This window comes from Leptodactylus fuscus, unplaced genomic scaffold (genome assembly GCF_031893055.1).
Source record: "Leptodactylus fuscus isolate aLepFus1 unplaced genomic scaffold, aLepFus1.hap2 HAP2_SCAFFOLD_117, whole genome shotgun sequence".
In the NCBI taxonomy this organism is placed as follows: Eukaryota; Metazoa; Chordata; class Amphibia; order Anura; family Leptodactylidae; genus Leptodactylus; species Leptodactylus fuscus.
In genome coordinates this window covers 90,341-162,429 of record NW_027440000.1, presented here as the reverse complement: position 1 = coordinate 162,429, position 72,089 = coordinate 90,341, and the positions used below count along the sequence as shown (strand labels likewise).

Sequence of the window (72,089 nt, the reverse complement as noted above, 5' to 3'; positions counted from 1 at the left end):
TTAGGATTAAGTAGAGTTTTTGTATGGTAAATTGTGTATGCAACCAAAACAGGATTAGGTAGAGTTGTAGTATAGTAAGTTGTGTATGCAGACACAACAGGATTAGGTAGAGTTGTATTGTAGTCGTTTGTGTATGCAGACACAACAGGATTAGGTATAGTTGTAGTATAGTAAATTGTGTATGCACACACAACAGGATTAGATAGAGTTGTAGTATAGTAAATTGTGTATGCAGACACAACAGGATTAAGTAGCGTTGTAGTATAGTAAATTGTGTATGCAGACACAACAGGATTAGGTAGAGTTGTAGTATAGTAAATTGTGTATGCAGACACAACAGGATTAGGTAGAGTTGTAGTATAGTAAATTGTGTATGCAGACACAGCAGCATTAGGTAGAGTTGTAGAATATTAAATTGTGTATGCAGACACAACAGGATTAGGTAGGGTTGTAGTATAGTAAATTGTGTATGCAGACACAACAGGATTAGGTAGAGTTGTAGTATAGTAAATTGTGTATGCAGACACAACATGATTAGGTAGGGTTGTAGTATAGTAAATTGTGTATGCAGACACAACAGGATTAGGTAGGGTTGTAGTATAGTAAATTGTGTATGCAGACACAACAGGATTAAGTAGAGTTTTTGTATGGTAAATTATGTATGCCGGCACAACAGGATTAGGTAGAGTTGTAGTATAGTAAGTTGTGTATGCAGACACAACAGGATTAAGTAGAGTTTTTGTATATTAAATTGTGTATGCAGACAACAGGATTAAGGAGAGTTTTTGTATAGTAAATTGTGTATGCAGACAAAACAGGATTAGGTAGAGTTATAGTATAGTAAATTGTGTATGCAGACACAACAGGATTAGGTAGAGTTGTATTGTAGTCGTTTGTGTATGCAGACACAACAGGATTAAGTAGAGTTTTTGTATAGTAAATTGTGTATGCAGACACAACAGGATTAGGTAGAGTTGTAGTATAGTAAATTGTGTATGCAGACACAACAGGATTAGGTAGGGTTGTGGTATAGTAAATTGTGTATGCAGACACAACAGGATTAAGTAGAGTTTTTGTATAGTAAATTGTGTATGCACACACAAGATTAGATAGAGTTGTAGTATAGTAAATTGTGTATGCAGACACTACAGGATTAAGTAGAGTTTTTGTATAGTAACTTGTGTATGCAGACACAACAGGATTAAGTAGAGTTGTAGTGTTGTAAATTGTGTATGCAGACACAACAGGATTAAGTAGAGTTTTGTATAGTAAATTGTGTATGCAGACACGACAGGATTAAGTAGAGTTTTTTTATAGTAAATTGTGTATGCAGACACGACAGGATTAAGTAGATTTTTTTTATAGTGAATTGTGTATACAGACACAACAGGATTAGGTAGAGTTGTAGTATAGTAAATTGCGTATGCAGACACAACAGGATTAGGTAGCGTTATAGTATAGTAAATTGTGTATGCAGACACAACAGGATTAGGTAACGTTGTAGTATAGAAAATTGTGTATGCAGACACAACAGGATTATGTACGGTTGTAGTATAGTAAATTGTGTATGCAGACACAACAGGATTAGGTAGGGTTGTAGTATAGTAAATTGTGTATGCAGACACAACAGGATTAGGTAGGGTTGTAGTATAGTAAATTGTGTATGCAGACACAACAGGATTAGGTAGAGTTGTCGTATAGTAAATTGTGTATGCAGACACAACAGGATTATGTAGTGTTGTAGTATAGTAAATTGTGTATGCAGACACAACAGGATTAGGAAGGGTTGTAGTATAGTAAATTGTGTATGCAGACACAACAGGATTAGGTAGAGTTGTAGTATAGTAAATTGTGTATGCAGACACAACAGGATTAGGTAGCATTGTAGCATAGTAAATTGTGTATGCAGACACAACAGGATTAGGTAGGGTTGTAGTATAGTAAATTGTGTATGCAGACACAACAGGATTAGGTAGGGTTGTAGTATAGTAAATTGTGTCTGCAGACACAACAGGATTAGGTAGAGTTGTAGTAAAGTAAATTGTGTATGCAGACACAACAGGATTAGGTAGCGTTGTAGCATAGTAAATTGTGTATGCAGACACAACAGGATTAGGTAGAGTTGTAGTATAGTAAATTGTATATACAGAAACAACAGGATTATGTAGAGTTGTAGTATAGTAAATTGTGTATGCAGACACAACAGGATTAGGTAGAGTTGTAGTATAGTAAATTGTGTATGCAGACACAACAGGATTAGGTAGCATTGTAGCATAGTAAATTGTGTATGCAGACACAACAGGATTAGGTAGGGTTGTAGTATAGTAAATTGTGTATGCAGACACAACAGGATTAGGTAGGGTTGTAGTATAGTAAATTGTGTCTGCAGACACAACAGGATTAGGTAGAGTTGTAGTAAAGTAAATTGTGTATGCAGACACAACAGGATTAGGTAGCGTTGTAGTATAGTAAATTGTATATACAGAAACAACAGGATTATGTAGAGTTGTCGTATAGTAAATTGTGTATACAGACACAACAGGATTAGGTAGGGTTGTAGTATAGTAAATTGTGTATACAGACACAACAGGATTATGTAGTGTTGTAGAATAGTAAATTGTGTATGCAGACACAACAGGATTAAGTAGAGTTTTTGTATGGTAAATTGTGTATGCAGACAACAGGATTAAGGAGAGTTTTTGTATAGTAAATTGTGTATGCAGACAAAACAGGATTAGGTAGAGTTGTAGTATAGTAAATTGTGTATGCAGACACAACAGGATTAGGTATAGTTGTAGCATAGTAAATTGTGTATGCAGACACAACAGGATTAAGTAGAGTTTTTGTATAGTAAATTGTGTATGCAGACACAACAGGATTAGGTAGACTTGTAGTATAGTAAATTGTGTATGCAGACACAAGAGGATTAGGTAGGGTTGTAGTATAGTAAATTGTGTATGCAGACACAACAGGATTAAGTAGAGTTTTTGTATAGTAAATTGTGTAAGCACACACAACAAGATTAGATAGAGTTGTAGTATAGTAAATTGTGTATGCAGACACAACAGGATTATGTAGAGTTGTAGTATAGTAAATTGTGTATGCAGACACAACAGGATTAAGTAGAGTTTTGTATAGTAAATTGTGTATGCAGACACGACACGATTAAGTAGAGTTTTTGTATAGTAAATTGTGTATGCAGACACAACAGGATTAAGTAGATTTTTTGTATAGTAAATTGTGTATACAGACACAACAGGATTATGTAGAGTTGTAGTATAGTAAATTGTGTATGCAGACACAAAAGGATTAAGTAGAGTTGTAGTATAGTAAATTGTGTATGCAGACACAACAGGATTAGGTAGCGTTGTAGTATATTAAATTGTGTATGCAGACACAAAAGGAATAAGTAGGGTTGTAGTATAGTAAATTGTGTTTGCAGACACAACAGGATTAGGTAGAGTTGTCGTATAGTAAATTGTGTATGCAGACACAACAGGATTATGTAGTGTTGTAGTATAGTAAATTGTGTATGCAGACACAACAGGATTAGGAAGGGTTGTAGTATAGTAAATTGTGTATGCAGACACAACAGGATTAGGTAGGGTTGTAGTATAGTAAATTGTGTATGCAGACACAACAGGATTAGGTAGAGTTGTCGTATAGTAAATTGTGTATGCAGACACAACAGGATTAAGTAGCGTTGTAGTATAGTAAATTGTGTATGCAGACACAGCAGGATTAGGTAGAGTTGTAGTATATTAAATTGTGTATGCAGACACAACAGGATTAGGTAGAGTTGTAGTATAGTAAATTGTGTATGCAGACAAAACAGGATTAAGTAGAGTTTTTGTATGGTAAATTATGTATGCCGGCACAACAGGATTAGGTAGAGTTGTAGTATAGTAAATTGTGTATGCAGACACAACAGGATTAAGTAGAGTTTTTGTATGGTAAATTATGTATGCCGGCACAACAGGATTAGGTAGAGTTGTAGTATAGTAAATTGTGTATGCAGACACAACAGGATTAAGTAGAGTTTTTGTATATTAAATTGTGTATGCAGACAACAGGATTAAGGAGAGTTTTTGTATAGTAAATTGTGTACGCAGACAAAACAGGATTAGGTAGAGTTGTAGTATAGTAAATTGTATATGCAGACACAACAGGATTAAGTAGAGTTTTTGTATATTAAATTGTGAATGCAGACAACAGGATTAAGGAGAGTTTTTGTATAGTAAATTGTGTATGCAGACAAAACAGGATTAGGTAGAGTTGTATTGTAGTCGTTTGTGTATGCAGACACAACAGGATTAGGTATAGTTGTAGTATAGTAAATTGTGTATGCAGACACGACAGGATTAAGTAGAGTTTTTGTATAGTAAATTGTATATGCAGACACAACAGGATTAAGTACAGTTTTTGTATAGTAAATTGTGTATGCAGACACAACAGGATTAGGTAGAGTTGTATTGTAGTCGTTTGTGTATGCAGACACAACAGGATTAGGTATAGTTGTAGTATAGTAAATTGTGTATGCAGACACAACAGGATTAAGTAGAGTTTTTGTATAGTAAATTGTATATGCAGACACAACAGGATTAAGTACAGTTTTTGAATAGTAAATTGTGTATGCAGACACAACAGGATTATGTAGAGTTTTTGTATAGTAAATTGTATATGCAGACACAACAGGATTAAGTAGAGTTTTTGTATAGTAAATTGTGTATGCAGACACAAAAGGATTAAGTAGAGTTGTAGTATAGTAAATTGTGTATGCAGACACAACAGGATTAGGTAGCGTTGTAGTATAGTAAATTGTGTATGCAGACACAACAGGATTAGGTAGGGTTGTAGTATAGTAAATTGTGTATGCAGACACAACAGGATTAGGTAGGGTTGTAGTATAGTAAATTGTGTATGCAGACACAACAGGATTAGGTAGAGTTGTCGTATAGTAAATTGTGTATGCAGACACAACAAGATTAAGTAGAGTTTTTGTATAGTAAATTGTGTATGCAGACACAACAGGATTATGTAGAGTTGTAGTATAGTAAATTGTGTATGCAGACACAACAGGATTAGGTGGAGTTGTAGTATAGTAAATTGTGTATGCAGACACAACAGGATTAGGTAGGGTTGTAGTATAGTAAATTGTGTATGCAGACACAACAGGATTAGGTAGAGTTGTCGTATAGTAAATTGTGTATGCAGACACAACAAGATTAAGTAGAGTTTTTGTATAGTAAATTGTGTATGCAGACACAACAGGATTATGTAGAGTTGTAGTATAGTAAATTGTGTATGCAGACACAAGAGGATTAGGTAGGGTTGTAGAATAGTAAATTGTGTATGCAGACACAACAGGATTAAGTAGAGTTTTTGTATATTAAATTGTGTATGCAACCAAAACAGGATTAGTTAGAGTTGTAGTATAGTAAAATGTGTATGCAAACACAACAGGAATAGGTAGAGTTGTATTGTTGTCGTTTGTGTATGCAGACACAACAGGATTAGGTAGAGTTGTAGTATAGTAAATTGTGTATGCAGACACAACAGGATTAGGTAGAGTTGTAGTATAGTAAATTGTGTATGCAGACACAACAGGATTAAGTAGAGTTTTTGTATAGTAAATTGTATATGCAGACACAACAGGATTAAGTAGAGTTTTTGTATAGTAAATTGTGTATGCACACACAACAGGATTAGATAGAGTTGTAGTATAGTAAATTGTGTATGCAGACACAACAGGATTAAGTAGAGTTGTAGTGTAGTAAATTGTGTATGCAGACACAACAGGATTAGGTAGAGTTGTAGTATAGCAAATTGTGTATGCAGACACAAAAGGATTAAGTAGAGTTGTAGTATAGTAAATTGTGTATGCAGACACAACAGGATTAGGTAGGGTTGTAGTATAGTAAATTGTGTATGCAGACACAACAGGATAAAGTAGAGTTTTTGTATATTAAATTGTGTATGCAGACAACAGGATTAAGGAGAGTTTTTGTATAGTAAATTGTGTATGCAGACAAAACAGGATTAGGTAGAGTTGTAGTATAGTAAATTGTGTATGCAGACACAACAGGATTAGGTAGAGTTGTAGTATAGTAAATTGTGTATGCAGACACAACAGGATTATGTAGAGTTTTTGTATAGTAAATTGTATATGCAGACACAACAGGATTAAGTAGAGTTTTTGTATAGTAAATTGTGTATGCAGACACAACAGGATTATGTAGAGTTTTTGTATAGTAAATTGTATATGCAGACACAACAGGATTAGGTAGGGTTGTGGTATAGTAAATTGTGTATGCAGACACAACAGGATTAAGTAGAGTTTTTGTATAGTAAATTGTATATGCAGACACAACAAGATTAGATAGAGTTGTAGTAAAGTAAATTGTGTATGCAGACACAACAGGATTAAGTAGAGTTGTAGTGTAGTAAATTGTGTATGCGGAAACAACAGGATTAAGTAGAGTTTTGTATAGTAAATTGTGTATACAGACACAACAGGATTATGTAGAGTTGTAGTATAGTAAATTGTGTATGCAGACACAACAGGATTAGGTAGAGTTGTAGTATAGTAAATTGTGTATGCAGACACAACAGGATTAAGTAGAGTTTTTGTATATTAAATTGTGTATGCAGACAACAGGATTATGGAGAGTTTTTGTATAGTAAATTGTGAATTCAGACAAAACAGGATTAGGTAGAGTTGTAGTATAGTAAATTGTGTATGCAGACACAACAGGATTAAGTAGAGTTTTTGTATAGTAAATTGTATATGCAGACACAACAGGATTAAGTACAGTTTTTGTATAGTAAATTGTGTATGCAGACACAACAGGATTATAAAGAGTTTTTGTATAGTAAATTGTATATGCAGACACAACAGGATTAGGTAGGGTTGTGGTATAGTAAATTGTGTATGCAGACACAACAGGATTTAGTAGAGTTTTTGTATATTAAATTGTGTATGCACACACAACAAGATTAGATAGAGTTTTAGTATAGTAAATTGTGTATGCAGACACTACAGGATTAATTAGAGTTTTTGTATAGTAACTTGTGTATGCAGACACAACAGGATTAAGTAGAGTTGTAGTGTATTAAATTGTGTATGCGGAAACAACAGGATTAAGTAGAGTTTTGTATAGTAAATTGTGTATACAGACACAACAGGATTATGTAGAGTTGTAGTATAGTAAATTGTGTATGCAGACACAACAGGATTAGGTAGCGTTGTAGTATAGTAAATTGTGTATGCAGACACAACAGGATTAGGTAGCGTTGTAGTATAGTAAATTGTGTATGCAGACACAACAGGATTAGGTAGGGTTGTAGTATAGTAAATTGTGTATGCAGACACAACAGGATTAGGTAGGGTTGTAGTATAGTAAATTGTGTATGCAGACACAACAGGATTAGGTAGAGTTTTTGTATAGTAAATTGTATATGCAGACACAACAGGATTAAGTAGAGTTTTTGTATAGTAAATTGTGTATGCAGACACAACAGGATTATGTAGAGTTGTAGTATAGTAAATTGTGTATGCAGATACAACAGGATTAAGTGGAGTTTTTGTATAGTAAATTGTGTATGCAGACACAACAGGATTAAGTAGAGTTTTTATATAGTAAATTGTGTATGCAGACACAACAGGATTAGGTAGAGTTGTAGTAAAGTAAATTGTGTATACAGACACAACAGGATTAGGTAGGGTTGTAGTATAGTAAATTGTGTATGCAGACACAAGAGGATTATGTAGAGTTGTAGTATAGTAAATTGTGTATGCAGACACAACAGGATTAGGTAGGGTTGTAGTATAGTAAATTGTGTATGCAGATACAACAGGATTAGGTAGGGTTTTAGTATAGTAAATTGTGTATGCAGACACAACAGGATTAGGTAGAGTTGTAGTATAGTAAATTGTGTATGCAGACACAACAGGATTAGGTAGGGTTGTAGTATAGTAAATTGTGTATGCAGACACAACAGGATTAGGTAGGGTTGTAGTATAGTAAATTGTGTATGCAGACACAACAGGATTAAGTAGAGTTTTTGTATGGTAAATTATGTATGCAGACACAACAGGATTAAGTAGAGTTTATGTATATTAAATTGTGTATGCAGACAAAACAGGATTAGGTAGAGTTGTAGTATAGTAAATTGTGTATGCAGACACAACAGGATTAAGTAGAGTTTTTGTATAGTAAATTGTATATGCAGACAAAACAAGATTAAGTACAGTTTTTGTATAGTAAATTGTGTATGCAGACACAACAGGATTATGTAGAGTTTTTGTATAGTAAATTGTATATGCAGACACAACAGGATTAGGTAGGGTTGTGGTATAGTAAATTGTGTATGCAGACACAACAGGATTAAGTAGAGTTTTTGTATAGTAAATTGTGTATGCAGACACTACAGGATTAAGTAGAGTTTTTGTATAGTAACTTGTGTATGCAGACACAACAGGATTAGGTAGAGTTGTAGTGTAGTAAATTGTTTATGCGGAAACAACAGGATTAAGTAGAGTTTTGTATAGTAAATTGTGTATACAGACACAACAGGATTATGTAGAGTTGTAGTATAGTAAATTGTGTATGCAGACACAACAGGATTAAGTAGAGTTTTTGTATATTAAATTGTGTATGCAGACAACAGGATTAAGGAGAGTTTTTGTATAGTAAATTGTGTATGCAGACAAAACAGGATTAGGTAGAGTTGTAGTATAGTAAATTGTGTATGCAGACACAACAGGATTAAGTAGAGTTTTTGTATAGTAAATTATATATGCAGACACAACAGGATTAAGTACAGTTTTTGTATAGTAAATTGTGTATGCAGACACAACAGGATTATGTAGAGTTTTTGTATAGTAAATTGTATATGCAGACACAACAGAATTAAGTAGAGTTTTTGTATAGTAAATTGTGTATGTACACACAACAAGATTAGATAGAGTTGTAGTATAGTAAATTGTGTATGCAGACACAACAGGATTAGGTAGAGTTTTTGTATAGTAAATTGTGTATGCAGGCACAACAGGATTAAGTAGAGTTGTAGTATAGTAAATTGTGTATGCAGACACAACAGGATTAGGTAGGGTTGTAGTATAGTAAATTGTGTATGCAGACACAACAGGATTAGGTAGCGTTGTAGTATAGTAAATTGTATATGCAGACACAACAGGATTAGGTAGGGTTGTAGTATAGTAAATTGTGTATGCAGACACAACAGGATTAGGTAGAGTTGTCGTATAGTAAATTGTGTATGCAGACACAACAAGATTAAGTAGAGTTTTTGTATAGTAAATTGTGTATGCAGACACAAGAGGATTATGTACAGTTGTAGTATAGTAAATTGTGTATGCAGACACAACAGGATTAGGTAGGGTTGTAGTATAGTAAATTGTGTATGCAGACACAACAGGATTAGGTAGGGTTGTAGTATAGTAAATTGTGTATGCAGACACAACAGGATTAGGTAGAGTTGTAGTATAGTAAATTGTGTATGCAGACACAACAGTATTAGGTAGGGTTGTAGTATAGTAAATTGTGTATGCAGACACAACAGGATTAAGTAGAGTTTTTGTATATTAAATTGTGTATGCAGACAACAGGATTAAGGAGAGTTTTTGTATAGTAAATTGTGTATGCAGACAAAACAGGATTAGGTAGAGTTGTAGTATAGTAAATTGTGTATGCAGACACAACAGGATTAAGTAGAGTTTTTGTATAGTAAATTGTATATGCAGACACAACAGGATTAAGTAGAGTTTTTGTATAGTAAATTGTGTATGCAGACACAACTGGATTATGTAGAGTTTTTGTATAGTAAATTGTATATGCAGACACAACAGGATTAGGTAGGGTTGTGGTATAGTAAATTGTGTATGCAGACACAACAGGATTAAGTAGAGTTTTTGTATAGTAAATTGTGTATGCACACACAACAAGATTAGATAGAGTTGTAGTAAAGTAAATTGTGTATGCAGACACAACAGGATTAAGTAGAGTTGTAGTGTAGTAAATTGTGTATGCGGAAACAACAGGATTAAGTAGAGTTTTGTATAGTAAATTGTGTATACAGACACAACAGGATTATGTAGAGTTGTAGTATAGTAAATTGTGTATGCAGACACAACAGGATTAGGTAGAGTTGTAGTATAGTAAATTGTGTATGCAGACACAACAGGATTAAGTAGAGTTTTTGTATATTAAATTGTGTATGCAGACAACAGGATTATGGAGAGTTTTTGTATAGTAAATTGTGAATTCAGACAAAACAGGATTAGGTAGAGTTGTAGTATAGTAAATTGTGTATGCAGACACAACAGGATTAAGTAGAGTTTTTGTATAGTAAATTGTATATGCAGACACAACAGGATTAAGTACAGTTTTTGTATAGTAAATTGTGTATGCAGACACAACAGGATTATGTAGAGTTTTTGTATAGTAAATTGTATATGCAGACACAACAGGATTAGGTAGGGTTGTGGTATAGTAAATTGTGTATGCAGACACAACAGGATTTAGTAGAGTTTTTGTATATTAAATTGTGTATGCACACACAACAAGATTAGATAGAGTTTTAGTATAGTAAATTGTGTATGCAGACACTACAGGATTAATTAGAGTTTTTGTATAGTAACTTGTGTATGCAGACACAACAGGATTAAGTAGAGTTGTAGTGTATTAAATGGTGTATGCGGAAACAACAGGATTAAGTAGAGTTTTGTATAGTAAATTGTGTATACAGACACAACAGGATTATGTAGAGTTGTAGTATAGTAAATTGTGTATGCAGACACAACAGGATTAGGTAGCGTTGTAGTATAGTAAATTGTGTATGCAGACACAACAGGATTACGTAGCGTTGTAGTATAGTAAATTGTGTATGCAGACACAACAGGATTATGTAGAGTTGTAGTATAGTAAATTGTGTATGCAGACACAACAGGATTAGGTAGAGTTGTAGTAAAGTAAATTGTGTATGCAGATACAACAGGATTAAGTGGAGTTTTTGTATAGTAAATTGTGTATGCAGACACAACAGGATTAAGTAGAGTTTTTATATAGTAAATTGTGTATGCAGACACAACAGGATTAGGTAGAGTTGTAGTAAAGTAAATTGTGTATACAGACACAACAGGATTAGGTAGGGTTGTAGTATAGTAAATTGTGTATGCAGACACAAGAGGATTATGTAGAGTTGTAGTATAGTAAATTGTGTATGCAGACACAACAGGATTAGGTAGGGTTGTAGTATAGTAAATTGTGTATGCAGACACAAAAGGATTAAGTAGAGTTTTTGTATATTAAATTGTGTATGCAGACAAAACAGGATTAGGTAGGGTTGTAGTATAGTAAATTGTGTATGCAGACACAACAGGATTAAGTAGAGTTTTTGTATATTAAATTGTGTATGCAGACAACAGGATTAAGGAGAGTTTTTGTATAGTAAATTGTGTATGCAGACAAAACAGGAATAGGTAGAGTTGTAGTATAGTAAATTGTGTATGCAGACACAACAGTATTAAGTAGAGTTTTTGTATAGTAAATTGTATATGCAGACAAAACAAGATTAAGTACAGTTTTTGTATAGTAAATTGTGTATGCAGACACAACAGGATTATGTAGAGTTTTTGTATAGTAAATTGTATATGCAGACACAACAGGATTAGGTAGGGTTGTGGTATAGTAAATTGTGTATGCAGACACAACAGGATTAAGTAGAGTTTTTGTATAGTAAATTGTGTATGCAGACACTACAGGATTAAGTAGAGTTTTTGTATAGTAACTTGTGTATGCAGACACAACAGGATTAGGTAGAGTTGTAGTGTAGTAAATTGTGTATGCGGAAACAACAGGATTAAGTAGAGTTTTGTATAGTAAATTGTGTATACAGACACAACAGGATTATGTAGAGTTGTAGTATAGTAAATTGTGTATGCAGACACAACAGGATTAAGTAGAGTTTTTGTATATTAAATTGTGTATGCAGACAACAGGATTAAGGAGAGTTTTTGTATAGTAAATTGTGTATGCAGACAAAACAGGATTAGGTAGAGTTGTAGTATAGTAAATTGTGTATGCAGACACAACAGGATTAAGTAGAGTTTTTGTATAGTAAATTATATATGCAGACACAACAGGATTAAGTACAGTTTTTGTATAGTAAATTGTGTATGCAGACACAACAGGATTATGTAGAGTTTTTGTATAGTAAATTGTATATGCAGACACAACAGAATTAAGTAGAGTTTTTGTATAGTAAATTGTGTATGCAGGCAGAAAAAGAATTAAGTAGAGTTGTAGTATAGTAAATTGTGTATGCAGACACAACAGGATTAGGTAGCGTTGTAGTATAGTAAATTGTGTATGCAGACACAACAGGATTAGGTAGGGTTGTAGTATAGTAAATTGTGTATGCAGACACAACAGGATTAGGTAGAGTTGTCGTATAGTAAATTGTGTATGCAGACACAACAAGATTAAGTAGAGTTTTTGTATAGTAAATTGTGTATGCAGACACAACAGGATTATGTAGAGTTGTAGAATAGTAAATTGTGTATGCAGACACAACAGGATTAGGTAGGGTTGTAGTATAGTAAATTGTGTATGCAGACACAACAGGATTAGGTAGAGTTGTAGTATAGTAAATTGTGTATGCAGACACAACAGGATTAGGTAGGGTTGTAGTATAGTAAATTGTGTATGCAGACACAACAGGATTAGGTAGGGTTGTAGTATAGTAAATTTTGTATGCAGACACAACAGGATTAAGTAGAGTTTTTGTATGGTAAATTATGTATGCAGACACAACAGGATTAAGTAAAGTTTTTGTATATTAAATTGTGTATGCAGACACAACAGGATTAGGTAGAGTTGTAGTATAGTAAATAGTGTATGCAGACACAACAGGATTATGTAGAGTTGTAGTATAGTAAATTGTGTATGCAGACACAAGAGGATTAAGTAGCGTTTTTGTATAGTAAATTGTGTATGCAGACACAACATGAGTATGTAGAGTTGTAGTATAGTAAATTGTGTATGCAGATACAACAGGATTATGTAGAGTTTTTGTATAGTAAATTGTGTATGTAGACAACAGGATTAAGGAGAGTTTTTGTAACGTAATTTGTGTATGCAGAAACATTAGGATTAAGTAGAGTTGTAGTATAGTAAATTGTGTATGCAGACACAACAGGATTAGGTAGGGTTGTAGTATAGTAAATTGTGTATGCAGACACAACAGAATCAGGAAGAGTTGTCGTATAGTAAATTGTGTATGCAGACAAAACAGGATTAGGTAGAGTTGTCGTATAGTAAATTGTGTATGCAGACAACAGGATTAGGTAGAGTTGTAGTATAGTAAATTGTATATACAGACACAACAGGATTAGGTAGAGTTGTAGTATAGTAAATTGTGTATGCAGACAACAGGATTAGGTAGAGTTGTAGTATAGTAAATTGTATACACAGACACAACAGGATTAGGTAGAGTTGTAGTATAGTAAATTGTGTATGCAGACACAACATGAGTATGTAGAGTTGTAGTATAGTAAATTGTGTATGCAGACACAACAGGATTAGGTAGGGTTGTAGTATAGTAAATTGTGTATGCAGACACAACAGGATTAGGAAGAGTTGTCGTATAGTAAATTGTGTATGCAGACACAACAAGATTAAGTAGAGTTTTTGTATAGTAAATTGTGTATGCAGACACAAGAGGATTATGTAGAGTTGTAGTATAGTAAATTGTGTATGCAGACACAACAGGATTAGGTAGGGTTGTAGTATAGTAAATTGTGTATGCAGACACAACAGGATTAGGTAGGGTTGTAGTATAGTAAATTGTGTATGCAGACACAACAGTATTAGGTAGGGTTGTAGTATAGTAAATTGTGTATGCAGACACAACAGGATTAGGTAGGGTTGTAGTATAGTAAATTGTGTATGCAGACACAACAGGATTAGGTAGGGTTGTAGTATAGTAAATTGTGTATGCAGACACAACAGGATTAGGTAGAGTTGTAGTATAGTAAATTGTGTATGCAGACACAACAGGATTAGGTAGAGTTTTTGTATGGTAAAATATGTATGCAGACACAACAGGATTAAGTAGAGTTTTTGTATATTAAATTGTGTATGCAGACAAAACAGGATTAGGTAGAGTTGTAGTATAGTAAATTGTGTATGCAGACACAACAGGATTAAGTAGAGTTGTAGTGTAGTAAATTGTGTATGCGGAAACAACAGGATTAAGTAGAGTTTTGTATAGTAAATTGTGTATACAGACACAACAGGATTATGTAGAGTTGTTGTATAGTAAATTGTGTATGCAGACACAACAGGATTAGGTAGCGTTGCAGTATAGTAAATTGTGTATGCAGACACAACAGGATTAGGTAGCGTTGTAGTATAGTAAATTGTGTATGCAGACACAACAGGATTAGGTAGGGTTGTAGTATAGTAAATTGTGTATGCAGACACAACAGGATTAGGTAGCGTTGTAGTATAGTAAATTGTGTATGCAGACACAACAGGATTAGGTAGGGTTGTAGTATAGTAAATTGTGTATGCAGACACAACAGGATTAAGTAGAGTTTTTGTATGGTAAATTATGTATGCAGACACAACAGGATTAAGTAGAGTTTTTGTATATTAAATTGTGTATGCAGACAAAACAGGATTAGGTAGAGTTGTAGTATAGTAAATTGTGTATGCAGACACAACAGGATTAAGTAGAGTTTTTGTATAGTAAATTGTATATGCAGACAAAACAAGATTAAGTACAGTTTTTGTATAGTAAATTGTGTATGCAGACACAACAGGATTATGTAGAGTTTTTGTATAGTAAATTGTATATGCAGACACAACAGGATTAGGTAGGGTTGTGGTATAGTAAATTGTGTATGCAGACACAACAGGATTAAGTAGAGTTTTTGTATAGTAAATTGTGTATGTAGACACTACAGGATTAAGTAGAGTTGTAGTGTAGTAAATTGTGTATGCGGAAACAACAGGATTAAGTAGAGTTTTGTATAGTAAATTGTGTATACAGACACAACAGGATTATGTAGAGTTGTAGTATAGCAAATTGTGTATGCAGACACAACAGGATTAAGTAGAGTTTTTGTATATTAAATTGTGTATGCAGACAACAGGATTAAGGAGAGTTTTTGTATAGTAAATTGTGTATGCAGACAAAACAGGATTAGGTAGAGTTGTAGTATAGTAAATTGTGTATGCAGACACAACAGGATTAAGTAGAGTTTTTGTATAGTAAATTATATATGCAGACACAACAGGATTAAGTACAGTTTTTGTATAGTAAATTGTGTATGCAGACACAACAGGATTATGTAGAGTTTTTGTATAGTAAATTGTTTATGCAGACACAACAGAATTAAGTAGAGTTTTTGTATAGTAAATTGTGTATGCACACACAACAAGATTAGATAGAGTTTTTGTATAGTAAATTGTGTATGCAGACACAACAGGATTATGTAGAGTTTTTGTATAGTAAATTGTGTATGCAGACACAACAGGATTAGGTAGAGTTTTTGTATAGTAAATTGTGTATGCAGGCACAACAGGATTAAGTAGAGTTGTAGTATAGTAAATTGTGTATGCAGACACAACAGGATTAGGTAGGGTTGTAGTATAGTAAATTGTGTATGCAGACACAACAGGATTAGGTAGCGTTGTAGTATAGTAAATTGTATATGCAGACACAACAGGATTAGGTAGGGTTGTAGTATAGTAAATTGTGTATGCAGACACAACAGGATTAGGTAGAGTTGTCGTATAGTAAATTGTGTATGCAGACACAACAAGATTAAGTAGAGTTTTTGTATAGTAAATTGTGTATGCAGACACAAGAGGATTATGTAGAGTTGTAGTATAGTAAATTGTGTATGCAGACACAACAGGATTAGGTAGGGTTGTAGTATAGTAAATTGTGTATGCAGACACAACAGGATTAGGTAGGGTTGTAGTATAGTAAATTGTGTATGCAGACACAACAGGATTAGGTAGAGTTGTAGTATAGTAAATTGTGTATGCAGACACAACAGTATTAGGTAGGGTTGTAGTATAGTAAATTGTGTATGCAGACATAACAGGATTAGGTAGGGTTGTAGTATAGTAAATTGTGTATGCAGACACAACAGGATTAAGTAGAGTTTTTGTATATTAAATTGTGTATGCAGACAACAGGATTAAGGAGAGTTTTTGTATAGTAAATTGTGTATGCAGACAAAACAGGATTAAGTAGAGTTTTTGTATAGTAAATTATATATGCAGACACAACAGGATTAAGTACAGTTTTTGTATAGTAAATTGTGTATGCAGACACAACAGGATTAAGTAGAGTTTTTGTATAGTAAATTATATATGCAGACACAACAGGATTAAGTACAGTTTTTGTATAGTAAATTGTGTATGCAGACACAACAGGATTATGTAGAGTTTTTGTATAGTAAATTGTATATGCAGACACAACAGAATTAAGTAGAGTTTTTGTATAGTAAATTGTGTATGCACACACAACAAGATTAGATAGAGTTGTAGTATAGTAAATTGTGTATGCAGGCAGAAAAAGAATTAAGTAGAGTTGTAGTATAGTAAATTGTGTATGCAGACACAACAGGATTATGTAGAGTTGTAGTATAGTAAATTGTGTATGCAGACACAACAGGATTAAGTAGAGTTTTTGTATATTAAATTGTGTATGCAGACAACAGGATTAAGGAGAGTTTTTGTATAGTAAATTGTGTATGCAGACAAAACAGGATTAGGTAGAGTTGTAGTATAGTAAATTGTGTATGCAGACACAACAGGATTAAGTAGAGTTTTTGTATAGTAAATTGTATATGCAGACACAACAGAATTAAGTAGAGTTTTTGTATAGTAAATTGTGTATGCACACACAACAAGATTAGATAGAGTTGTAGTATAGTAAATTGTGTATGCAGACACAACAGGATTAGGTAGAGTTTTTGTATAGTAAATTGTGTATGCAGGCACAACAGGATTAAGTAGAGTTGTAGTATAGTAAATTGTGTATGCAGACACAACAGGATTAGGTAGGGTTGTAGTATAGTAAATTGTGTATGCAGACACAACAGGATTAGGTAGCGTTGTAGTATAGTAAATTGTATATGCAGACACAACAGGATTAGGTAGGGTTGTAGTATAGTAAATTGTGTATGCAGACACAACAGGATTAGGTAGAGTTGTCGTATAGTAAATTGTGTATGCAGACACAACAAGATTAAGTAGAGTTTTTGTATAGTAAATTGTGTATGCAGACACAAGAGGATTATGTAGAGTTGTAGTATAGTAAATTGTGTATGCAGACACAACAGGATTAGGTAGGGTTGTAGTATAGTAAATTGTGTATGCAGACACAACAGGATTAGGTAGGGTTGTAGTATAGTAAATTGTGTATGCAGACACAACAGGATTAGGTAGAGTTGTAGTATAGTAAATTGTGTATGCAGACACAACAGTATTAGGTAGGGTTGTAGTATAGTAAATTGTGTATGCAGACATAACAGGATTAGGTAGGGTTGTAGTATAGTAAATTGTGTATGCAGACACAACAGGATTAAGTAGAGTTTTTGTATATTAAATTGTGTATGCAGACAACAGGATTAAGGAGAGTTTTTGTATAGTAAATTGTGTATGCAGACAAAACAGGATTAGGTAGAGTTGTAGTATAGTAAATTGTGTATGCAGACACAACAGGATTAAGTAGAGTTTTTGTATATTAAATTGTGTATGCATACAACAGGATTAAGGAGAGTTTTTGTATAGTAAATTGTGTATGCAGACAAAACAGGATTAGGTAGAGTTGTAGTATAGTAAATTGTGTATGCAGACACAACAGGATTAAGTAGAGTTTTTGTATAGTAAATTGTATATGCAGACACAACAGGATTAAGTAGAGTTTTTGTATAGTAAATTGTGTATGCAGACACAACTGGATTATGTAGAGTTTTTGTATAGTAAATTGTATATGCAGACACAACAGGATTAGGTAGGGTTGTGGTATAGTAAATTGTGTATGCAGACACAACAGGATTAAGTAGAGTTTTTGTATAGTAAATTGTGTATGCACACACAACAAGATTAGATAGAGTTGTAGTAAAGTAAATTGTGTATGCAGACACAACAGGATTAAGTAGAGTTGTAGTGTAGTAAATTGTGTATGCCGAAACAACAGGATTAAGTAGAGTTTTGTATAGTAAATTGTGTATACAGACACAACAGGATTATGTAGAGTTGTAGTATAGTAAATTGTGTATGCAGACACAACAGGATTAGGTAGAGTTGTAGTATAGTAAATTGTGTATGCAGACACAACAGGATTAAGTAGAGTTTTTGTATATTAAATTGTGTATGCAGACAACAGGATTATGGAGAGTTTTTGTATAGTAAATTGTGAATTCAGACAAAACAGGATTAGGTAGAGTTGTAGTATAGTAAATTGTGTATGCAGACACAACAGGATTAAGTAGAGTTTTTGTATAGTAAATTGTATATGCAGACACAACAGGATTAAGTACAGTTTTTGTATAGTAAATTGTGTATGCAGACACAACAGGATTATGTAGAGTTTTTGTATAGTAAATTGTATATGCAGACACAACAGGATTAGGTAGGGTTGTGGTATAGTAAATTGTGTATGCAGACACAACAGGATTTAGTAGAGTTTTTGTATATTAAATTGTGTATGCACACACAACAAGATTAGATAGAGTTTTAGTATAGTAAATTGTGTATGCAGACACTACAGGATTAATTAGAGTTTTTGTATAGTAACTTGTGTATGCAGACACAACAGGATTAAGTAGAGTTGTAGTGTATTAAATGGTGTATGCGGAAACAACAGGATTAAGTAGAGTTTTGTATAGTAAATTGTGTATACAGACACAACAGGATTATGTAGAGTTGTAGTATAGTAAATTGTGTATGCAGACACAACAGGATTAGGTAGCGTTGTAGTATAGTAAATTGTGTATGCAGACACAACAGGATTACGTAGCGTTGTAGTATAGTAAATTGTGTATGCAGACACAACAGGATTAGGTAGGGTTGTAGTATAGTAAATTGTGTATGCAGACACAACAGGATTAAGTAGAGTTTTTGTATAGTAAATTGTGTATGCAGACACAACAGGATTATGTAGAGTTGTAGTATAGTAAATTGTGTATGCAGATACAACAGGATTAAGTGGAGTTTTTGTATAGTAAATTGTGTATGCAGACACAACAGGATTAAGTAGAGTTTTTATATAGTAAATTGTGTATGCAGACACAACAGGATTAGGTAGAGTTGTAGTAAAGTAAATTGTGTATACAGACACAACAGGATTAGGTAGGGTTGTAGTATAGTAAATTGTGTATGCAGACACAAGAGGATTATGTAGAGTTGTAGTATAGTAAATTGTGTATGCAGACACAACAGGATTAGGTAGGGTTGTAGTATAGTAAATTGTGTATGCAGACACAACAGGATTAGGTAGGATTTTAGTATAGTAAATTGTGTATGCAGACACAACAGGATTAGGTAGAGTTGTAGTATAGTAAATTGTGTATGCAGACACAACAGGATTAGGTAGGGTTGTAGTATAGTAAATTGTGTATGCAGACACAACAGGATTAAGGAGAGTTTTTGTATGGTAAATTATGTATGCAGACACAAAAGGATTAAGTAGAGTTTTTGTATATTAAATTGTGTATGCAGACAAAACAGGATTAGGTAGAGTTGTAGTATAGTAAATTGTGTATGCAGACACAACAGGATTAAGTAGAGTTTTTGTATATTAAATTGTGTATGCAGACAACAGGATTAAGGAGAGTTTTTGTATAGTAAATTGTGTATGCAGACAAAACAGGATTAGGTAGAGTTGTAGTATAGTAAATTGTGTATGCAGACACAACAGTATTAAGTAGAGTTTTTGTATAGTAAATTGTATATGCAGACAAAACAAGATTAAGTACAGTTTTTGTATAGTAAATTGTGTATGCAGACACAACAGGATTATGTAGAGTTTTTGTATAGTAAATTGTATATGCAGACACAACAGGATTAGGTAGGGTTGTGGTATAGTAAATTGTGTATGCAGACACAACAGGATTAAGTAGAGTTTTTGTATAGTAAATTGTGTATGCAGACACTACAGGATTAAGTAGAGTTTTTGTATAGTAACTTGTGTATGCAGACACAACAGGATTAGGTAGAGTTGTAGTGTAGTAAATTGTGTATGCGGAAACAACAGGATTAAGTAGAGTTTTGTATAGTAAATTGTGTATACAGACACAACAGGATTATGTAGAGTTGTAGTATAGTAAATTGTGTATGCAGACACAACAGGATTAAGTAGAGTTTTTGTATATTAAATTGTGTATGCAGACAACAGGATTAAGGAGAGTTTTTGTATAGTAAATTGTGTATGCAGACAAAACAGGATTAAGTAGAGTTTTTGTATAGTAAATTATATATGCAGACACAACAGGATTAAGTACAGTTTTTGTATAGTAAATTGTGTATGCAGACACAACAGGATTAAGTAGAGTTTTTGTATAGTAAATTATATATGCAGACACAACAGGATTAAGTACAGTTTTTGTATAGTAAATTGTGTATGCAGACACAACAGGATTATGTAGAGTTTTTGTATAGTAAATTGTATATGCAGACACAACAGAATTAAGTAGAGTTTTTGTATAGTAAATTGTGTATGCACACACAACAAGATTAGATAGAGTTGTAGTATAGTAAATTGTGTATGCAGGCAGAAAAAGAATTAAGTAGAGTTGTAGTATAGTAAATTGTGTATGCAGACACAACAGGATTAGGTAGCGTTGTAGTATAGTAAATTGTGTATGCAGACACAACAGGATTAGGTAGGGTTGTAGTATAGTAAATTGTGTATGCAGACACAACAGGATTAGGTAGAGTTGTCGTATAGTAAATTGTGTATGCAGACACAACAAGATTAAGTAGAGTTTTTGTATAGTAAATTGTGTATGCAGACACAACAGGATTATGTAGAGTTGTAGAATAGTAAATTGTGTATGCAGACACAACAGGATTAGGTAGGGTTGTAGTATAGTAAATTGTGTATGCAGACACAACAGGATTAGGTAGAGTTGTAGTATAGTAAATTGTGTATGCAGACACAACAGGATTAGGTAGGGTTGTAGTATAGTAAATTGTGTATGCAGACACAACAGGATTAGGTAGGGTTGTAGTATAGTAAATTTTGTATGCAGACACAACAGGATTAAGTAAAGTTTTTGTATATTAAATTGTGTATGCAGACACAACAGGATTAGGTAGAGTTGTAGTATAGTAAATAGTGTATGCAGACACAACAGGATTATGTAGAGTTGTAGTATAGTAAATTGTGTATGCAGACACAAGAGGATTAAGTAGCGTTTTTGTATAGTAAATTGTGTATGCAGACACAACATGAGTATGTAGAGTTGTAGTATAGTAAATTGTGTATGCAGATACAACAGGATTATGTAGAGTTTTTGTATAGTAAATTGTGTATGTAGACAACAGGATTAAGGAGAGTTTTTGTAACGTAATTTGTGTATGCAGAAACATTAGGATTAAGTAGAGTTGTAGTATAGTAAATTGTGTATGCAGACACAACAGGATTAGGTAGGGTTGTAGTATAGTAAATTGTGTATGCAGACACAACAGAATCAGGAAGAGTTGTCGTATAGTAAATTGTGTATGCAGACAAAACAGGATTAGGTAGAGTTGTCGTATAGTAAATTGTATATACAGACACAACAGGATTAGGTAGAGTTGTAGTATAGTAAATTGTGTATGCAGACAACAGGATTAGGTAGAGTTGTAGTATAGTAAATTGTATACACAGACACAACAGGATTAGGTAGAGTTGTAGTATAGTAAATTGTGTATGCAGACACAACATGAGTATGTAGAGTTGTAGTATAGTAAATTGTGTATGCAGACACAACAGGATTAGGTAGGGTTGTAGTATAGTAAATTGTGTATGCAGACACAACAGGATTAGCTAGAGTTGTCGTATAGTAAATTGTGTATGCAGACACAACAAGATTAAGTAGAGTTTTTGTATAGTAAATTGTGTATGCAGACACAAGAGGATTATGTAGAGTTGTAGTATAGTAAATTGTGTATGCAGACACAACAGGATTAGGTAGGGTTGTAGTATAGTAAATTGTGTATGCAGACACAACAGGATTAGGTAGGGTTGTAGTATAGTAAATTGTGTATGCAGACACAACAGGATTAGGTAGAGTTGTAGTATAGTAAATTGTGTATGCAGACACAACAGTATTAGGTAGGGTTGTAGTATAGTAAATTGTGTATGCAGACACAACAGGATTAGGTAGGGTTGTAGTATAGTAAATTGTGTATGCAGACACAACAGGATTAGGTAGAGTTTTTGTATGGTAAAATATGTATGCAGACACAACAGGATTAAGTAGAGTTTTTGTATATTAAATTGTGTATGCAGACAAAACAGGATTAGGTAGAGTTGTAGTATAGTAAATTGTGTATGCAGACACAACAGGATTAAGAAGAGTTTTTGTATAGTAAATTGTATATGCAGACACAACAGGATTATGTAGAGTTTTTGTATAGTAAATTGTGTATGCAGACACAACAGGATTAGGTAGGGTTGTGGTATAGTAAATTGTGTATGCAGACACTACAGGATTAAGTAGAGTTGTAGTGTAGTAAATTGTGTATGCGGAAACAACAGGATTAAGTAGAGTTTTGTATAGTAAATTGTGTATACAGACACAACAGGATTATGTAGAGTTGTTGTATAGTAAATTGTGTATGCAGACACAACAGGATTAGGTAGCGTTGTAGTATAGTAAATTGTGTATGCAGACACAACAGGATTAGGTAGGGTTGTAGTATAGTAAATTGTGTATGCAGACACAACAGGATTAGGTAGCGTTGTAGTATAGTAAATTGTGTATGCAGACACAACAGGATTAGGTAGGGTTGTAGTATAGTAAATTGTGTATGCAGACACAACAGGATTAGGTAGGGTTGTAGTATAGTAAATTGTGTATGCAGACACAACAGGATTAGGTAGAGTTGTCGTATAGTAAATTGTGTATGCAGACACAACAGGATTAAGTAGAGTTTTTGTATAGTAAATTGTGTATGCAGACACAACAGGATTATGTAGAGTTGTAGTATAGTAAATTTTGTATGCAGACACAACAGGATTTAGTAGCGTTTTTGTATAGTAAATTGTGTATGCAGATACAATAGGATTAAGTAGAGTTTTTGTATAGTAAATTGTGTATGCAGACACAACAGGATTAAGTAGAGTTTTTGTATAGTAAATTGTGTATGCAGACACAACAGGATTAGGTAGAGTTGTAGTGTATTAAATTGCATATGCAGACACAACAGGATTATGTAGAGTTGTAGTAAAGTAAATTGTGTATACAGACACAACAGGATTAGGTAGGGTTGTAGTATAGTAAATTGTGTATGCAGACACAAGAGGATTATGTAGAGTTGTAGTATAGTAAATTGTGTATGCAGACACAACAGGATTAAGTAGCCTTTTTGTATAGTAAATTGTGTATGCAGACACAACAAGATTAGATAGAGTTGTAGTGTATTAAATTGCATATGCAGACACAACAGGATTATGTAGAGTTGTAGTAAAGTAAATTGTGTATACAGACACAACAGGATTAAGTATAGTTTTTGTATAGTAAATTGTGTATGCAGACACAACAGGATTAAATAGAGTTTTTGTATAGTAAATTGTGTATGCAGACACAACAGGATTAGCTAGGGTTGTAGTATAGTAAATTGTGTATGCAGACACAACAGGATTAGGTAGATTTTTAGTATAGTAAATTGTGTATGCAGACACAACAGGATTAAGTAGAGTTTTTGTATAGTAAATTGTGTATGCAGACACATCAGGATTAGGTATAGTTGTAGTATAGTAAATTGTGTATGCAGACACAACAGGATTAAGTAGAGTTTTTGAATAGTAAATTGTGTATGCAGACACAACAGGATTAGGTATAGTTGTAGTATAGTAAATTGTGTATGCAGACACAACAGGATTAAGGAGAGTTGTAGTAGAGTAAATTTTGTATGCAGACACAACAGGATTAAGTAGAGTTGTACTGTAGTAAATTGTGTATGCAGACACAACAGGATTAGGTAGTGTTCTTGTATAGTAAATTGTGTATTCAGACACAACAGGGTTAGGATGAGTTGTAGTATTGTAAATTGTGTATGCAGACACAACAGGATTAGGTAGAGTTGTAGTATAGTAAATTGTGTATGCAGACACAACAGGATTACGTAGCGTTTTTGTATAGTAAATTGTGTATGCAGACAGAACAGGATTCCGTAGCGTTTTTGTATAGTAAATTGTGTATGCAGACAGAACAGGATTAAATAGAGTTTTTGTATGGTAAATTATGTATGCAGACACAACAGGATTAAGTAGAGTTTTTGTATGGTAAATTATGTATGCAGACACAACAGGATTAAGTAGAGTTTTTGTATAGTAAATTGTGTATGCAGACACAACAGGATTATGTAGAGTTGTAGTATAGTAAATTGTGTATGCAGACACAACAGGATTATGTAGAGTTGTAGTATAGTAAATTGTGTATGCAGACACAAGAGGATTAAGTAGCGTTTTTGTATAGTAAATTGTGTATGCAGACACAACATGAGTATGTAGAGTTGTAGTATAGTAAATTGTGTATGCAGACACAACAGGATTATGTAGAGTTGTAGTATAGTAAATTGTGTATGCAGACACAAGAGGATTAAGTAGCGTTTTTGTATAGTAAATTGTGTATGTAGACAACAGGATTAAGGAGAGTTTTTGTAACGTAATTTGTGTATGCAGAAACATTAGGATTAAGTAGAGTTGTAGTATAGTAAATTGTGTATGCAGACACAACAGGATTAGGTAGAGTTGTAGTATAGTAAATTGTGTATGCAGACACAACAGAATCAGGAAGAGTTGTCGTATAGTAAATTGTGTATGCAGACAAAACAGGATTAGGTAGAGTTGTCGTATAGTAAATTGTATATACAGACACAACAGGATTAGGTAGAGTTGTAGTATAGTAAATTGTATACACAGACACAACAGGATTAGGTAGAGTTGTAGTATAGTAAATTGTGTATGCAGACACAACATGAGTATGTAGAGTTGTAGTATAGTAAATTGTGTATGCAGATACAACAGGATTATGTAGAGTTTTTGTATAGTAAAATGTGTATGTAGACAACAGGATTAAGGAGAGTTTTTGTAACATAATTTGTGTATGCAGAAACATCAGGATTAAGTAAAGTTGTAGTATAATAAATTGTGTATGCAGACACAACAAGATTGTGTAGAGTTGTGGTATAGTAAATTGTGTATGCAGACACAACAGGATTAGGTAGAGTTGTAGTATATTAAATTGTGTATGCAGACACAACAGGATTAGGTAGAGTTGTAGTATAGTAAATTGTGTATGCAGACACAGCAGGATTAGGTAGAGCTGTAGTATAGTAAATTGTGTATGCAGACACAACAGGATTAGGTAGAGTTGTAGTATAGTAAATTGTATACACAGACACAACAGGATTAGGTAGAGTTGTAGTATAGTAAATTGTGTATGCAGACACAACAGGATTAGGTAGAGTTGTAGTATAGTAAATTTTATATGCAGACACAACAGGATTAGGTAGAGTTGTAGTATAGTAAATTGTGTATGCAGACACAACAGGATTAAGTAGAGTTTTTGTATAGTAAATTGTGTATGCAGACACAACATGAGTATGTAGAGTTGTAGTATAGTAAATTGTGTATGCAGATACAACAGGATTATGTAGAGTTTTTGTATAGTAAAATGTGTATGTAGACAACAGGATTAAGGAGAGTTTTTGTAACATAAATTGTGTATGCGGAAACAACAGGATTAAGTAGAGTTTTGTATAGTAAATTGTGTATACAGACACAACAGGATTATGTAGAGTTGTTGTATAGTAAATTGTGTATGCAGACACAACAGGATTAGGTAGCGTTGTAGTATAGTAAATTGTGTATGCAGACACAACAGGATTAGGTAGCGTTGTAGTATAGTAAATTGTGTATGCAGACACAACAGGATTAGGTAGGGTTGTAGTATAGTAAATTGTGTATGCAGACACAACAGGATTAGGTAGGGTTGTAGTATAGTAAATTGTGTATGCAGACACAACAGGATTAGGTAGAGTTGTCGTATAGTAAATTGTGTATGCAGACACAACAGGATTAAGTAGAGTTTTTGTATAGTAAATTGTGTATGCAGACACAACAGGATTAAGTAGAGTTTTTATATAGTAAATTGTGTATGCAGACACAACAGGATTAGGTAGAGTTGTAGAAAAAGAAAATTGTGTATACAGACACAACAGGATTAGGTAGGGTTGTAGTATAGTAAATTGTGTATGCAGACACAAGAGGATTATGTAGAGTTGTAGTATAGTAAATTGTGTATGCAGACACAACAGGATTAGGTAGAGTTGTAGTATAGTAAATTGTGTATGCAGACACAACAGGATTAGGTAGGGTTGTAGTATAGTAAATTGTGTATGCAGACACAACAGGATTAGGTAGAGTTGTAGTATAGTAAATTGTGTATGCAGACACAACAGGATTATGTAGAGTTGTAGTATTGTAAATTGTATATTCAGACACCGGGATTAGGTAAAGTTGTAGTATAGTAAATTGCATATGCAGACACAACAGGATTAATTATAGTTTTTCTATAGTAAATTGTGTATACAGACACAACAGGATTAGGTAGAGTTGTAGTATAGTAAATTGTGTATGCAGACACAACAGGATTACGTAGCGTTTTTGTATAGTAAATTGTGTATGCAGACACAACAGGATTAGGTAGAGTTGTAGTATAGTAAATTGTGTATGCAGACACAACAGGATTACGTAGCGTTTTTGTATAGTAAATTGTGTATGCAGACAGAACAGGATTCCGTAGCGTTTTTGTATAGTAAATTGTGTATGCAGACAGAACAGGATTAAATAGAGTTTTTGTATGGTAAATTATGTATGCAGACACAACAGGATTAAGTAGAGTTTTTGTATAGTAAATTGTGTATGCAGACACAACAGGATTATGTAGAGTTGTAGTATAGTAAATTGTGTATGCAGACACAACAGGATTATGTAGAGTTGTAGTATAGTAAATTGTGTATGCAGACACAAGAGGATTAAGTAGCGTTTTTGTATAGTAAATTGTGTATGCAGACACAACATGAGTATGTAGAGTTGTAGTATAGTTAATTGTGTATGCAGATACAACAGGATTATGTAGAGTTTTTGTATAGTAAATTGTGTATGTAGACAACAGGATTAAGGAGAGTTTTTGTAACGTAATTTGTGTATGCAGAAACATTAGGATTAAGTAGAGTTGTAGTATAGTAAATTGTGTATGCAGACACAACAGGATTAAGTAGAGTTTTTGTATAGTAAATTGTGTATGCAGACACAACAGGATTAGGTAGGATTGTAGTAAAGTAAATTGTGTATGCAGACACAACAGAATCAGGAAGAGTTGTCGTATAGTAAATTGTGTATGCAGACACAACAGGATTAGGTAGAGTTGTAGTATAGTAAATTGTGTATGCAGACACAACAGGATTATGTAGAGTTGTAGTATAGTAAATTGTGTATGCAGACACAAGAGGATTAAGTAGCGTTTTTGTATAGTAAATTGTGTATGCAGACACAACATGAGTATGTAGAGTTGTAGTATAGTAAATTGTGTATGCAGATACAACAGGATTATGTAGAGTTTTTGTATAGTAAATTGTGTATGCAGACACAACAGGATTAAGTAGAGTTTTTGTAACATAATTTGTGTATGCAGAAACATTAGGATTAAGTAGAGTTGTAGTATAGTAAATTGTGTATGCAGACACAACAGGATTAGGTAGAGTTGTAGTATAGTAAATTGTGTATGCAGACACAACAGAATCAGGAAGAGTTGTCGTATAGTAAATTGTGTATGCAGACAAAACAGGATTAGGTAGAGTTGTCGTATAGTAAATTGTATATACAGACACAACAGGATTAGGTAGAGTTGTAGTATAGTAAATTGTGTATGCAGACAACAGGATTAGGTAGAGTTGTAGTATAGTAAATTGTATACACAGACACAACAGGATTAGGTAGAGTTGTAGTATAGTAAATTTTATATGCAGACACAACAGGATTAGGTAGAGTTGTAGTATAGTAAATTGTGTATGCAGACACAACATGAGTATGTAGAGTTGTAGTATAGTAAATTGTGTATGCAGATACAACAGGATTATGTAGAGTTTTTGTATAGTAAAATGTGTATGTAGACAACAGGATTAAGGAGAGTTTTTGTAACATAATTTGTGTATGCAGACACAACAAGATTATGTAGAGTTGTCGTATAGTAAATTGTGTATGCAGACACAACAGGATTAGGTAGAGTTGTAGTATATTAAATTGTGTATGCAGACACAACAGGATTAGGTAGAGTTGTAGTATAGTAAATTGTGTATGCAGACACAGCAGGATTAGGTAGAGCTGTAGTATAGTAAATTGTGTATGCAGACACAACAGGATTAGGTAGAGTTGTAGTATAGTAAATTGTATACACAGACACAACAGGATTAGGTAGAGTTGTAGTATAGTAAATTGTGTATGCAGACACAACAGGATTAGGTAGAGTTGTAGTATAGTAAATTGTGTATGCAGACACAACAGGATTAAGTAGAGTTTTTGTATAGTAAATTGTGTATGCAGACACAACATGAGTATGTAGAGTTGTAGTATAGTAAATTGTGTATACAGATACAACAGGATTATGTAGAGTTTTTGTATAGTAAAATGTGTATGTAGACAACAGGATTAAGGAGAGTTTTTGTAACATAAATTGTGTATGCGGAAACAACAGGATTAAGTAGAGTTTTGTATAGTAAATTGTGTATACAGACACAACAGGATTATGTAGAGTTGTTGTATAGTAAATTGTGTATGCAGACACAACAGGATTAGGTAGCGTTGTAGTATAGTAAATTGTGTATGCAGACACAACAGGATTAGGTAGCGTTGTAGTATAGTAAATTGTGTATGCAGACACAACAGGATTAGGTAGAGTTGTAGTATAGTAAATTGTGTATGCAGACACAAGAGGATTATGTAGAGTTGTAGTATAGTAAATTTTGTATGCAGACACAACAGGATTTAGTAGCGTTTTTGTATAGTAAATTGTGTATGCAGACACAACAGGATTAAGTAGAGTTTTTATATAGTAAATTGTGTATGCAGACACAACAGGATTAGGTAGAGTTGTAGAAAAAGAAAATTGTGTATACAGACACAACAGGATTAGGTAGGGTTGTAGTATAGTAAATTGTGTATGCAGACACAAGAGGATTATGTAGAGTTGTAGTATAGTAAATTGTGTATGCAGACACAACAGGATTAAGTAGCGTTTTTGTATAGTAAATTGTGTATGCAGACACAACAAGATTAGGTAGAGTTTTTGTATAGTAAATTGTGTATGCAGACACATCAGGATTAGGTATAGTTGTAGTATAGTAAATTGTGTATGCAGACTCAACAGGATTAAGTAGAGTTTTTGTATAGTAAATTGTGTATGCAGACACAACAGGATTAAGTAGAGTTGTAGTTTATTAAATTGTGTATGCAGAAAACAGGATTAAGTAGAGTTTTTGTATAGTAAATTGTGTATGCAGACACAACAGGATTAGGTAGGGTTGTAGTATAGTAAATTGTGTATGCAGACACAACAGGATTAGGTAGGGTTGTAGTATAGTAAATTGTGTATGCAGACACAACAGGATTAGGTAGAGTTGTCGTATAGTAAATTGTGTATGCAGACACAACAGGATTAAGTAGAGTTTTTGTATAGTAAATTGTGTATGCAGACACAACAGGATTATGTAGAGTTGTAGTATAGTAAATTTTGTATGCAGACACAACAGGATTTAGTAGCGTTTTTGTATAGTAAATTGTGTATGCAGATACAACAGGATTAAGTAGAGTTTTTGTATAGTAAATTGTGTATGCAGACACAACAGGATTAAGTAGAGTTTTTATATAGTAAATTGTGTATGCAGACACAACAGGATTAGGTAGAGTTGTAGAAAAAGAAAATTGTGTATGCAGACACAACAGGATTAGGTAGGGTTGTAGTATAGTAAATTGTGTATGCAGACACAAGAGGATTATGTAGAGTTGTAGTATAGTAAATTGTGTATGCAGACACAACAGGATTAAGTAGCGTTTTTGTATAGTAAATTGTGTATGCAGACACAACAAGATTAGGTAGAGTTTTTGTATAGTAAATTGTGTATGCAGACACATCAGGATTAGGTATAGTTGTAGTATAGTAAATTGTGTATGCAGACTCAACAGGATTAAGTAGAGTTTTTGTATAGTAAATTGTGTATGCAGACACAACAGGATTAAGTAGAGTTGTAGTTTATTAAATTGTGTATGCAGAAAACAGGATTAAGTAGAGTTTTTGTATAGTAAATTGTGTATGCAGACACAACAGGATTAGGTAGAGTTGTAGTATAGTAAATTGTGTATGCAGACACAACAGGATTAGGTAGGGTTGTAGTATAGTAAATTGTGTATGCAGACACAACAGGATTAGGTAGAGTTGTCGTATAGTAAATTGTGTATGCAGACACAACAGGATTAAGTAGAGTTTTTGTATAGTAAATTGTGTATGCAGACACAACAGGATTATGTAGAGTTGTAGTATAGTAAATTTTGTATGCAGACACAACAGGATTTAGTAGCGTTTTTGTATAGTAAATTGTGTATGCAGATACAACAGGATTAAGTAGAGTTTTTGTATAGTAAATTGTGTATGCAGACACAACAGGATTAAGTAGAGTTTTTATATAGTAAATTGTGTATGCAGACACAACAGGATTAGGTAGAGTTGTAGAAAAAGAAAATTGTGTATACAGACACAACAGGATTAGGTAGGGTTGTAGTATAGTAAATTGTGTATGCAGACACAAGAGGATTATGTAGAGTTGTAGTATAGTAAATTGTGTATGCAGACACAACAGGATTAAGTAGCGTTTTTGTATAGTAAATTGTGTATGCAGACACAACAAGATTAGGTAGAGTTTTTGTATAGTAAATTGTGTATGCAGACTCAACAGGATTAAGTAGAGTTGTAGTTTATTAAATTGTGTATGCAGAAAACAGGATTAAGTAGAGTTTTTGTATAGTAAATTGTGTATGCAGACACAACAGGATTAAGGAGAGTTGTAGTATAGTAAATTTTGTATGCAGACACAACAGGATTAAGTAGAGTTGTACTGTAGTAAATTGTGTATGCAGACACAACAGGATTAGGTAGTGTTCTTGTATAGTAAATTGTGTATTCAGACACAACAGGGTTAGGATGAGTTGTAGTATAGTAAATTGTATATACAGAGTCCAGGATTAGGTAGAGTTGTAGTATAGTATATTGTGTATGCAGACACAACAGGATTATGTAGAGTTGTAGTATTGTAAATTGTATATTCAGACACCAGGATTAGGTAAAGTTGTAGTATAGTAAATTGCATATGCAGACACAACAGGATTAATTATAGTTTTTCTATAGTAAATTGTGTATACAGACACAACAGGATTACGTAGCGTTTTTGTATAGTAAATTGTGTATGCAGACACAACAGGATTAGGTAGAGTTGTAGTATAGTAAATTGTGTATGCAGAAACAACAGGATTAGGTAGAGTTGTAGTATAGTAAATTGTGTATGCAGACACAACAGGATTACGTAGCGTTTTTGTATAGTAAATTGTGTATGCAGACACAACAGGATTAGGTAGAGTTGTAGTATAGTAAATTGTGTATGCAGACACAACAGGATTACGTAGCGTTTTTGTATAGTAAATTGTGTATGCAGACAGAACAGGATTCCGTAGCGTTTTTGTATAGTAAATTGTGTATGCAGACAGAACAGGATTAAATAGAGTTTTTGTATGGTAAATTATGTATGCAGACACAACAGGATTAAGTAGAGTTTTTGTATAGTAAATTGTGTATGCAGACACAACAGGATTATGTAGAGTTGTAGTATAGTAAATTGTGTATGCAGACACAACAGGATTAGGTAGAGTTGTAGTAAAGTAAATTGTGTATGCAGACACAACAGGATTAGGTAGAGTTGTAGTATAGTAAATTGTGTATGCAGACACAACAGGATTATGGAGAGTTGTAGTATAGTAAATTATGTATGCAGACACAACAGGATTAAGTAGAGTTTTTGTATAGTAAATTGTGTATGCAGACACAACAGGATTATGTAGAGTTGTAGTATAGTAAATTGTGTATGCAGACACAAGAGGATTAAGTAGCGTTTTTGTATAGTAAATTGTGTATGCAGACACAACATGAGTATGTAGAGTTGTAGTATAGTAAATTGTGTATGCAGATACAACAGGATTATGTAGAGTTTTTGTATAGTAAATTGTGTATGTAGACAACAGGATTAAGGAGAGTTTTTGTAACGTAATTTGTGTATGCAGAAACATTAGGATTAAGTAGAGTTGTAGTATAGTAAATTGTGTATGCAGACACAACAGGATTAGGTAGGGTTGTAGTATAGTAAATTGTGTATGCAGACACAACAGAATTAGGTAGAGTTGTCGTATAGTAAATTGTGTATGCAGACACAACAGGATTAGGTAGAGTTGTAGTATAGTAAATTTTATATGCAGACACAACAGGATTAGGTAGAGTTGTAGTATAGTAAATTGTGTATGCAGACACAACAGGATTAGGTAGAGTTGTAGTATAGTAAATTTTATATGCAGACACAACAGGATTAGGTAGAGTTGTAGTATAGTAAATTGTGTATGCAGACACAACAGGATTAAGTAGAGTTTTTGTATAGTAAATTGTGTATGCAGACACAACATGAGTATGTAGAGTTGTAGTATAGTAAATTGTGTATGCAGATACAACAGGATTATGTAGAGTTTTTGTATAGTAAAATGTGTATGTAGACAACAGGATTAAGGAGAGTTTTTGTAACATAATTTGTGTATGCAGAAACATCAGGATTAAGTAGAGTTGTAGTATATTAAATTGTGTATGCAGACACAACAGGAATAGGTAGAGTTGTAGTAAAGTAAATTGTGTATGCAGACACAACAGGATTAGGTAGAGTTGTAGTATAGTAAATTGTGTATGCAGACACAACAGGATTAGGTAGAGTTGTCGTATAGTAAATTGTATATACAGACACAACAGGATTAGGTAGAGTTGTAGTATAGTAAATTTTATATGCAGACACAACAGGATTAGGTAGAGTTGTAGTATAGTAAATTGTGTATACAGACACAACAGGATTAAGTAGAGTTTTTGTATAGTAAATTGTGTATGCAGACACAACAAGATTAGGTATAGTTGTAGTATAGTAAATTGTGTATGCAGACACAACAGGATTATGTAGAGTTGTCATATAGTAAATTGTGTATGCAGACACAACAGGATTAGGTAGAGTTGTAGTATATTAAATTGTGTATACAGACACAACAGGATTAGGTAGAGTTGTAGTATAGTAAATTGTGTATGCAGACACAGCAGGATTAGGTAGAGCTGTAGTATAGTAAATTGTGTATGCAGACACAACAGGATTAGGTAGAGTTGTAGTATAGTAAATTGTGTATGAAGACACAACAGGATTAGGTAGAGTTGTAGTATAGTAAATTGTGTATGAAGACACAACAGGATTAGGTAGAGTTGTAGTATAGTAAATTGTGTATGAAGACACAACAGGATTAGGTAGAGTTGTCGTATAGTAAATTTTATATGCAGACACAACAGGATTAGGTAGAGTTGTAGTATAGTAAATTGTGTATGCAGACACAACAGGATTAAGTAGAGTTTTTGTATAGTAAATTGTGTATGCAGACACAACATGAGTATGTAGAGTTGTAGTATAGTAAATTGTGTATGCAGATACAACAGGATTATGTAGAGTTTTTGTATAGTAAAATGTGTATGCAGACAACAGGATTAAGGAGAGTTTTTGTAACATAATTTGTGTATGCAGAAACATCAGGATTAAGTAGAGTTGTAGTATAATAAATTGTGTATGCAGACACAACAAGATTAGGTATAGTTGTAGTATAGTAAATTGTGTATGCAGACACAACAGGATTAGGTAGAGTTGTATTATATTAAATTGTGTATACAGACACAACAGGATTAGGTAGAGTTGTAGTATAGTAAATTGTGTATGCAGACACAGCAGGATTATGTAGAGTTTTTGTATAGTAAATTGTGTATGAAGACACAACAGGATTAGATAGGGTTGTAGTATAGTAACTTGTGTATGCAGACACAACAGGATTAGGTAGAGTTGTAGTATAGTAAATTGTGTATGCAGACACAACAGGATTAGTATTGCTGAAACTCCACCCTCCTCCTCTTTCGTTAAGTGGACCCCAGCTACGAGCTGGAAACGCTGCAACACTGGTGTGTGGAGATGTCAGCAGGCTGGGCTGAAGCTCATCAGCTTGGGGGACGGACAGCACGCTGCCTCTGAGGTCAGGGATGCCATCCTGGATGAGATGGCAATTTGTTTATCCCCGCTGCCCCTGGGGCCAGGCTTTTTTGTCTTGTTGGAGGGCTTTGGAGCTTTTCAGCCTCCAACACGTTTCATGCCTGGCCCACGTGTTCAGTGTAGTGGTGCAACGATTTTTAAAATCATACCCCAAATTAGCAGAGCTAATGGTGAAAGTACGGCGCTTGGACACCCACTTTTGCAAGTGTACACTTGCCGCTGCTAGCCTCAAAGCACTCCAGCAAAGCCTACATCTGCCCGAACACCAGCTGTTGTCCGTCTTCCACACACTCTGAAACCCTACATACCGTATCTTGACCAGAATGTGTGAGCTGCACAGACCTTTGATGGAGTTCCATCTACAAAACCCAAGGGTTCCTCAAAGTCATCTCCCTCAGTTTCTGCACCATGAGTTTCCAGGGGTGGATGAGTTATGGCTAGAGGCAGAGGCATGTACTGGGGTAATGTCTATGGGCAAAAGCAGTGTGGATGTGGAGGCAAGCTAAGTAGAAAAACTGGGGGTACAAGCTGAGTCATGGACTGGGGTGATGTGTAGGGGCTAAAGCAGTGCGGATGTGGAGGTAAGCTGAGCAGGGAAAAAGGTGGAGCTAGAGGCAGAGGCATGTCCGGAGTCACAGGACAGCTGCTTGACAGAAGCTAGGCCTGAGCCAGCCAGGTCTGAGCCAGCAAGGCCCAAGATACTCTTTTCTAGCCTCCTTAGAAAAATTCCCCCATCAAGGCCACGTTCCTCGAAGGGGGAGATAATTTGGAAATGTATAGGTCGAGGACAAACTGAGTGTGGTTTTCACACTTTGCAATGCTAAACTGAGTAGGGGCTTCAAAAAGAGCAACTTTACTACCTCTGCCATGTGCCGTCATTTGTAAAGCAAGCACTGGGCTCAGTGGGTGACAGCAAGTGCAGGATAATCGTCGTCTGGCGTTGCGGCCACTGCCTCTCTCACTGTTGACAGTGCTGGCGCTGCAGTCCAGACCACCATCCAGGTCACCTCCAAATCTAACTGTGACGCTTAGGGGTGTTCACCCTCATCCTCCCCTCTTCCTGCCATTTCTCCTTTTGCCTGCACCATCATGTGCTTCTTCCCAGCAACTCCCCATCTCCCAGGCCTTTCATTCCAGGCTAAAGTACAGCGCAACCCACCCACATGCCCAAGGCTTCAACGGCCTCATCTTCAAACTTCTGGCCCAGGAGATGTTGGCGTTCCGGCTTGTGGACATTCTGTACTTGTTGGGCCTGCTGGCTACTGCGCCACCTCACTGTGCCGTCCACACCAGCACTTTTGCCTAAACATGAGGCGGTCCCTAAGTTCAGTGCTTAGCCCTAAAGTTCCATGTGACCAGCTACGAATGGACAAGTGCATGCGGACAGGGACGCTGCCTTTCAATCTTGGCACAGCGGTTGAATGTACTTGAGGCGTGGACCGGGTCGCAAAATGTGGTGGACTGACTTGTCTCCCCACACAACATTCCTGGGAGGAGGGCTGAAACACCACCCTCTTCCTCCTCCTCCGCCATTAAGTGGACCCCAGCTACGAGCTGGAAACGCTGCAACACTGGTGTGGGGAGACGTCAGCGGGCCGTGCTGAAGCTCATCAGCTTGGGGGCCAGACAGCACACTGCCTACAAAGTGAGTCATGCCATCCTCGATGAGACGGCAATGTGGTTTTTGCCACTGCACCTGGGCCCAGGCATGTTGTCATGTGTGATAATGGCCGTAACCTGGGATTGGCTCTGTAGCTTGGCAGCCTGCAACATATTCCATGCCTGGGCCACGTTTTTAACTCATTGCTGCTAATCTTTTGAAAAAGGTACCCCAATGTTCCTGAGCTACTGGTGAAAGTGCGGCGCTTGTGCGGATAGTTTTTAAAGTCTATAGTTGCCGCTGCTAGCCTCTATGCACTCCTACAACGCCTGTACCTGCTGGAACAACGGCTGTTGTGCGACGTCTCCACACTGCTGGCACTAAACATATCATGTGTTGAGCAGAGTGTGTGAGCAGCACAGACCTTTGATGTAGTTCCAACTCCAAAACCCTCGGGTTCGTCAAAGTCAACTCCCTCAGTTGCTCAACCATGAGTGGCCATGGGTGGCAGACTTATGTGAAATCCCATCCCATCCATTGCACTGGACACGAAACATTAGCATGCGCTCAGCACAACTTCGGATATGGCAGATGCGTTAAGCAGGGTGCAGGGTACAACACAGACCAGGCCCGAGCACCAGGAACAGGTGTTAGAAATTTCATTCCTTCCAATTTTGTGGTTGTGGACCCGCCACTGATGTTTCTGGACCTCAGTGAGGATGATGAGACACAGTTGCCATCAGGGAGCTGTGGTCATGTGCGGTTTGAAGTAAGGGGACAGTGCGCAATTGGAAGAGGAGTTGATGGATGACGAGGCCACCGACCCCACATGGACAGGGGTGATGTCTAGGGGCTAAAGCAGTGTAGATGTGGAGGGAAGCTAATTCAACAAAAAAACAGGGTAGAAGCAAAGGCATAAACTGGGGTGATGTTTAGAGGCTAAAGCAGTGTAGATGTGGAGGGAAGCTAAGCAGCAAAAACAGTGGGTAGAAGCAAAGGCATGCAAAACTCTACCCTGTTGGAAGACTTATTCCTAGGTCTGGAACACGTTAATGGCCCCCCTGGACAAATTACCGCCACTCAGGGGCCTAGTGTCACCAGGAGGGACAAGTATAGGCGCATGTTGTGGGAATATCTGGCCGACACCAGCTCTGTCCTCTCCGATCCCTCTGTGCTCTACTGCCTACACTTATTTTCTCATCTTTTTTTCTGCAATACACACCTCTTGTGAAGTTCCTTTGGGATCTCAGAGGAGGTGGCCTCAGTGCTGAGAAACACATCTGAGTCCCCTTGGCAATATGCATTAAGAGAACCCTGGAGCAACCAAATGTAGTGAGCTAGCATAGAGCATGGCTAAATGCAGAGAAAGACGTATCACTTCCAGAGATGGTAACTTCAGTGCTGCAATTGGCAATGGACGGTGTAACGGGATTAGCTGAGGGATCGCTGTCTTGACCAGTTTTTGGCACACAATGAAAGTGCAATCCAGCCAAGTATGGTGCAAGTATATGATGCAAGGACACCTACACACCTATCTCTGACACATTGGGGAGTTCACCCTCATGCGCCCTTTTGGCCTGCACCATCATGCGCCTCTTCCCAGCCACTCCCCATCTCCCAGGCATTTCATTGCAGGCAGAAGTACAATACAACCCACCCCCATGCCCAAGCCTTTAACAGCCTCATCGATAAACTGCTGGCCCTGGAGATGTTGGTGTTTGTTTATGCTTCTGGAGACCCAGGCCTTCCGTCAGCAGATGGCAGCTGGGGCACCTCTCTATGCTGGGCCTAGCCGTTACTACTTCTCTTGGTGTGCTGTCCCTGCCTTGTGCCTGCATGTGTCCCATAACATCAGTCGGGCCCAGAGCTCCGCGCTTTGCTGCAAGGTCCACTTGACCACCGACACATGGACAAGCGCCTGTGGTCAGGGATGCTGCAGTGCTTATCTTTAATGGCAGGCCAGGTGAATGTAGTGGAGTCTGGTCCCCGGTGCAAACTGGGGTGGCCTATCTCCTCTCCCAGGCCAAAATTCATGGCAGGAGTAGACTGAAACCCTACGAAGCTGCAACCTCCACCCCAGCTACTAGCGGAAAACACTGTAACACTGGCATGGGGAGATGTCAGCAGGACGTGCTGAAGCTGATCAGCTTGGGGGACAGACAGCACACTGCCTCCGAGGTCAGGGATGCCATCCTGGCTGAGATGGCAATGTTTTTTTCCCTGCTACACCTGGGGCCTGGCATTTTGGCGCCTGTGATAATGGCCGGAACGTGGTAGCAGATCTGGAGCTTGCCAGACTCAAACACGGTCCACACATGACCCACGTTTTCAACTTGTTGGTTCTTTGAAACCTACACCATTGTGCCTGATATACAGGTCAAAGTGGGGCCATTTTCGTAAGTGAGAATTAGCCTCTGCTAGGCAGAAAACATTCAGAGCACACTCCTCTCATCTTCGCACTGTTGGCTGGCGGAGGAAGACGAGGGGGTTGGAGTGGCATCTGATGTCCCTATCCCACACGAGGCTAGAGGGTGCACTTCAGTGCATCCCATTGCTTCACCACAAATGGTGTGAAGGGGAGTGGAAAATGGAGGAAATGGAGATTGACCCTTACAGTTGGGGCCAGCAAAGGCATGCCAAGTAACACACTGGCACACATGGCTGACTTCATGTTGGGTTGCTTTTCAAGAGTCTAACGCATACTTCACATCATGGAGAGCAAACAATACTGGATTTTTACAAGCCTCGAACCCCGGTCTAGGTCTGATGTCTGTTCCTTTCTTATATTAGGGGGAGAGGAAAAAAAAATTGCAAAAATAATTGGCACAAGCAACTGGTGCAGAATATGATGGGAATGTTTCCGTAAACCCTCTTGGGCGTCAGAGAGGATATTTCCTCCATGAGGCTCACAACTTCCATCCGCTGCACAACCACCAGGTGAACACTGTACAAGGTCTGGTACACGTTAATCTCCCCCTCCCTCCCTGCCCAAATTACTGCCAGTTAGCGGCCTAGTGTCATCATGAGGGAAAAGTATAGGCGCATGTTGCGTGAGTACCTGGCCGACCACAGACCTGTCCCTCTATGAATTACACTAATTGGGTGTATAATTTGGACCTGTATCCCTTGGGTTTAGTGTACATAGCCTGACAATTGGTGTGTATCCCACTTAGTATTGGTGGGATTACACACCGTCACAACCTGGCTAAAGCTTCTATAGCCTGACAATTAGAATGTATGTATGCCAAGGTTTTGGGGGGGGGGGGGTTACACACTGTCACAACCTTAGTGAAGCTTCATTAGCCTGAGAATTAAAATGTATGTATGTATCCACTCAGAACCTGGGTGAATATGGCAATAGCCTGAGATGTAGGGTGTATGTATCCCCAAATTTTGGGGGGAATTAACAGTCCGAACCTGGCACTATATGCCAATAGCAACAAATGAGGGTGGTATGAAGGCCCCAATATATTTTGGGAATGAACACTGACAACCTGGGTGAATATGGCAAGAGCCTGAGATGTAGTTTGTATATATCCCCAAATAATTTGGGGATTTAAGACTGACAACCCAGGTCAATATTCCAGTGTATACAAGTTAGGTGGGGGGGGGCACACTGTCATACCCTATATACCCTTAATCCACATTCTATGGGCTGAGTATTTCAGTGTATACCAGTTAGCTCCGGGGTGGGGGGACACACTGTCAGGACGTGGATTGAGGGTATATGGGCTGAGCATATCAGTGTATACCAGTTAGTTCCGGGGGGTACACTGTTAGGACGTGGATTAAGGGTATGTGGGAATAGACTTTCAGTGTATCCCACTTAGTATTATCCCCACCGCGGAGAGCTGTGTAGCGCTGATGCAGCCGGTGACTCCCACGTTAGCGTTAGTGGGTAGACACTGTGACATTCTTTTTCTAATTCCCCCTTCAATGTATCTCTTATAAGAGCTGTTGGTTGTCTTCTCCTTCCTAGCCTGTCCCTGCCTACCAGAATCTAAGCCCTAGCTAAATTGACGGAGACCTCCGTCCCTGACCAAGTGCAAGCTCTGACTGACTCGAAGATGGCCGTCGCTGTTCTTAGGAATCAGAGGTCACATGTTTTCGGCAGCCAATGGGATTTTCCTACTTTTTTCAACGTCACCGGTGTCGTAGTTCCTGTCCCACCTCCCCTGCGCTGTTATTGGTGCAAAAAAGGCGCCAGGGAAGGTGGGAGGGGAATCGAGCTTTTGCGCACTTTACCACACAGTGTTCGATTCGATTCAAACATGGCGAACAGCCTAATATCCGATCGGACATGAGTTCGATAGAACGCTGTTCACTCATCTCTAATGTAAGCAGTTACAAATTCTGCAGAGTTTTAAATATTTTCTCTAACTATCTTAGTGGTCATGGGAAGAATATGCAAATCTGTCTTCCATGATGTAATTAGGAAGTCCGGTGCCTCAGTGTTGCAAACCAATAGAGGGCGCTCACTGGAATGTGCAAGCCTGTCTTCCCTGATGTAATTAGGAAGCCAGAATCTCAGTGATATGGCCCAGTAGAGGGCGCTCCCTTTCACATCATGCTCGACCTTACAAGAGGCCTTTGTTTTGCAATGACGCTGGGATTATTACAAGGTATAGTCTCTCAACCGAGGACGGCCATTTCAATGTTATTGCATCTCGTCAGCTCAATGTAGAGAGGACTATAACCTGGTAGAAGTGAGAGGCTTAGACAGGGTTAAGGGGATATTGGGCTATATCACTGAGATTCTGGCTTCCTAATTACATCAGGGAAGACAGGCTTGCACATTCCAGTGAGCGCCCTCTATTGGTTTGCAACACTGAGGCACCGGACTTCCTAATTACATCATGGAAGACAGATTTGCATATTCTTCCCATGGTCCCTTGCACAGTGGAGTGCTAAAGGCTTAGTAAGTCTCCACACACCTCTATGGTGGTCTCTCCCCAAGGAGTGACGATACCCCCCTAACCCTATCTCAGTGGTGAGAGTCTGTTTTATTGATCGGTTGCCAATGGATATGACCACAAATGCAGAACCTTTCTCTGGTCTAGGACTTGTCAGGGACCATCTCGGATGTTCTTATTGTAGCCGGGTGATCAGGAGAGGACACTCCATGTATGAGAAGATATCCCGGCCACTAGAAGGACATCATAGCCGAGTCCTGAATTATGGTCATATCCACCGGCAACTGACCAAGACAACAAGCCTGTGACCACAAGAAATCTATAACATGTTTAACCCTTTCCCGCTGATGGCATTTTTTGATTTTCGTTTTTGACTCCCCTCCTTCTAAACCCCATAACTTTTTTATTTCTCGGCTCCCAGAGCCATATGAGGTCTTCATTTTTGCAGGACAAATTTTTCTTCCTGATGCCGCCATTATTTATTCTGTATAATGTCCTGGGAAGCAGGGAAAAAAAATCAGAATGGGGTGGATTTGAAGAAAAAATGCATTTCTGCGACTTTCTTATGGGCTTTGGTTTTACGGCATTCACTGTGCAGCCACAATGACCTGTCCCCTGTATTCTGTGTTTCGTTACGATTCCGGGGAGACCAAATTTATATGGTTTTATTTACATTTTGACCCCTTAAGAAAAAATCCAAAACTGTGTTACATTTTTTTTTCTCAAAGTCGTCATATTCCGACGGCTGTAACTTTTTTATACGTGCGTGTACGGGGATGTATAGGGCGTCTTTTTTTGCGGGACCGGGTGTACTTTGTAGTTCCACCATTTTCAGGAAATGTTATTGCTTTGATCACTTTTTATTCAAATTTTTATCAGAATCAAAACAGTGAAAAAACGGTGGTTTGGCACTTTCGACTATTTTTCCCGCTACGGTGTTTACCGAACAGGAAAAATATTTGTATAGATTTGTAGAGCGGGCGATGTCAGACACGGGGAGACCTAACATGTAGGGGTGTCACAGTATTTCACTACTTTTATGTGTGTTCTAGGGAAAGGGGGGTGATTTGAATTTTTAATACTTTTTAAACTTTTTTATACTATTTTTTTTTTGCATTTATTAGACCCCCTAGGGGTGTTGAGCCCCAGGGGGTCTGATCACTAATGTAATGCATTACAATGCTAATGCACTGACCAGCCTGCAAAAAATCATCATTTCTTTTGCAGGCTGAATAGACCAGGCTGTCATGGAAACTGGAGATGTAGCCAAGCTCAGCGCACGGAACCCTGCAGCACACTCAGCTCTGCTACATCTGAGATATAGCAGAGCTGGCTGTGCACTGAACTCTATTACATCAGAGATATAGCAGAGCTGGCTGTGCACTGAACTCTATTACATCTGAGATATAGCAGAGCTGGCTGTGCACTGAACTCTATTACATCTGAGATATAGCAGAGCTGGCTGTGCGCTGAACTCTATTACATCTGAGATATAGCAGAGCTGGCTGTGCGCTGAACTCTATTACATCTGAGATATAGCAGAGCTGGCTGTGCGCTGAACTCTATTACATCTGAGATATAGCAGAGCTGGCTGTGCACTGAACTCTATTACATCTGAGATATAGCAGAGCTGGCTGTGCGCTGAACTCTATTACATCTGAGATATAGCAGAGCTGGCTGTGCGCTGAACTCTATTACATCTGAGATATAGCAGAGCTGGCTGTGCACTGAACTCTATTACATCTGAGATATAGCAGAGCTGGCTGTGCGCTGAACTCTATTACATCTGAGATATAGCAGAGCTGGCTGTGCGCTGAACTCTATTACATCTGAGATATAGCAGAGCTGGCTGTGCGCTGAACTCTATTACATCTGAGATATAGCAGAGCTGGCTGTGCGCTGAACTCTATTACATCTGAGATATAGCAGAGCTGGCTGTGCACTGAACTCTATTACATCTGAGATATAGCAGAGCTGGCTGTGCGCTGAACTCTATTACATCTGAGATATAGCAGAGCTGGCTGTGCGCTGAACTCTATTACATCTGAGATATAGCAGAGCTGGCTGTGCGCTGAACTCTATTACATCTGAGATATAGCAGAGCTGGCTGTGCGCTGAACTCTATTACATCTGAGATATAGCAGAGCTGGCTGTGCACTGAACTCTATTACATCTGAGATATAGCAGAGCTGGCTGTGCGCTGAACTCTATTACATCTGAGATATAGCAGAGCTGGCTGTGCACTGAACTCTATTACATCTGAGATATAGCAGAGCTGGCTGTGCGCTGAACTCTATTACATCTGAGATATAGCAGAGCTGGCTGTGCGCTGAACTCTATTACATCTGAGATATAGCAGAGCTGGCTGTGCGCTGAACTCTATTACATCTGAGATATAGCAGAGCTGGCTGTGCGCTGAACTCTATTACATCTGAGATATAGCAGAGCTGGCTGTGCACTGAACTCTATTACATCTGAGATATAGCAGAGCTGGCTGTGCACTGAACTCTATTACATCTGAGATATAGCAGAGCTGGCTGTGCGCTGAACTCTATTACATCTGAGATATAGCAGAGCTGGCTGTGCACTGAACTCTATTACATCTGAGATATAGCAGAGCTGGCTGTGCGCTGAACTCTATTACATCTGAGATATAGCAGAGCTGGCTGTGCGCTGAACTCTATTACATCTGAGATATAGCAGAGCTGGCTGTGCGCTGAACTCTATTACATCTGAGATATAGCAGAGCTGGCTGTGCGCTGAACTCTATTACATCTGAGATATAGCAGAGCTGGCTGTGCACTGAACTCTATTACATCTGAGATATAGCAGAGCTGGCTGTGCACTGAACTCTATTACATCTGAGATATAGCAGAGCTGGCTGTGCGCTGAACTCTATTACATCTGAGATATAGCAGAGCTGGCTGTGCGCTGAACTCTATTACATCTGAGATATAGCAGAGCTGGCTGTGCACTGAACTCTATTACATCTGAGATATAGCAGAGCTGGCTGTGCACTGAACTCTATTACATCTGAGATATAGCAGAGCTGGCTGTGCGCTGAACTCTATTACATCTGAGATATAGCAGAGCTGGCTGTGCACTGAACTCTATTACATCTGAGATATAGCAGAGCTGGCTGTGCGCTGAACTCTATTACATCTGAGATATAGCAGAGCTGGCTGTGCGCTGAACTCTATTACATCTGAGATATAGCAGAGCTGGCTGTGCACTGAACTCTATTACATCTGAGATATAGCAGAGCTGGCTGTGCGCTGAACTCTATTACATCTGAGATATAGCAGAGCTGGCTGTGCACTGAACTCTATTACATCTGAGATATAGCAGAGCTGGCTGTGCGCTGAACTCTATTACATCTGAGATATAGCAGAGCTGGCTGTGCGCTGAACTCTATTACATCTGAGATATAGCAGAGCTGGCTGTGCGCTGAACTCTATTACATCTGAGATATAGCAGAGCTGGCTGTGCGCTGAACTCTATTACATCTGAGATATAGCAGAGCTGGCTGTGCACTGAACTCTATTACATCTGAGATATAGCAGAGCTGGCTGTGCACTGAACTCTATTACATCTGAGATATAGCAGAGCTGGCTGTGCGCTGAACTCTATTACATCTGAGATATAGCAGAGCTGGCTGTGCGCTGAACTCTATTACATCTGAGATATAGCAGAGCTGGCTGTGCGCTGAACTCTATTACATCTGAGATATAGCAGAGCTGGCTGTGCACTGAACTCTATTACATCTGAGATATAGCAGAGCTGGCTGTGCGCTGAACTCTATTACATCTGAGATATAGCAGAGCTGGCTGTGCACTGAACTCTATTACATCTGAGATATAGCAGAGCTGGCTGTGCGCTGAACTCTATTACATCTGAGATATAGCAGAGCTGGCTGTGCACTGAACTCTATTACATCTGAGATATAGCAGAGCTGGCTGTGCACTGAACTCTATTACATCTGAGATATAGCAGAGCTGGCTGTGCACTGAACTCTATTACATCTGAGATATAGCAGAGCTGGCTGTGCGCTGAACTCTATTACATCTGAGATATAGCAGAGCTGGCTGTGCGCTGAACTCTATTACATCTGAGATATAGCAGAGCTGGCTGTGCGCTGAACTCTATTACATCTGAGATATAGCAGAGCTGGCTGTGCACTGAACTCTATTACATCTGAGATATAGCAGAGCTGGCTGTGCGCTGAACTCTATTACATCTGAGATATAGCAGAGCTGGCTGTGCGCTGAACTCTATTACATCTGAGATATAGCAGAGCTGGCTGTGCACTGAACTCTATTACATCTGAGATATAGCAGAGCTGGCTGTGCACTGAACTCTATTACATCTGAGATATAGCAGAGCTGGCTGTGCACTGAACTCTATTACATCTGAGATATAGCAGAGCTGGCTGTGCACTGAACTCTATTACATCTGAGATCGGACCACAATGGAGACTGCTCTGGACCGATATTAGACTCCGCCTCCTCCGGCAGAACCAGCATTGATTGGCTGAATGCTGCACACTGTATGGTATTCGGCCAATCAATGCCGGTCAATGCATTCCTATGGGAAAAGTCAGCTCGTGCATTATTAGTGGGGTAATACAGTGACTTGGGCTTGTTAGATGCCCCCAGACATGCGCCCCTTGCTGTCCCAGTTACATTGCAGAGGTGTTGCATCATTTCCTGGGGTATCATAGTGGACTTGGTGACTCTCCTGAGGTGAATGGTGGGATCCCCTGAAACAAAGCATTTTTCCCATAGACTATAATGGGGTTCCAGATTCCTTCCAATAGTCCAATATTGAGGGTCTACTCGGAACAAACATCGAATATTGACTATTTCCCTGTTCGCTCATCTCTACGTGTAACATTAAATGTAGACTCTTATAGATAAATGTGCCCCGCACCGTGTAAATGACCCAGTTTAGTCCCCGACACCGACTCCCCTTTTGTGGGACCACTGAAGGTGGAAAAAAAAATGACTTAAAATCGTCTCCATTTTCCAGAGTTTTTGAAGCCCTTTTGGAGAATTTCTTGGCACTCGGCTCTGAGTGTTTCCAGCCTAGAATTGACTTGTTTCTGAAGCAGGCTGACCCCTCCTGAAATCAATGGGAGAAGATTACCAGGCCTATACCTACGGTCCGTACATCGAGTGGTGTAACTTTAGTCAGGAGATGGGACTCCTTGTATTATTAGTGATGTTGGGAGTCCCTGCACGCCCGTGACCACTATAATACAAGGAGACCCATCTCCTGACCAGACTGGGAGATCCAGGTGATCTTCAGAGCAGAATTTCCATGCTGGACTGCTTTGTGCACCCCCTGGGCCTACAGCTATTACTCTCTGGAGTCTGAAGAGACCTGAGAATAGAAGAATTTCCTTTCTGGTTATATCCAAACAAGTTCAGACCGAACCAGAGACGAAACAAATCTCCTGGGGTTTGGTCATCTTTATGCAGGAGCTGCGGCCATTGGCTACAAAATATCACCAACCACAGCATTGACTTTGCAACATCAAACGAGGAAGCGGCCTCAAGCCGGACAACTGGATGAAGCCCTTATACACCGGGCACGAGGTCAGACTTGGAGCAGAATTGTGTTGTGCAACTATTTTACCCAAACACCATTGTCCCACATTCTATAGAATTATATAGGCTATATATATACAGTCCTATGAAAAAGTTTGGGCACCCCTATTAATCTTAATCATTTTTAGTTCTAAATATTTTGGTGTTTGCAGCAGCCATTTCAGTTTGATATATCTAATAACTGATGGACACAGTAATATTTCAGGATTGAAATGAGGTTTATTGTACTAACAGAAAATGTGCAATATGCATTAAACCAAAATTTGACCGGTGCAAAAGTATGGGCACCTCAACAGAAAAGTGACATTAATATTTAGTACATCCTCCTTTTGCCTCTAGTCGCTTCCTGTAGCTTTTAATCAGTTCCTGGATCCTGGATGAAGGGATTTTGGACCATTCCTCTTTACACAACAATTCAAGTTCAGTTAAGTTAGATGGTCGCCGAGCATGGACAGCCCGCTCTCAAATGATCTGAAAACAAAGATTGTCCAACATAGTTGTTCAGCGGAAGGATACAAAACGTTGTCTCAGAGATTTAACCTGTCAGTTTCCACTGTGAGGAACATAGTAAGGAAATGGAAGAGCACAGGGACAGTTCTTGTTAAGCCCAGAAGTGGCAGGCCAAGAAAAATATCAGAAAGGCAGAGAAGAAGAATGGTGAGAAGAGTCAAGGACAATCCACAGACACCTCCAAAGAGCTGCAGCATCATCTTGCTGCAGATGGTGTCACTGTGCATCGGTCAACTATACAGCGCACTTTGCACAAATAGAAGCTGTATGGGAGAGTGATGAGAAAGAAGCCGTTTCTGCACGTACGCCACAAATAGAGTCACTGCCTGAGGTATGAAAAAGCACATTTGGACAAGGCAGCTTCATTTTGGAAACAAAAATTGAGTTGTTTGGTTATAAAAAAAATGCGTTATGCATGGCGTCCAAAAAACACAGCATTCCAAGAAAAACACATGCTACCCACTGTAAAATTTGGTGGAGGTTCCATCATGCTTTGGGGCTGTGTGGCCAATCCCGGCATCGGGAATCTTGTTAAAGTTGAGAGTCGCATGGATTCCACTCAGTATCAGCAGATTCTTGAGAATAATGTTCAAGAATCAGTGACGAAGTTGAAGTTACGCCGGGGATGGATATTTCAGCAAGACAATGATCCAAAACACCGCTCCAAATCCTCAGGCATTCATGCAGAGGAACAATTACAATGTTCTGGAATGGCCATCCCAGTCCCCAGACCTGAATATCATTGAACATCTGTGGGATGATTGGAAGCGGGCTGTCCATGCTCGGCCACCATCTAACTTAACTGAACTTGAATTGTTTGTCCAAAATACCTTTATCCAGGATCCAGGAACTGATTAAAAGCTACAGGAAGCGACTAGAGGCTGTTATCTTTGCAAAAGGAGGATCTACTAAATATTAATGTCACTTTTCTGTTGAGGTGCCCATACTTTTGCACCGGTCAAATTTTGGTTTAATGCATATTGCACATTTTCTGTTAGTACAATAAACCTCATTTCAATCCTGAAATATTACTGTGTCCATCAGTTATTAGATATATCAAACTGAAATGGCTGCTGCAAATACCAAAATATTTAGAACTAAAAATGATTAAGATTAATAGGGGTGCCCAAACTTTTTCATAGGACTGTATAGGCTAGGAGGAGCAACGCTATAGCCAGTCATGTGTTTGGATGTTTGGTCTCTCCTAGAACATAGCAGAGGTGCAGCCATAGGGGGTAACAATCGCTACCTGGCCCTAGAGCCTGAGGGGGCCCAATGGTCTTTCTACAGTATAAGAAGACACATGATACGTGGTCAGCCCAATTCTAGATTCTGCACTGGGGTCAGAGGGTTTCCAGTTGCGTCTCTGGAGCGTTGTCTACAATTCTGGGGCCAATAATCACCTCCAGGTCTTCACCTTCTCCTAGAATTTAATGGGAGTAATAAAGAAAGTTACAAAGGATGAACCTTCCACTCCTGACCGCATCCAACCAGGAAATATCCTGCACCGTGAAGGGCCGCTTGGCTGCTCTTATTGCCGGGGGCCACTTCACAGTAGAGCGGACATCCCTTGGAATGTAATGCATGAGTGATGTGAATAGTCATGGCTCGGCACAGTCCTCGGTTCCTGAAAGCTTTATCGGTATACGCCATACTCATTTCTCCAGATTGGTCGCTCACTATCCAGGCCACAGGCTTCTCGACTCCAAATCTTCTTATACAAACACTGGGAAAATTCTGGAGACATCGCCTGATGTAACGTTGACTGTGTGGGTTCCCACCATATGGCCAGACGTCATTGACCAGGTCGGCCTCCTCAGGGGTGAGGGAAGAGACTTGGAGGTCACTGCATGGAATAGAATGTAGAGAACAAAGTAACGGCTCAGAGATGTCACCATGTAGGAAAGTGGAGGACAAGGAACGGATAGTCTATGTAAGGTCTTCTGTACCTTAGCTGTGTCATCTTCTCCAGCTCTTCGCTCTCTATCCCATCCCTCATATATAACAGGTAACTTGTATCTTCCATTTGGCTGCCATGTTTGGCACTGACTTCTCGCAGCACGCCTGTCAGTGCCGGTTGGCATCCTGCGAAAAGTAATGAGTGAGCCAGAAACAGGACAAGACGATCTGAGAGGGGCAGAGGAGAACATGGCACTGGCACCGCCGTCATACAGCCAAAAAATGGCGCCAGTCTAGGTTCTATCTGGTAATGCAGCTTATGTAGCAGACCATGCATGGACAGGAGGACGCTGCTTCTTGCAGAAAGGATATTTTTCTTCCTAATCTCGACCAACTGGAGGAAATCGCTGTCCTTTATTAGTATATTAAATGAAGGCCTATTCTAGAGATTCCCATACCTATGGTAGATGGTATACAGTGCATTATAGATATAGGCACTCCGCCGGGGCACGATACCCATGGAGTAGGTGCTCTGTGCTCACATACTTAGCAGCCGCACATGTACCGTTTTTGGACTGGCGCCCTCTGCTGTTTGAGACATTCTTCACAACTACCATAGAGGAAAGAAACCCAAAAAAATCTACGATATTCAGGATAAAACATCAGTGATTCTGTATTATAGGCTAGGCCTGGGGAGAGATATAGGCACCGCGATCTCCATGTTAGTGCACATAGTGCCCACTGTATGCCAATGCTCACAAGTTCCAGATCATAAAGAGCCAAAGGATGGTCCAGGTGGCTCGTCACCATAAAGGTCAATGAGATAATGGAACAGATCTGTACACAGCACAGCCCGACAAAAACTTGGTTCAGAAGGGCCACATTGATCGTCACGCTGAAGAAGGGGCACCATGTTATGTACCCGGGGAAACCTGCTCCAGATATTAGGGTGTATGTGAGTAGAGGAATAGCCTAATGCAGATCAGGGGCTTGAGCTGAAAGTGAGGAGTCTGACGGAGAAGAAGGAGTTTCCATCCCCACCATCTGCATTCTCCCTCCCCACTCTCTGCAGTCTCCTTCCCTCCCCACAGTCCACAGTCTCCCTCCCCACCCTCTGTAGTCTCCCTCCCCACAGTCTGCAGTCTCCCTCCCCACAGTCTGCAGTCTCCCTCCCCACAGTCTGCAGTCTCGCTCTCCACAGTCTGCAGTCTCCCTCCCCATCATCTGCAGTCTCCCTCCCCACCCTCTGCAGTCTCCCTCCCCACCCTCTGTAGTCTCCCTCCCCACAGTCTGCAGTCTCCCTCCCCACAGTCTGCAGTCTCCCTCCCCACAGTCTGCAGTCTCGCTCTCCACAGTCTTCAGTATACCTCCCCATCATCTGCAGTTTACCTCCATCCCTACAGTCTGCAGTATCCCTCCCTATAGTCTGCAGTCTCTCCCCCCACAGTCTGCAGTCTCCCTCCCTACTCTCTGCAGTCTCCCTCCCCACAGCCTGCAGTCTCCCTCCTTATAGTCTATAGTCTTGCTTCCCACCATCTGCATTCTCCCTCCCCACCCTCTGCATTCTCCGTCCCCACAGTCTGCAGTATCCCTCCCTTTAGTCTACAGTCTCCTTCCCCACCCTCTGCAGTCTCCCTCCCCACAGTCTGCAGTATCCCTCCCTTTAGTCTACAGTCTCCGTCCCCACCCTCTGCAGTCTCCCTCCCCACAGTCTGCAGTCTCCCTCCCTATAGTCTACACTCTCACTCTCCACAGTTTGCAGTCTCCCTCTCACCATCTGCAGTCTCCCTCCCACCCTCTGCAGTCTACCTCCCCACAGTCTGCAGTCTCCCTCCCCACTCTCTGCAGTCTCCCTCCCTCCCCACAGTTTGCAGTCTCCCTCCCCACTCTCTGCAGTCTCCCTCCCACCCTCTGCAGTCTCCCTTCCCACAGTCTTCAGTCTCTCTTCCCACAGTCTGCAGTCTCCCTCCCCACTCTCTGCAGTCTCCCTCCCCACAGTCTGCAGTCTCCCTCCCCACTCTCTGCAGTCTCCCTCCCTCCCCACAGTTTGCAGTCTCCCTCCCCACTCTCTGCAGTCTCCCTCCCTCCCCACAGTTTGCAGTCTCCCTCCCCACTCTCTGCAGTCTCCCTCCCACCCTCTGCAGTCTCCCTTCCCACAGTCTTCAGTCTCTCTTCCCACAGTCTGCAGTCTCCCTCCCCACTCTCTGCAGTCTCCCTCCCCACTCTCTGCAGTCTCCCTCCCCACAGTCTGCAGTCTCCCTCCCCACTCTCTGCAGTCTCCCTCCCCACAGTCTGTAGTATCCCTCCCTATAGTCTGCAGTCTCCCTCCCCACTCTCTGCAGTCTCCCTCCCCACAGTCTGTAGTATCCCTCCCTATAGTCTGCAGTCTCCCTCCCCACTCTCTGCAGTCTCCCTCCCCACAGTCTGTAGTATCCCTCCCTATAGTCTGCAGTCTCCCTCCCCACTCTCTGCAGTCTCCCTCCCCACAGTCTGTAGTATCCCTCCCTATAGTCTGCAGTCTCCCTCCCCACTCTCTGCAGTCTCCCTCCCCACAGTCTGTAGTATCCCTCCCTATAGTCTGCAGTCTCCCTCCCCACTCTCTGCAGTCTCCCTCCCCACAGTCTGTAGTATCCCTCCCTATAGTCTGCAGTCTCCCTCCCCACTCTCTGCAGTCTCCCTCCCCACAGTCTGTAGTATCCCTCCCTATAGTCTGCAGTCTCCCTCCCCACTCTCTGCAGTCTCCCTCCCTCCCCACAGTCTGCAGTCTCCCTCCCCACAGTCTCCAGTCTCCCTCCCCACCCTTTGCAGTCTCCCTCCCCACAGTGGCAGAGGTTGAGATGCAGCTTAAGCCCAGCCTTCACGAGTCTTAATTTGAGCCATCTGAACTATGCCCTGCCCACCAATTGTAGGTCGTCTTACCAGGCCCATAATCACATTGATGACATCTTTATTCACCTTGTATATGGAGCTTCTGCTTCCAGTTCACAGTCTGGGGATCTTGGAGGAATTGACACAACCTCTGTGGATCTTTACTGAAGAGATAATACGTATTGGTGTAGGGATCAGAGGGATCGGTCATGTCCTGTAGAGAGTGATCAGACATACAGTCCTATGAAAAAGTTAGTGCCCCCCTATTAATAGTTCTAAATATTTTGGTGTTTATAACAGCCATTTCAGTTTGATATATCTAATAACTGATGGACACAGTAATATTTCAGGATTGAAATGAGGTTTATTGTACTAACAGAAAATGTGCAATATGCATTAAACCAAAATTTGACCGGTGCAAAAGTATGGGCACCTCAACAGAAAAGTGCCAGTAATATTTAGTAGATCCTCCTTTTGCAAAGATAACAGCCTCTAGTCGCTTCCTGTAGCTGTTAATCAGTTCCTGGATCCTGGATAAAGGTATTTTGGACAAACAATTCAAGTTCAGTTAAGTTAGATGGTGGCCGAGCATGGACAGCCCGCTTCCAATCATCCCACAGATGTTCAATGATATTCAGATCTGGGGACTGGGATGGCCATTCCAGAACATTGTAATTGTTCCTCTGCATGAATGCCTGAGGATTTGGAGCGGTGTTTTGGATCATTGTCTTGCTGAAATCTCCATCCCCGGCGTAACTTCAACTTCGTCACTGATTCTTGAACATTATTCTCAAGAATCTGCTGATACTGAGTGGAATCCATGCGACCCTCAACTTTACCAAGATTCCCGATGCCGGCATTGGCCACACAGCCCCAAAGCATGATGGAACCTCCACCAAATCTTACAGTGGGTAGCATGTGTTTTTCTTGGAATGCTGTTTCTTTTTGGACGCCATGCATAACGCCTTTTTTTATAACCAAACAACTCAATATTTGTTTCCAAAATGAAGCTGCCTTGTCCAAATGTGCTTTTTCATACCTCAGGTGACTCTATTTGTGGCGTACGTGCAGAAACGGCTTCTTTCTCATCACTCTCCCATACAGCTTCTATTTGTGCAAAGTGCGCTGTATAGTTACCGATGCACAGTGACACCATCTGCAGCAAGATGATGCTGCAGCTCTTTGGAGGTGTCTGTGGATTGTCCTTGACTGTTCTCACCATTCTTCTTCTCTGCCTTTCTGATATTTTTCTTGGCCTGCCACTTCTGGGCTTAACAAGAACTGTCCCTGTGCTCTTCCATTTCCTTACTATGTTCCTCACAGTGGAAACTGACAGGTTAAATCTCTGAGACAACGTTTTGTATCCTTCCGCTGAACAACTATGTTGAACAATCTTTGTTTTCAGATCATTTGAGAGCGGGCTGTCCATGCTCGGCCACCATCAAACTTAACTGAACTGGAATTGTTTTGTAGAAAGAAATGGTCCAAAATCCCTTCATCCAGGATCCAGGAACTGATTAAAAGCTACAGGAAGCGACTAGAGGCAAAAGGAGGATGTACTAAATATTAATGTCACTTTTCTGTTGAGGTGCCCATACTTTTACACCGGTCAAATTTTGGTTTAATGCATATTGCACATTTTCTGTTAGTACAATAAACCTCATTTCAATCCTGAAATATTACTGTGTCCATCAGTTATTAGATATATCAAACTGAAATGGCTGCTGCAAACACCAAAATATTTAGAACTAAAAATGATTAAGATTAATAGGGGTGCCCAAACTTTTTCATAGGACTGTATATGGTGGCAATGCTGAATACACCAGGGAAACTCCCAATCTACGCTGTGCTGTGCCTGCTTCAGATTACTAGATCGCTAATGGCGCGGCTTCAATGTTGCCCAGTGCACAAAGTAAGCTCCATAAAGGTATGGTTTCTGCATATAATGTGAAGTACTTGATGCAGATGACTCACTTCCAATGGGGGGCGACACAGGACAGATGTAAAGTCCGGCCAATGGTCCACCAGAACCTGAAGTCTGAGAGGGTTTTTGTCAATCACGTGATGTAAAGCCCCGGAAATCTGCAAAAAGGAGGAACTCTATAGATTACTAGTCAGAGGAGACGTTACATCATTAGAATGTACATTAGTATATCATCTGCATATACTTGTATGTATACAGACATCTATATCAGACAGAAGGACAACCCAGGAGAGGCCACTCTGCTGCTCCGCTCACTTACTAGATGTGTTGGTGGGTGAGGGCGATAACAGGGGCTCATCCCCCTCTGGTCAAGTATCCGCTGCAGGCTCGGGAGAGATGGGAGCAAGTGATGGGATAGTTACATGGGAGTAATGGAGGGACGTACATAACCCGACTCGTATACCCAGGTCTACGCCATATACCCAGGTCTACGCCATATACCCAGGTCTACGCCATATACCCAGGTCTACACCATATACCCAGGTCTACACCATATACCCAGGTCTACACCATATACCCAGGTCTACACCATATACCCAGGTCTACACCATATATCCAGGTCTACACCATATACCCAGGTCTACACCATATACCCAGGTCTACACCATATACCCAGGTCTACACCATATATCCAGGTCTACACCATATATCCAGGTCTACACCATATACCCAGGTCTACACCATATATCCAGGTCTACACCATATATCCAGGTCTACACCATATACCCAGGTCTACACCATATATCCAGGTCTACACCATATATCCAGGTCTACACCATATATCCAGGTCTACACCATATACCCAGGTCTACACCATATACCCAGGTCTACACCATATATCCAGGTCTACACCATATACCCAGGTCTACACCATATACCCAGGTCTACGCCACATACCCAGGTCTACACCATATACCCAGGTCTACACCATATACCCAGGTCTACACCATATATCCAGGTCTACACCATATATCCAGGTCTACACCATATATCCAGGTCTACACCATATACCCAGGTCTACACCATATATCCAGGTCTACACCATATATCCAGGTCTACACCATATATCCAGGTCTACACCACATACCCAGGTCTACACCATATACCCAGGTCTACACCATATACCCAGGTCTACACCATATACCCAGGTCTACACCATATATCCAGGTCTACACCATATATCCAGGTCTACACCATATACCCAGGTCTACACCATATATCCAGGTCTACACCATATACCCAGGTCTACGCCATATACCCAGGTCTACACCATATACCCAGGTCTACACCATATATCCAGGTCTACGCCATATATCCAGGTCTACGCCATATACCCAGGTCTACACCATATACCCAGGTCTACGCCATATACCCAGGTCTACACCATATACCCAGGTCTACACCATATATCCAGGTCTACACCATATACCCAGGTCTACACCATATACCCAGGTCTACACCATATACCCAGGACTACACCATATACCCAGGTCTACACCATATACCCAGGTCTACACCATATATCCAGGTCTACGCCATATATCCAGGTCTACGCCATATACCCAGGTCTACACCATATACCCAGGTCTACGCCATATACCCAGGTCTACGCCATATACCCAGGTCTACGCCATATACCCAGGTCTACGCCATATACCCAGGTCTACGCCATATACCCAGGACTACACCATATACCCAGGTCTACACCATATACCCAGGTCTACGCCATATACCCAGGTCTACGCCATATACCCAGGTCTACGCCATATACCCAGGTCTACACCATATACCCAGGTCTACGCCATATACCCAGGTCTACGCCATATACCCAGGTCTACGCCATATACCCAGGTCTACGCCATATACCCAGGTCTACGCCATATATCCAGGTCTACGCCATATACCCAGGTCTACGCCATATACCCAGGTCTACGCCATATACCCAGGTCTACGCCATATACCCAGGTCTACGCCATATACCCAGGTCTACGCCATATACCCAGGTCTACGCCATATACCCAGGTCTACGCCATATACCCAGGTCTACGCCATATACCCAGGTCTACGCCATATACCCAGGTCTACACCATATATCCAGGTCTACGCCATATACCCAGGTCTACGCCATATTCCCAGGTCTACGCCATATACCCAGGTCTACGCCATATACCCAGGTCTACGCCATATACCCAGGTCTACACCATATACCCAGGTCTACACCATATACTCAGGTCTACGCCATATACCCAGGTCTACACCATATACCCAGGTCTACGCCATATACCCAGGTCTACACCATATACCCAGGTCTACACCATATACCCAGGACTACACCATATACCCAGGTCTACACCATATATCCAGGTCTACACCATATACCCAGGTCTACACCATATACCCAGGTCTACACCATATACCCAGGTCTACACCATATATCCAGGTCTACACCATATACCCAGGTCTACACCATATATCCAGGTCTACACCATATACCCAGGTCTACACCATATACCCAGGTCTACACCATATATCCAGGTCTACACCATATACCCAGGTCTACGCCATATACCCAGGTCTACGCCATATTCCCAGGTCTACGCCATATACCCAGGTCTACACCATATACCCAGGTCTACACCATATACCCAGGTCTACGCCATATACCCAGGTCTACGCCATATGCCCAGGTCTACGCCATATGCCCAGGTCTACGCCATATGCCCAGGTCTACGCCATATGCCCAGGTCTACGCCATATGCCCAGGTCTACACCATATACCCAGGTCTACGCCACATATCCAGGTCTACGCCACATACCCAGGTCTACGCCACATACCCAGGTCTACGCCACATACCCAGGTCTACGCCATATATCCAGGTCTACGCCATATATCCAGGTCTACACCATATACCCAGGTCTACACCATATACCCAGGTTTACACCATATACCCAGGTCTACACCATATACCCAGGTCTACACCATATATCCAGGTCTACACCATATACCCAGATCTACACCATATACCCAGGACTACACCATATATCCAGGTCTACACCATATATCCAGGTCTACACCATATACCCAGGTCTACACCATATATCCAGGTCTACACCATATACCCAGGTCTACACCATATACCCAGGTCTACACCATATATCCAGGTCTACACCATATATCCAGGTCTACACCATATACCCAGGTCTACACCATATATCCAGGTCTACACCATATATCCAGGTCTACACCATATACCCAGGTCTACACCATATACCCAGGTCTACACCATATACCCAGGTCTACACCATATACCCAGGTCTACGCCATATACACAGGTCTACACCATATACCCAGGTCTACACCACATACCCAGGTCTACGCCACATATCCAGGTCTACGCCATATACACAGGTCTACACCATATACCCAGGTCTACACCATATACCCAGGTCTACGCCATATATCCAGGTCTACACCATATACCCAGGTCTACACCATATACACAGGTCTACACCATATATCCAGGTCTACACCATATATCCAGGTCTACACCATATACCCAGGTCTACACCATATACACAGGTCTACACCATATACCCAGGTCTACACCATATACCCAGGTCTACACCATATACCCAGGTCTACACCATATACCCAGGTCTACACCATATATCCAGGTCTACGCCATATACACAGGTCTACACCATATACCCAGGTCTACACCATATACCCAGGTCTACACCATATACCCAGGTCTACACCATATACCCAGGTCTACACCATATACCCAGGTCTACACCATATACCCAGGTCTACACCATATACCCAGGTCTACACCATATACCCAGGTCTACGCCATATGCCCAGGTCTACACCATATACCCAGGTCTACACCATATATCCAGGTCTACGCCATATACCCAGGTCTACGCCATATACCCAGGTCTACGCCATATACCCAGGTCTACACCATATACCCAGGTCTACACCATATATCCAGGTCTACACCATATATCCAGGTCTACACCATATACCCAGGTCTACACCATATACCCAGGTCTACACCATATACACAGGTCTACACCATATACCCAGGTCTACACCATATACCCAGGTCTACACCATATACCCAGGTCTACACCATATACCCAGGTCTACACCATATACCCAGGTCTACACCATATACCCAGGTCTACGCCATATATCCAGGTCTACGCCATATACACAGGTCTACACCATATACCCAGGTCTACACCATATACCCAGGTCTACACCATATACCCAGGTCTACACCATATACCCAGGACTACACCATATACCCAGGTCTACACCATATACCCAGGTCTACGCCATATGCCCAGGTCTACACCATATACCCAGGTCTACACCATATATCCAGGTCTACACCATATACCCAGGTCTACGCCATATACCCAGGTCTACGCCATATACCCAGGTCTACACCATATACCCAGGTCTACACCATATATCCAGGTCTACACCATATATCCAGGTCTACACCATATACCCAGGTCTACACCATATACCCAGGTCTACACCATATATCCAGGTCTACACCATATACCCAGGTCTACACCATATACCCAGGTCTACACCATATACCCAGGTCTACACCATATACCCAGGTCTACACCATATATCCAGGTCTACACCATATACCCAGGTCTACACCATATACCCAGGTCTACACCATATATCCAGGTCTACACCATATACCCAGGTCTACGCCATATACCCAGGTCTACGCCATATATCCAGGTCTACACCATATATCCAGGTCTACACCATATACCCAGGTCTACACCATATACCCAGGTCTACACCATATACCCAGGTCTACACCATATACCCAGGTCTACACCATATACCCAGGTCTACACCATATACCCAGGTCTACACCATATATCCAGGTCTACACCATATACCCAGGTCTACACCATATACCCAGGTCTACACCATATACCCAGGTCTACACCATATACCCAGGTCTACACCATATATCCAGGTCTACACCATATACCCAGGTCTACACCATATACCCAGGTCTACGCCATATACCCAGGTCTACACCATATGCCCAGGACTACGCCATATACCCAGGTCTACACCATATACCCAGGTCTACGCTATATGCCCAGGTCTACACCATATACCCAGGTCTACACCATATATCCAGGTCTACACCATATACCCAGGTCTACACCATATCCTCAGGTCTACACCACATATCCAGGTCTACACCATATACTCAGGTCTACACCATATGCCCAGGTCTACACCATATGCCCAGGACTACGCCATATACCCAGGTCTACACCATATGCCCAGGACTACTCCATATACCCAGGTCTACGCCATATGCCCAGGTCTACACCATATACCCAGGTCTACACCATATACCCAGGACTACACCATATACCCAGGTCTACACCATATACCCAGGTCTACACCATATATCCAGGTCTACACCATATACCCAGGACTACACCATATATCCAGGTCTACACCATATACCCAGGTCTACGCCATATACCCAGGTCTACGCCATATGCCCAGGACTACGCCATATACCCAGGTCTACGCCATATGCCCAGGTCTACACCATATACCCAGGTCTACGCCATATACCCAGGTCTACGCCATATACCCAGGTCTACGCCATATACCCAGGTCTACACCATATATCCAGGTCTACACCATATATCCAGGTCTACACCATATATCCAGGTCTACACCATATACCCAGGTCTACACCATATCCTCAGGTCTACACCACATATCCAGGTCTACACCATATACCCAGGTCTACACCATATACCCAGGTCTACACCATATACCCAGGTCTACACCATATACCCAGGTCTACGCCATATACCCAGGTCTACACCATATACCCAGGTCTACACCATATATCCAGGTCTACACCATATACCCAGGTCTACACCATATACCCAGGTCTACGCCATATACCCAGGTCTACGCCATATATCCAGGTCTACACCATATATCCAGGTCTACACCATATACCCAGGTCTACACCATATACCCAGGTCTACACCATATACCCAGGTCTACACCATATACCCAGGTCTACACCATATACCCAGGTCTACACCATATATCCAGGTCTACACCATATACCCAGGTCTACACCATATACCCAGGTCTACACCATATACCCAGGTCTACACCATATACCCAGGTCTACACCATATATCCAGGTCTACACCATATACCCAGGTCTACACCATATACCCAGGTCTACGCCATATACCCAGGTCTACACCATATGCCCAGGACTACGCCATATACCCAGGTCTACACCATATACCCAGGTCTACGCTATATGCCCAGGTCTACACCATATACCCAGGTCTACACCATATATCCAGGTCTACACCATATACCCAGGTCTACACCATATCCTCAGGTCTACACCACATATCCAGGTCTACACCATATACTCAGGTCTACACCATATGCCCAGGTCTACACCATATGCCCAGGACTACGCCATATACCCAGGTCTACACCATATGCCCAGGACTACTCCATATACCCAGGTCTACGCCATATGCCCAGGTCTACACCATATACCCAGGTCTACACCATATACCCAGGACTACACCATATACCCAGGTCTACACCATATACCCAGGTCTACACCATATATCCAGGTCTACACCATATACCCAGGACTACACCATATATCCAGGTCTACACCATATACCCAGGTCTACGCCATATACCCAGGTCTACGCCATATGCCCAGGACTACGCCATATACCCAGGTCTACGCCATATGCCCAGGTCTACACCATATACCCAGGTCTACGCCATATACCCAGGTCTACGCCATATACCCAGGTCTACGCCATATACCCAGGTCTACACCATATATCCAGGTCTACACCATATATCCAGGTCTACACCATATATCCAGGTCTACACCATATACCCAGGTCTACACCATATCCTCAGGTCTACACCACATATCCAGGTCTACACCATATACCCAGGTCTACACCATATACCCAGGTCTACACCATATACCCAGGTCTACACCATATACCCAGGTCTACGCCATATACCCAGGTCTACACCATATACCCAGGTCTACACCATATATCCAGGTCTACACCATATACCCAGGTCTACACCATATACCCAGGTCTACGCCATATACCCAGGTCTACACCATATACCCAGGTCTACACCATATATCCAGGTCTACACCATATACCCAGGTCTACACCATATACCCAGGTCTACGCCATATACCCAGGTCTACGCCATATACCCAGGTCTACACCATATACTCAGGTCTACACCACATATCCAGGTCTACACCATATACCCAGGTCTACACCATATACCCAGGTCTACACCATATACCCAGGTCTACGCCATATACCCAGGTCTACACCATATACCCAGGTCTACACCATATATCCAGGTCTACACCATATGCCCAGGACTACACCATATACCCAGGTCTACACCATATACCCAGGTCTACGCCATATACCCAGGTCTACACCATATACTCAGGTCTACACCACATATCCAGGTCTACACCATATACCCAGGTCTACACCATATACCCAGGTCTACACCATATACCCAGGTCTACGCCATATACCCAGGTCTACACCATATACCCAGGTCTACGCCACATACCCAGGTCTACACCATATACCCAGGTCTACACCATATACCCAGGTCTACACCATATATCCAGGTCTACGCCATATACCCAGGTCTACACCATATACCCAGGTCTACGCCATATGCCCAGGTCTACGCCATATACCCAGGTCTACACCATATACCCAGGTCTACGCCATATGCCCAGGTCTACACCATATACCCAGGTCTACACCATATACCCAGGACTACACCATATACCCAGGTCTACACCATATACCCAGGTCTACACCATATATCCAGGTCTACACCATATACCCAGGACTACACCATATACCCAGGACTACACCATATACCCTGGTCTACACCATATACCCAGGTCTACACCATATACCCAGGTCTACACCATATACCCAGGTCTACACCATATATCCAGGTCTACGCCATATACCCAGGTCTACACCATATACCCAGGTCTACACCATATACCCAGGTCTACACCATATCCTCAGGTCTACACCACATATCCAGGTCTACACCATATACCCAGGTCTACGCCATATATCCAGGTCTACACCATATACCCAGGTCTACACCATATACCCAGGTCTACACCATATACCCAGGTCTACACCATATACCCAGGTCTACGCCATATATCCAGGTCTACACCATATATCCAGGTCGACGCCATATACCCAGGTCTACGCCATATACCCAGGTCTACGCCATATACCCAGGTCTACACCATATACCCAGGTCTACACCATATACCCAGGTCTACACCATATACCCAGGTCTACACCATATATCCAGGTCTACACCATATACCCAGGTCTACACCATATATCCAGGTCTACACCATATACCCAGGTCTACACCATATGCCCAGGTCTACACCATATGCCCAGGACTACACCATATACCCAGGTCTACACCATATACCCAGGTCTACGCCATATACCCAGGTCTACACCATATACTCAGGTCTACACCACATATCCAGGTCTACACCATATACCCAGGTCTACACCATATACCCAGGTCTACACCATATACCCAGGTCTACACCATATATCCAGGTCAACACCATATATCCAGGTCTACACCATATATCCAGGTCTACACCATATACCCAGGTCTACACCATATACCCAGGTCTACACCATATATCCAGGTCTACACCATATGCCCAGGACTACACCATATACCCAGGTCTACACCATATACCCAGGTCTACGCCATATACCCAGGTCTACACCATATACTCAGGTCTACACCACATATCCAGGTCTACACCATATACCCAGGTCTACACCATATACCCAGGTCTACACCATATACCCAGGTCTACGCCATATACCCAGGTCTACACCATATACCCAGGTCTACGCCACATACCCAGGTCTACACCATATACCCAGGTCTACACCATATATCCAGGTCTACACCATATATCCAGGTCTACGCCATATACCCAGGTCTACACCATATACCCAGGTCTACACCATATACCTAGGTCTACACCATATACCCAGGTCTACACCATATACTCAGGTCTACACCATATGCCCAGGTCTACACCATATACCCAGGTCTACACCATATATCCAGGTCGACGCCATATACCCAGGTCTACGCCATATACCCAGGTCTACGCCATATACCCAGGTCTACACCATATACCCAGGTCTACACCATATACCCAGGTCTACACCATATACCCAGGTCTACACCATATACCCAGGTCTACGCCATATACCCAGGTCTACGCCATATATCCAGGTCTACGCCATATACCCAGGTCTACACCATATACCCAGGTCTACACCATATACCCAGGTCTACACCATATATCCAGGTCTACACCATATACCCAGGTCTACACCATATGCCCAGGACTACGCCATATGCCCAGGTCTACACCATATACCCAGGTCTACACCATATATCCAGGTCTACACCATATACCCAGGTCTACACCATATACACAGGTCTACACCATATACCCAGGTCTACGCCACATACCCAGGTCTACACCATATATCCAGGTCTACACCATATACCCAGGTCTACGCCATATGCCCAGGTCTACACCATATACCCAGGTCTACACCATATATCCAGGTCTACACCATATACCCAGGTCTACACCATATCCTCAGGTCTACACCACATATCCAGGTCTACACCATATACCCAGGTCTACGCCATATATCCAGGTCTACACCATATACCCAGGTCTACACCATATAGGTCTACACCATATACCCAGGTCTACACCATATACCCAGGTCTACACCATATACCCAGGTCTACACCATATACCCAGGTCTACACCATATATCCAGGTCTACACCATATATCCAGGTCTACACCATATACCCAGGTCTACACCATATACCCAGGTCTACACCATATATCCAGGTCTACACCATATACCCAGGTCTACACCATATATCCAGGTCTACACCATATACCCAGGTCTACACCATATGCCCAGGTCTACACCATATGCCCAGGACTACACCATATACCCAGGTCTACACCATATACCCAGGTCTACGCCATATACCCAGGTCTACACCATATACTCAGGTCTACACCACATATCCAGGTCTACACCATATACCCAGGTCTACACCATATACCCAGGTCTACACCATATATCCAGGTCTACACCATATACCCAGGTCTACACCATATATCCAGGTCTACACCATATGCCCAGGTCTACACCATATACCCAGGTCTACACCATATACCCAGGTCTACACCATATACTCAGGTCTACACCACATATCCAGGTCTACACCATATACCCAGGTCTACACCATATACTCAGGTCTACACCATATGCCCAGGTCTACACCATATACCCAGGTCTACACCATATATCCAGGTCTACGCCATATACCCAGGTCTACGCCATATACCCAGGTCTACACCATATACCCAGGTCTACACCATATACCCAGGTCTACACCATATACCCAGGTCTACACCATATATCCAGGTCTACACCATATACCCAGGTCTACGCCATATACCCAGGTCTACGCCATATATCCAGGTCTACGCCATATACCCAGGTCTACACCATATACCCAGGTCTACACCATATACCCAGGTCTACACCATATATCCAGGTCTACACCATATACCCAGGTCTACACCATATATCCAGGTCTACACCATATACCCAGGTCTACACCATATACCCAGGTCTACACCATATACCCAGGTCTACGCCATATATCCAGGTCTACGCCATATACCCAGGTCTACACCATATATCCAGGTCTACACCATATACCCAGGTCTACACCATATACACAGGTCTACACCATATACCCAGGTCTACACCATATTCCCAGGTCTACGCCATATACCCAGGTCTACGCCATATACCCAGGTCTACGCCATATACCCAGGTCTACACCATATACCCAGGTCTACTCCATATACCCAGGTCTACGCCATATACCCAGGTCTACGCCATATACCCAGGTCTACGCCATATACCCAGGTCTACGCCATATACCCAGGTCTACACCATATACCCAGGTCTACGCCATATACCCAGGTCTACGCCATATACCCAGGTCTACGCCATATATCCAGGTCTACGCCATATACCCAGGTCTACGCCATATACCCAGGTCTACGCCATATATCCAGGTCTACGCCATATACCCAGGTCTACGCCATATGCCCAGGTCTACGCCATATGCCCAGCCAGGTCTACACCATATACCCAGGTCTACACCATATATCCAGGTCTACGCCATATGCCCAGGTCTACGCCATATACCCAGGTCTACGCCATATACCCAGGTCTACGCCATATACCCAGGTCTACACCATATGTCCAGGTCTACACCATATACACAGGTCTACACAATATACAGGACATATAGCATGCTGGCCATACTCTCTAACATTGTGCTGCAGAAGGTCTTAAGTTCCCCATGATGTCCACTGGTAATACATCTCTGAGAACCTCCATCTATTTGATAATAAACAGAAGGCCCCTGTCCTCTTGTACCGTCCAACTCCAAACAATCAGTCTATATAGGATTGGTCAGACATTGGTACTTTCCTTTAGCACCAAACAAGTTGTGAAGTTCTAGCTAGCAATACAGTACCTGGGCTATACTAGGAGGATCCGTCCTGTATACACATAGTATGGTCTGTATATACTCCTATAGCAATGCCATAGAGGGGGAGTAGGCCTCACATTTATGGATCTGGGTTTATACCAGCTGGAAATGTATAAGCAGAACAAGCTGCCGCCTCCAGAAATCCCATTCCTTACATATCTCTGCATCCCGGGGCCAGGAGATACCACAATGTGATGTGACTCCTCGCCCTTGGCATTGGCTATAGGAGTATATACAGGGAATACAAAGGGAAGACTGGACAGATCTTCTAATGATACTGATTACGCTGCTGAGAAGAACCTCAGGACGTGTTCTCTGCTAAAATAAAGTGCAATAAACCTTCTCACCTTCAGAGACTCTGGAAAGCTGTGTGTCAGTGTCCTCCGGAGAGCCGAGAGCTTGGAGGAACAAGTCAGGACTAACATTCTAGAAATACAAGGGAAAATGATCAAGAGGAAGGAAATGAGGACACGTATAGGACAATATAGAGGAGACATCACACAGGAGGACACGTATAGGACATTATAGAGGAGACATCACACAGGAGGACATTATAGAGGAGACATCACACAGGAGGACACGTATAGGACATTATAGGGGAGACATCACACAGGAGGACACGTATAGGACATTATAGAGGAGACATCACACAGGAAGACACGTATAGGGCATTATAGAGGAGACATCACACTGGAGGACACGTATAGGACATTATAGGGGAGACATCACACAGGAGGACACATATGGGACATTATAGGGGAGACATCACACAGGAGAGCACGTATAGGACATTATAGAGGAGACATCACACAGGAGGACACATATAGGACATTATAGAGGAGACATCACACAGGAAGACACGTATAGGGCATTATAGAGGATACATCACACAGGAGGACACACATAGGACATTATAGAGGAGACATCACACAGGAGGACACGTATAGGACATTATAGAGGAGACATCACACAGGAGGACACGTATAGGACATTATAGAGGAAACATCACACAGGAGGACACGTATAGGACATTATAGAGGATACATCACACAGGAGGACACACATAGGACATTATAGAGGAGACATCACACAGGAGGACACACATAGGACATTGTAGAGGAAACCAAACAAAAAGCCAACCAATGAGCTCTCACGTGTTTCAAAAAGTGTCAAGAAACTTGTGACTTGCAACAGATAATATTCAAATACAACTAGCGCTCTGATGCAAAATAAAACTTAACATTTAATAAATATATTTAAAATGTGTTGACAGACATATAACACTAATAACCTATACAAAGAATGACAAATTAGAAAATTGATGTATATAGAGGAGACATCACACAGGAGGACATGTATAGGACATTATAGAGGAGACATCACACAGGAGGACACGTATAGGACATTATAGAGGAGAAATCACACAGGAGGACACGTATAGGACATTATAGAGGAGACATCACACAGGAGGACACGTATAGGACATTATAGAGGAGACATCACACAGGAGGACACGTATAGGACATTATAGAGGAGACATCACACAGGAGGACATGTATAGGACATTATAGAGGAGACATCACACAGGAGGACACGTATAGGACATTATAGAGGAGACATCAGACAGGAGGACACGTATAGGACATTATAGAGGAGACATCACACAGGAGGACACGTATAGGACATTATAGAGGAGACATCACACAGGAGGACACGTATAGGACATTATAGAGGAGACATCAGACAGGAGGACACGTATAGGACATTATAGAGGAGACATCACACAGGAGGACACGTATAGGACATTATAGAAGAGACATCAGACAGGAGGACACGTATAGGACATTATAGAGGAGACATCACACAGGAGGACACGTATAGGACATAAAAGGGAGACATCACACAGGAGGACACGTATAGGACATTATAGAGGAGACATCACACAGGAGGACACACATAGGACATTGTAGAGGAGACATCACACAGGAGGACACGTATAGGACATAAAAGGGAGACATCACACAGGAGGACACACATAGGACATTGTAGAGGAGACATCACACAGGAGGACACGTATAGGACATAAAAGGGAGACATCACACAGGAGGACACGTATAGGACATTATAGAGGAGACATCACACAGGAGGACACGTATAGGACATTATAGAGGAGACATCACACAGGAGGACACGTATAGGACATTATAGAGGAGACATCACACAGGAGGACACGTATAGGACATTATAGAGGAGACATCACACAGAAGGACACGTATAGGACATTATAGAGGAGACATCACACAGGAGGACACGTATAGGACATTATAGAGGAGACATCACACAGGAGGACACGTATAGGACATTATAGAGGAGACATCACACAGGAGGACATGTATAGGACATTATAGAGGAGACATCACACAGGAGGACACGTATAGGACATTATAGAGGAGAAATCACACAGGAGGACACGTATAGGACATTATAGAGGAGACATCACACAGGAGGACACGTATAGGACATTATAGAGGAGACATCACACAGGAGGACACGTATAGGACATTATAGAGGAGACATCACACAGGAGGACATGTATAGGACATTATAGAGGAGACATCACACAGGAGGACACGTATAGGACATTATAGAGGAGACATCAGACAGGAGGACACGTATAGGACATTATAGAGGAGACATCACACAGGAGGACACGTATAGGACATTATAGAGGAGACATCACACAGGAGGACACGTATAGGACATTATAGAGGAGACATCAGACAGGAGGACACGTATAGGACATTATAGAGGAGACATCACACAGGAGGACACGTATAGGACATTATAGAAGAGACATCAGACAGGAGGACACGTATAGGACATTATAGAGGAGACATCACACAGGAGGACACGTATAGGACATAAAAGGGAGACATCACACAGGAGGACACGTATAGGACATTATAGAGGAGACATCACACAGGAGGACACACATAGGACATTGTAGAGGAGACATCACACAGGAGGACACGTATAGGACATAAAAGGGAGACATCACACAGGAGGACACACATAGGACATTGTAGAGGAGACATCACACAGGAGGACACGTATAGGACATAAAAGGGAGACATCACACAGGAGGACACGTATAGGACATTATAGAGGAGACATCACACAGGAGGACACGTATAGGACATTATAGAGGAGACATCACACAGGAGGACACGTATAGGACATTATAGAGGAGACATCACACAGGAGGACACGTATAGGACATTATAGAGGAGACATCACACAGAAGGACACGTATAGGACATTATAGAGGAGACATCACACAGGAGGACACGTATAGGACATTATAGAGGAGACATCACACAGGAGGACACGTATAGGACATTATAGAGGAGAAATCACACAGGAGGACACGTATAGGACATTATAGAGGAGACATCACACAGGAGGACACGTATAGGACATAAAAGGGAGACATCACACAGGAGGACACGTATAGGACATTATAGAGGAGACATCACACAGGAGGACACGTATAGGACATTATAGAGGAGACATCACACAGGAGGACACACATAGGACATTATAGAGGAGACATCACACAGGAGGACACGTATAGGACATTATAGAGGAGACATCACACAGGAGGACACGTATAGGACATTATAGAGGAGACATCACACAGAAGGACACGTATAGGACATTATAGAGGAGACATCACACAGGAGGACACGTATAGGACATTATAGAGGAGACATCACACAGGAGGACACGTATAGGACATAAAAGGGAGACATCACACAGGAGGACACGTATAGGACATTATAGAGGAGACATCACACAGGAGGACACGTATAGGACATTATAGAGGAGACATCACACAGGAGGACACGTATAGGACATAAAAGGGGAGACATCACACAGGAGGACACGTATAGGACATTATAGAGGAGACATCACACAGAAGGACACGTATAGGACATTATAGAGGAGACATCACACAGGAGGACACGTATAGGACATTATAGAGGAGACATCACGCAGGAGGACACGTATAGGACATTATAGAGGAGACATCACACAGGAGGACACACATAGGACATTATAGAGGAGACATCACACAGGAGGACACGTATAGGACTTAAAAGGGGAGACATCACACAGGAGGACACGTATAGGACATTATAGAGGAGACATCACACAGAAGGACACGTATAGGACATTATAGAGGAGACATCACACAGGAGGACACGTATAGGACATTATAGAGGAGACATCACACAGGAGGACACACATAGGACATTGTAGAGGAGACATCACACAGGAGGACACGTATAGGACATTATAGAGGAGACATCACACAGATGGACACGTATAGGACATTATAGAGGAGACATCACACAGGAGGACACGTATAGGACATTATAGAGGAGACATCACACAGGAGGACACGTATAGGACATTATAGAGGAGACATCACACAGGAGGACACGTATAGGACATTATAGAGGAGACATCACACAGGAGGACACACATAGGACATTGTAGAGGAGACATCACACAGGAGGACACGTATAGGACATTATAGAGGAGACATCACACAGGAGGACACGTATAGGACATAAAAGGGGAGACATCACACAGGAGGACACGTATAGGACATTATAGAGGAGACATCACACAAGAGGACACATATAGGACATTATAGAGGAGACATCACACAGGAGGACACGTATAGGACATTATAGAGGAGACATCACACAGGAGGACACGTATAGGACATTATAGAGGATACATCACACAGGAGGACACACATAGGACATTATAGAGGAGACATCACACAGGAGGACACGTATAGGACATTATAGAGGAGACATCACACAGGAGGACACGTATAGGACATTATAGAGGAAACATCACACAGGAGGACACGTATAGGACATTATAGAGGATACATCACACAGGAGGACACACATAGGACATTATAGAGGAGACATCACACAGGAGGACACACATAGGACATTGTAGAGGAAACCAAACAAAAAGCCAACCAATGAGCTCTCACGTGTTTCAAAAAGTGTCAAGAAACTTGTGACTTGCAACAGATAATATTCAAATACAACTAGCGCTCTGATGCAAAATAAAACTTAACATTTAATAAATATATTTAAAATGTGTTGACAGACATATAACACTAATAACCTATACAAAGAATGACAAATTAGAAAATTGATGTATGCTCGTGTGTCCCACTTAGCTCCACAACATCAATATATTGGAGAAATATCCATCATGGCATCTTATGCCTCTAGGTGAACAGAGAAAGCATAGTGACCATAAACAAATGCACTTACAGTCTGCCCAATAGGATATAATAATGAAACGGTCTTACCATAGGCTGTAAATAGGGAACCAAAGTCAGTGCTGGGCGTACCACAGGAGGATAATAAATCCCTGTTCTTAACCTGCTGATACACCCTAGCTCCCCATAGACTCCCGCCCTAACAAGGGCAGTCCCAAGCTGGCCCTCAAGGTAAGACCCTATATGTCCCTTTGTCCCTACGCGTTTCCCAGTGCAGTGGCACACCGCTCATCAGGGGATCTTATGCTATGCTGACTTCTGACAGCAGACTCCTTCCTTCCATCCCATAGAAGAGAGATGCCCACAGTGGTAGGACAAGCTCAGGATAGGGAAGTTCTTTCTCCTAGTACTGACTACAGGTAATGACACTGGCAGAACATTTTGCCTCCTCTTGAGGCTATTTAAACAATTCATTTGCCGGCGCTCCGCCCCTCACCTGTTTGATATGAAGTCGGTGAACAGCGTCCTGTTGAATATTGGCGCCATCCTGCGCCTCCTGATGACGTCCGCCAGTTCGGCCGCGTCATCAGCTTACTGGCCGGATCCCGCGTGATTGCGGATCCGATCCCGCGCATGCGCAGATGTCCTCAACACACAAGTATAGCACGGAGTCCCATCGCGGACCCCACGCCTGCACAGTGCCGCTTAAATGCCTGATAGGCATGTAGATGACAAGTCAAGGAGTTAATGGTAAATAGACACCTCTCCTACGTTACATATTCATTGAGAGTCATCTCGATCCCTCCCATTCTCCATTGTATTCACATCCCACAGTCAAATATTTACCCTCCCCCTGAATGATTCAGGAGGTA

At 40.6% G+C, this 72,089-nt stretch overlaps 1 protein-coding gene across 1 annotated transcript; it reads right to left on the bottom strand.

Moving 5' to 3' along the window:
• Nucleotides 1-48,772: 48,772 nt before the first annotated feature.
• On the bottom strand, nt 48,773-66,325 carry LOC142186774 (glycine N-acyltransferase-like protein 2). Its single transcript, XM_075261362.1, has 5 exons — nt 66,248-66,325; nt 54,062-54,169; nt 52,175-52,301; nt 49,270-49,405; nt 48,773-49,166 (listed from the first exon to the last, which is right to left on the bottom strand). Exons 1-5 carry the CDS (start codon nt 66,323-66,325, stop codon nt 48,773-48,775), a joined length of 843 nt encoding a protein of 280 aa, XP_075117463.1.
• Nucleotides 66,326-72,089: the final 5,764 nt, after the last annotated feature.

What these genes read in the sequence shown, in the direction of transcription:
- LOC142186774 (XM_075261362.1), bottom strand. Translation starts at nt 66,325, where the DNA reads ATGTTAGTCCTGACTTGTTCCTCCAAGCTCTCGGCTCTCCGGAGGACA. An exon ending in TGTGTCGCCCCCCATTGGAA is followed by an intron (nt 52,302 to 54,061) that starts GTGAGTCATCTG and finishes CACTCTCTACAG; the next exon opens with GACATGACCGATCCCTCTGA. An exon ending in GAGAAGATGACACAGCTAAG is followed by an intron (nt 49,167 to 49,269) that starts GTACAGAAGACC and finishes TATTCCATGCAG; the next exon opens with TGACCTCCAAGTCTCTTCCC.